This window comes from Salvelinus namaycush, chromosome 8 (genome assembly GCF_016432855.1).
Source record: "Salvelinus namaycush isolate Seneca chromosome 8, SaNama_1.0, whole genome shotgun sequence".
NCBI lineage: Eukaryota > Metazoa > Chordata > Actinopteri > Salmoniformes > Salmonidae > Salvelinus > Salvelinus namaycush.
Window position 1 is genome coordinate 2,563,367 of NC_052314.1, and position 71,904 is coordinate 2,635,270.

General features: G+C 43.8%; 2 protein-coding genes and 1 long non-coding RNA gene across 3 annotated transcripts; 1 reads left to right on the forward strand and 2 right to left on the reverse strand.

The window, feature by feature from the left end:
• Positions 1-1,271: 1,271 nt before the first annotated feature.
• On the reverse strand, positions 1,272-9,027 carry LOC120052299 (tripartite motif-containing protein 16-like). Its single transcript, XM_038999129.1, has 6 exons — positions 8,366-9,027; positions 6,781-6,876; positions 2,672-2,905; positions 2,202-2,361; positions 2,017-2,076; positions 1,272-1,780 (listed from the first exon to the last, which is right to left on the reverse strand). Exons 1-6 carry the CDS (start codon positions 8,945-8,947, stop codon positions 1,272-1,274), a joined length of 1,641 nt encoding a protein of 546 aa, XP_038855057.1. The 5' UTR covers positions 8,948-9,027.
• An 8,935-nt stretch (positions 9,028-17,962) lies between these two features.
• Positions 17,963-28,747, reverse strand: LOC120052288 (tripartite motif-containing protein 16-like). The gene is made up of 6 exons (XM_038999118.1): positions 28,151-28,747; positions 26,623-26,727; positions 19,269-19,493; positions 18,917-19,076; positions 18,732-18,791; positions 17,963-18,500 (listed from the first exon to the last, which is right to left on the reverse strand). Exons 1-6 carry the CDS (start codon positions 28,745-28,747, stop codon positions 17,989-17,991), a joined length of 1,659 nt encoding a protein of 552 aa, XP_038855046.1. The 3' UTR covers positions 17,963-17,988.
• Positions 28,748-47,117: 18,370 nt separating this feature from the next.
• On the forward strand, positions 47,118-47,695 carry LOC120052300. The gene is made up of 3 exons (XR_005477363.1): positions 47,118-47,227; positions 47,353-47,412; positions 47,649-47,695. It is a non-coding gene; the product is annotated as an uncharacterized LOC120052300 (long non-coding RNA).
• Positions 47,696-71,904: the final 24,209 nt, after the last annotated feature.

A 71,904-nucleotide genomic window follows, 5' to 3' on the forward strand; every position in this document is an offset into this window, starting at 1 on the left:
TCACAGTTTATCTTCCCAACGGCACATGTAACTCTTGCCTGTCCCATTTGATGGCCCTTGGTAATGTCCAGATTTCAATATCCTAATAGATAAATCTGTTTCTCTCACGTACACGAACGAGTATCTCACCTGAGCCGTTATCTCTCTGTCCACGCTCACACAACACGTGCTCTCAGCACTCCTGCCGCCCGCTCACCCGGTCTATGGCTCAGACTCAGACAGAAGTGCTAAAAGGCACTGTCATATTTCACGCCTTTGACGCTCTTTCTTCAGCTGGTTATGGAGGGTTTTGAGGTTTACACACACTGTTTGTGGTCAAATTATTCCTTCCATGCATTAAGACACGATCTGACAACACCTTCCATGATAACTCCCTTATTTTACTGGCGACCTCTTGGAAGAGTTACCAGATCAGGAAGTTAGTACCCTAACCCCTCCTGGAATCCCTCACTCAAAAAATCCCATTCTGGTGAAATTTGTATCGAAACAAAAAATGAAATTGGCAATACATATATCACAATCCATTTGAAGTAACTGTCATCCCTTATTAAAGTACTATTCTGAACATTACTGATATACTGAGTGGCAAGTCAACATATCTGATGGTTTTATTGTTTGGTCAATAGCACCACCTGCTGGACAGGTTTAATGTTGCTTGACTGAGCAGTATGGTAGGATGCAAGTTGCCTCATTTAGGGCCGGTTTCCCGGACATCTACATTGAACATACTTTTTAGTCTAGGACTAGGATTAATCTGTGTCCGTCCTATATAGTTAAATTAGTTAGTAAGTGATGCTACCTGTTCAATGCCACTGAAGAGAATTACATAGAGACAGAGAACCAATTGAGAAAACATATCAATGGTTCTGAATGACAACCAATATACATCAACACCATACATCATGATTCATGGAAATGTACAAGATTAAAACATGGCACTTAAAAAAAATATGAATGTATTGAATTTTTATTCATAACATCTGAAGATCAAATCAGTCAAATCATTGAACATAAAACAGAGCAGAATGAATCATCACATCTGGGGACCATCATCACCAGCATGACTAGTATCTATGTGGACCCTACTACAGTTTAACCAGCTCAGCTATAGACTACACCAGCATGACTAGTATCTATGTGGACCCTACTACAGTTTAACCAGCTCAGCTATAGACTACACCAGCATGACTAGTATCTATGTGGACCCTACTACAGTTTAACCAGCTCAGCTATAGACTACACCAGCATGACTAGTATCTATGTGGACCCTACTACAGTTTAACCAGCTCAGCAGTACCACAGAGATGAAACCCAGGATAGAGGGGCTGAGTGAATGTGGTCTGGACTCTGTGGAGGAGGGTCATTGTGTCAGAGACACTGTAGAAGGACAGAGTACCTGCCTTGTGATCCAGGTACAGTCCTACTCTGGAGGACTGAGGGCCTGATACTTTAGTCTCAACGTTATTGTGTCTGAACCAATAACCACCTCTATAGTATTGTAAACTCCAGGACTTGTCATTGTATCCAAATATATTATCTGTCTCTGTTCTGCTGATGTCTTTATATGAGACTGCTGTAATAACATAACTACTCCACTCCACCTCCCAGTAACAGCGTCCAGACAGACCCTCTCTACACAGAACCTGGTACTGGTTGGTGAATCTGTCTGGATGGTCAGGATATGGTTGGACTTGGCCTGTATAGGTCACCTTTCTGTTCCCTTCAGACAGAGAGATGTGAGTGTGTGCTGTGTTTGGGTCCAGTGTGAGCTGACAGGAATCTGGGAGAAGAGCAGAGCAGAGACCAATGAGGGGAGTTAGAACAATAAGTTAAGTCAGATACTGTATCTACCCTGTCTTTGATTAGAGCACAGCAGAGATCAAATCAGAGAAATATGAGGAGTCAGATAGATACCCAGTCTTTGATTAGATCTACTATTGCTATATATTTCGAGAGGGATTGTTAGGAGTGTCAGTAAAAAGAGACTGTTAGTTACTTCCCAATAAAGAGACTCACATTGTAAAAACTCTTCTCTGGTCTTGGGCTCTGGAGGCAGTACAACCTCCACTATATTCACTACAGACACACAAACACATTGACAGAGAGAGGGAATGTTATCATCATACCATATTCCACATGTATGTGACTAGTAGGGAACTTTCAATGGTCTAAAGTTGATGTTGTTATTATCTTCAACACACCTGTAGTGGAGATCTTGGTCCATTCTCCTTTAAGGATGTCTTCTAGTTTCTCTCTCAGCTCAGACACAGTCTTCCTCACATCTTCAAAGTACTGAAGAGGACTGACAACGATGCTGGGTAAGTCTGAAGATACACTGCTACTGGAGACAGACTGATAACTCTGGAGAGAGAGAGAGAGAGAGAGTGAGGGGGACAGAGAGCGAGAGAGAGGGACAGAGAGCGAGAGGGACAGAGAGAGGGAGAGAGGGATGGACAGAGAGAGAGAGAGGGAGAGAGGAATGGACAGAGAGGGGGAGAGAGGGACGGATAGAGAGGGGGAGGGAGGGACGGGGGGAGAGTGGGACGGGGAGAGAGACGGACGGTCAGAGGGGGGGAGGGACGGACAGAGCCGGGGGACAACATAATGATTGAGATGAATAGTTTCACATTAAGTTAATTTCATATCACATGTAACAAGGCAGTTTAGTTACCTGGAGGAAATGGATGTGATCCTCTGTGTGTGAGAGCTGCTCCAGCTCAGTGCTTCTCTTCCTCAGCTCAGCTATCTCCTGCTTCAGTTGCTCCAGGAGTCCTTCAGCTTGACTCACTTGAGCCTTCTCTTGGGCTCTGATCAGCTCCTTCACCTCAGAGCGCCTTCTCTCAATGGAGCGGATCAGCTCAGTAAAGATCTGATCACTGTCCTCCACTGCTGACTTTGCAGAGCGCTGTTAAGAGAGAGACAGAGAGAGACAGAGAGAGAGAGAGAGAGACAGAGAGAGAGAGAGAGAGAGAGAGAGAGAGAGAGAGAGAGACAGAGAGACAGAGAGAGAGAGAGAGAGAGAGAGAGAGAGAGAGAGAGACAGAGAGACAGAGAGAGAGAGCGAGAGAGAGAGAGAGAGACAGAGAGAGAGAGAGAGAGAGAGAGAGAGAGACAGAGAGAGAGACAGAGAGAGAGAGAGAGAGAGAGACAGAGACAGAGACAGAGACAGAGACAGAGACAGAGACAGAGACAGAGACAGAGACAGAGACAGAGACAGAGACAGAGACAGAGAGAGAGACAGAGAGAGAGAGAGAGAAAGACAGTATGTACAGTAGCCTCTGCACCACTTTGATTCAGAACACTGCCAACCTGCTCTCCAGGTCCACCAGGCCTTGTCCCCCCTCCTGGACAAGCAGGTACATCACCGACACCCTCAGCCGGTGACGCCCCGACCAGATAATAATTAACTAAATTGCTCTGCAGGTCCACAAGCAGACCACCGGGGGGTTGAGAATGGCCAGTTTCTGCCATACGGAGGATTCTGCCAAGATGTTGATGATCAGCACCCTCCCTCTGTGTGACACTTGGGAGAGGAGCCACTTCCACTTTGTCAGCCTCGACACCACCACTTGTGATACTCCTTCCCAGAACTTCATAACCCACCCCTCAGAGCCCAGATATATACTGGGCCCTCTGCCTGACTGGCTGTCAGCTCTGGATCCAATGAGCCGTCTGAAAACAAGGCATCTTCCTACGCAGACTCATCCCCCTTCCTCCTCCGTTGGCACAGTACCGTCCTCCTCCTCCCCTGTCTGCCCCCTGAACTTCCTCCCTGATCAGTGCCTCCTCCCCAGTAACAGGTAATATTTCCTGTGATGAGCCCTCCAAGCCTTTACCCACTGGAGTCTCCGTTACTACGGAAACCTGCCTATGCTAAATGACTAACATGTAAACGTAAACTAGGCATCTGTGAAAGGGCGGCAGGTAGACTAGTGGTTAGTGCGTTGGCCCAGTAACCAAAAGGTTGCTGGATTGAATCTCTGAGCTGACAAGGTAATTATATATTTTATATCAAATATATCTTGTTTCAAAGCTTTTTTAGCTAACTGGTCTACAATTTCATTCCCTTCCACACCTGAATGTGCTGGGAACCAGCAGAATCTCACTACTACACCCATTCTCTCATTTCTCCATAATAACATTAATACCTCCAATAGTAGGTCACTCCTATTAGATTTACCAGATGATAAACTATTCAATACAGACAGAAATCCTGAGCATACTATAATTCTAACAGGTTGTACGTCCTCCACCCACTGGAGGACAACTATTATCACCAACAGTTCAACTGTCAAGCAGTTTCCCTTCATCACTGACTTCTGACCAATCTTTCCTTTTCTCTACCAAGGTTAGATCAACAACATGATCTGGGAGTAACCATGGAGGAACATCCCCTCTCACCACAGAAGGGCCAACCTCCAACTCCCTCAAACCACTCTCATCAGCAAGCTTTCCAACTGTCCAACCAAAACCACAGCCTTGTCTACTGGTATATTCCCAACAGTCATCTAGAACAGTAGCAGTGGGATGCTCAACCTCACAGCCTTTCAACCCAATAAGCTAATTACAATTTATTACACCGTATATCCAAAGGCATCTCACCTGCCTCCACTAGTAAGACACATACAGATGTTGATTTAAATGCACCAATACATATCCTTAAAGCTAAATACTGGATTCTGTCCAGCTTCTGAAGACAAGTCTTTGCTGCTGTTCCATAAACTATACACCCGTAATCAATTGTTGTCCTGATCAGAAATCTATAAATATCCATCAACGATTGTCTGTCAGCACCCCATTCATAACCAGAGACCCACACAACCAACTACCACGAAAGTGATGGAATGAGAGAGAGAGAGAGAGAGACATCATTACAACACTGTACATAGACATAATATAACGTTTCTTCTTCTTTGGAGTTTAACGGAGGTTGGCATCCAATATGTTGTATTACCGCCCCCAACTGGACTATAATATACATCTACTTTACTTTGTGATACAACATGGGAAAAGGGGAAATTATGATAATACTAAATATAACCCCTTCCAACTAACCTTACACTCATTAAAAACCCACTACCCCATTCCACTACTTTGACCCTATCTGCTCCTGCACCATGCCAACGACCTGGGAGGACGGGACACCACCACTCAACACACCCTGGAACTCTTCTGAAGTCAAATCTCGTGTGACCAAATACTTCTCTGCAGCTGCCACCACAACATCTATTTCCTGTGATTTACGTTCCATTTCTGTGGTACAGTTGATAACCATTGCTATGAACGCTAAGAAGCCAACCTTACTGAAGCAGATATCACTCGTTGGCCTATCCCTCTGTGCTGCACAGATCTACTACTCACAGGGATCCTCTCAGGATCCCTCACCCTTGACCCATCCTCCTCTACTTTCTTCACTGCCTCAGCATACGACACCTTCTGCACTACTCTGACTCTATCCACCTCAACCTGCCTCTCTCTCACCGGACACTTCTGATCCCCAGCAACATGGACACCCCTACAGTTGACACAACTTTATCCACTAAAATTACACAATCCTCTATCCCATGACCTCCTGCACACTTCCCACATCTTGGAATCTCCCTCCTACAAACTGCTGCAACTTGACCATAAACGTTGCACCTGAAACAGCTCAGTGGATTCAACACAAAGACTCTAACAGGATAACTGATACATCCTAACATGACTTTGTCGGGTAAAGACTCAAAACTCAAAAGGACTGACAGTGACTCCACTGTTTCACCACGCTCCCCACCGGGTCTGCGTCGTACCAAACGGCGGGCATCACAAACACCAGGAGTCTTCAACTTCAATTTTTCCACCTCCACACTTAATGCTACCCCAGAAATCACTCCTTTCAATGGTGTCCTATTCCTAAGAGCGAAGCAAGAAACAGATATTGACCCAAGTTGTGTGACATGGAGCGCCCACTCCCTCTGGTCAGAAGAAACACAAACAAATATCACAAGTCCACTACAGGTTACCTTCACTGATTCAACTGCACCCAACTCCTATCCCACCCACCCTGAAACCACAAATGGATCACAAATGGATCTGCCAAAAGGTATGGATCCACTTTCTCCAAAAATGTAACTCTTACTGCACCAGATTCTTCTTTATCATGTCCATTGATGCCAGGCTCTGGTTCTGAGCTCTTCACCACACCTTCTACCTCACTTAACTCTCCCTCATTCATTTCCATTTCACCTCCAGAACTCAGTCTGGTGCACGACTCACTCTGTTTGCTCTTGAATTATAACATTTGAAATGTTTCTATTCCTTTGAAACTTTTGTGAGTGTAATGTTTACTGTTCATTTCTAATTGTTTATTTCACTTTTGTTGATGGTCTACTTCACTTGCTTTGGCAATGTAAACATATGTTTCCCATGCTAATAAAGCCCTGTGAATTGAATTGAGAGAGAGAGCTCCATGTTAATGTATAGGGGACATGAGTCAGTCATGGTTACTCAAGGTTATGTGATGATGTAGCCACGCCTGCGACATCAAACTCAGCCCTCGGTCCAATAGGGAACGTCCTCTTGATGTAACGGTCAAGATGTTGGTTTCTCCTGCGGTAGACCTGGGTTCATATCCCGTCGGTTACATTAAGCAGTCTATTGTCTGAAAGGGGTCCAGACAGCCTGTTCCCAACAGTGGGGTAAGTGGGATTGGTGGGATTGTAGAGGGGCCCCTCTCCCTCTCTCTTTCTGACTGGAGGAGAGAAGTGAAATGGTGTGTCTCCTCTGGTCAACAATACTCACCTTGAAAGACTCCACAGCCTGTTGGAGCTCCTTCAGCTCCTTCTCTCTCTCCTGGAATCTCTGCTGGACCTTCTGCTGACTCATCCCCAGCTGCCTCTGTGGAGAATCACTCTTCAATGAACTATCAAGCTTTATTTGTCCAGTAGATCAATAGTATAGTAATGTGACATAGGACCCATAGAAGATAGGGATTAAAATGTTGAGGAAGTGACTGTGTGAAATTATATTATAATGTTGGTATGTGATTCTACTAGATTTTAGTCAACACCACTCCGACGTTGCTCAATCTAAATTTTAAATATTCATTCTTTTACTTTAGATTTGTGTTTATTGCTGTGAATTGTTAGATACTACTGCACTGTTGGAGCTAGGAACACAAGCATTTCACTACACCACCAATAACATATGCTAAATATGTGTGTGACCAATAACATGACGTTTGATTTGATTTGAATGATTATAGTTTTAACAATACACAAATCAGGGGAGCTGATTGGGTGTTTGATAACACTCTAACCACTAGGCAGGTAGCCTAGTGGTTAGAGCGTTGGGACAGTAACCGAAAGGTTGCTGGATTGAATCTCTGAGCTGACAAGGTAAAAATCTGTTTTTAGAGGTGGCAGGTAGACTAGTGGTTAGACTGTAGAGGTGGCAGGTAGACTAGTGGTTAGAGTGTAGAGAGGGCAGGTAGTCTAGTGGTTAGAGTGTAGAGGTGGCAGGTAGACTAGTGGTTAGACTGTAGAGGTGGCAGGTAGTCTAGTGGTTAGAGTGTAGAGGTGGCAGGTAGCCTAGTGGTTAGAGTGTAGAGGTGGCAGGTAGCCTAGTGGTTAGAGTGTAGAGGTGGCAGGTAGACTAGTGGTTAGAGTGTAGAGGTGGCAGTTAGAGTGTAGAGGTGGCAGGTAGCCTAGTGGTAAGAGTGTAGAGGTGGCAGGTAGCCTAGTGGTTAGAGTGTAGAGGTGGCAGGTAGCCTAGTGGTTAGAGTGTAGAGGTGGCAGGTAGCCTAGTGGTTAGAGTGTAGAGGTGGCAGGTAGACTAGTGGTTAGAGTGTAGAGGTGGCAGGTAGACTAGTGGTTAGAGTGTAGAGGTGGCAGGTAGACTAGTGGTTAGAGTGTAGAGGTGGCAGGTAGCCTAGTGGTTAGAGTGTAGAGGTGGCAGGTAGCCTAGTGGTTAGAGTGTAGAGGTGGCAGGTAGCCTAGTGGTTAGAGCGTTGGGACAGTAACCGAAAGGTTGCTGGATGGAATCTCTGAGCTGACAAGGTAAACATCTGTTGTTCTTTCCCTGAACAAGGCAGTTAACACGCTGTTCCCTGGTAGGCCGTGATTGTAAATAAGAATGTGTTTTTAACCAACTTGCTTAGTTATTGAAAGGTAAAACAATTAATTGTAAGAAATAATTTGTTCTTAACTGAATTGCCTAGTTAAATAAAGGATAAATAAAAAAATATATACTCAAGGTTTGTGTTCATATTTATTCTGCTGTGGATCAATTTAATTTGAATGATCTCATATTCAATCAGTCTTAGTTCCTACTGTATCTTTAATTCTTTGTTTATCAGACAGTCACCAACAAGTTGTTCTGGTCTTACCTGTTTCTCAGTCCTCTCTGCTGCAGCTGACACTGTATCATGGCCTTTATGTTCATCCATTGTACACAGCAGACAGATACACTGCTGATCGGTACGACAGTAAACCTCCAGCAGTTTGTCATGATGAGAGCAGATCTTCTCCTGTAGTTGTGTGGTGGCTTTGACCAGCTTGTGCTTCTTGAAAGCAGGATATTCATAGTGAGGTTGGAGGTGAGTCTCACAGTAAGAGGCCAGACACGCCAGACAGGACATGAGGGCTTTCTGCTTTCTGGTCCCAGTACAGAAATCACACACCACATCTCCAGGTCCAGCATAGTACAGAGCAGGAGGGGGAGCAGCCTGGAGTCCTGTCTTCTTCAGTTTCTCCACCACCTCAGCCAGCACAGTGCTCCTGTTCAGAACAGGCCTTGGGATAAAGGTCTGTCTGCACTGTGGACAGCTGTAGACACCTTTCAGATCATCCTGATCCCAGCTTTCTTTAATACAGCCCATACAGTAACTGTGTCCACAGGCAGTAGTCACCGGATCCTTCAGTAGATCCAGACAGATGGAGCAACAGAACAGTTCCTGATTCTCTGCCATTTTGGTGCTCTCTCCCGTAGGTTAAGCAGTGTGAAAGATGACTTTCTGTTCAGTGTGAAAGATGACTTTCTGTTTCATTGAACTCTACACCAGAGGACAGGGAGTGGCTTCCTACTTGACGGGGTTCTCTGTATGTAGAGGGGGTGTGGTTTCTTTGATAAGGAAGTATGACAGAGTGTTGGGTAGTAGACAGAGATGGTTATTATTTCTGTTACACGTATTTGAAATTTGAAATGAAATGTATTTTTTGAAATGTATTTTAATTACTTCTGAGTATTTTGTCATTTGAATTACACTGGGCTGAACTACACTCCATTGCATTTTGTATTTTTTATTTTCAAAATACTAAATAGTTTTCTATTCCATTTTTTACAGTGTTCACATTTTGTGGCCCCCTTTCACCCTGCAATGATATCAGAAGTCTGATAGTACTATGGTGTGATAAGACTGTCTGCTAAATGACAACAATGATATCAGAAGTCTGATAGTACTATGGTGTGATAAGAATGTCTGCTAAATGACAACAATGATATCAGAAGTCTGATAGTACTATGGTGTGATAAGACTGTCTGCTAAATGACAACAATGATATCAGAAGTCTGATAGTACTATGGTGTGATAAGAATGTCTGCTAAATGACAACAATGATATCAGAAGTCTGATAGTACTATGGTGTGATAAGACTGTCTGCTAAATGACAACAATGATATCAGAAGTCTGATAGTACTATGGTGTGATAAGAGCATCTGCTAAATGAACTAAATATAAATGCATATGTAAAAATATTGATAAATACTTTGTTGAGGGAAAATGTACTTGATACGATTGTAATATATTGTTGTCTCACCTAGCTGTCTTAAGATATACTAATGCACTAATTGAAAGTCACTCTGGATACGAGTGTCTGCTAAATGACTAAAATGTAAATGTAAAATTAATAAATGCAATAAATTCTGTCCATCCCTGGTAGTAGAATACTCTGTCTGGAGGGTGTTTTCAGGGCCTGACCAGGACACTGGAGGTAAAGGACCGGTTTAAATAGGAAAATGTCCTGGAGTTTTGTCAAAAATAAATGTTTCACAAAACACTTTCAAAAGGCATAATAAAATACGTATCTCTCCTCAGAGCATAATCACTGGGCAATCACTTAACAACTCAGTTTAAAGGTTAAAGGGATACTTAGGATTTAGGCAATGAAGCCCTTAAACTACTGACCCAGAGTCAGATGAAGCCCTTAAACTACTGACCCAGAGTCAGATGAAGCCCTTAAACTACTGACCCAGAGTCAGATGAAGCCCTTTATCTACTGACCCAGAGTCAGATGAAGCCCTTTATCTACTGACCCAGAGTCAGATGAAGCCCTTAAACTACTGGCCCAGAGTCAGATGAAGCCCTTTATCTACTGACCCAGAGTCAGATGAAGCCCTTAAACTACTGACCCAGAGTCAGATGAAGCCCTTTATCTACTGACCCAGAGTCAGATGAAGCCCTTAATCTACTGACCCAGAGTCAGATGAAGCCCTTAAACTACTGACCCAGAGTCAGATGAAACCCTTTATCTACTGACCCAGAGTCAGATGAAGCCCTTTATCTACTGACCCAGAGTCAGATGAAGCCCTTTATCTACTGACCCAGAGTCAGATGAAGCCCTTTATCTACTGACCCAGAGTCAGATGAAGCCCTTTATCTACTGACCCAGAGTCAGATGAAGCCCTTTATCTACTGACCCAGAGTCAGATGAAGCCCTTTATCTACTGACCCAGAGTCAGATGAAGCCCTTTATCTACTGACCCAGAGTCAGATGAAGCCCTTTATCTACTGACCCAGAGTCAGATGAAGCCCTTTATCTACTGACCCAGAGTCAGATGAAGCCCTTTATCTACTGACCCAGAGTCAGATGAAGCCCTTTATCTACTGACCCAGAGTCAGATGAAGCCCTTTATCTACTGACCCAGAGTCAGATGAAGCCCTTTATCTACTGACCCAGAGTCAGATGAACTCATGGATACCCTTTTTATGTCTCTGCATCCAGTATGAAGGAAGTTAGAGGTCATTTTGGGAGCCAGTGCCAACTAGCGTTAGAGCATACTACCATATGTAGTTAGAATGTAAATGGACACCATATGTAGTTAGAATGTCAATGGACGCCATATGTAGTTAGAATCTGGAGAGTTGGAACCAACTGCCAACATGGAGGATAGTATTGTGAACTCTGGAAGCTACGGTTAGGATGACCCCTACTGGTGTATTAGAGACAGACAAGAGACGTTTGAACCAAATGAATGCTTCTTGTCTTCCCAGCCTTCCTCTCTTGTCTGTTCCAGGCTCTGTGATCTCCTTCCACCTGACACCCAGTCATATCAGAGGCATCTCCCTGCACTTCCTCACCCTGTCCTACGGAGGGGGCTGTTTCCTGGGAGCCCTCATCATCCAGCTGGTCTACCTACTCTCTGGAGGTAAATGCTTCACTAACAGATGTATCATCGTAACCATAGAAACTGAAGAGGAACATACATTCATGTTGGAATGGTTGATGGGGGTCTGTCTGCATTATGGTGATTCAGTCCTATGGCCACTGATAGAACTGTTCTCCTGTCCAACTACAGGTAACTGGTACCCAAACACACTGCATGAAGGGAATCTGTTCTCCTGTCCAACTACAGGTAACTGGTACCCAAACACACTGCATGAAGGGAATCTGTTCTCCTGTCCAACTACAGGTAACTTGTACCCAAACACACTGCATGAAGGGAATCTGTTCTCCTGTCCAACTACAGGTAACTTGTACCCAAACACACTGCATGAAGGGAATCTGTTCTCTTGTCCAACTACAGGTAACTTGTACTCAAACACACTGCATGAAGGGAATCTGTAGCGTTTCTTCTTCTTATCCATGTTGATGACCTTAAACACTCTGGTGTTCTGCTGGATATCTGACAGGTACAGTATGACAACCTCTCATGTATCAGTACAGTCATTACAGATGAGGCAAAGAACATGAGGAGGACTGGAAGATATGAGGAGGACAGGAATACATGAGGAGGACAGGAAGACATGAGGAGGACAGGAAGACATGAGGAGGACAGGAAGACATGAGGAGGACAGGAAGACATGAGGAGGACAGGAAGACATGAGGAGGACAGGAAGACATGAGGAGGACAGGAATACATGAGGAGGACAGGAAGACATGAGGAGGACAGGAAGACATGAGGAGGACAGGAATACATGAGGAGGACAGGAAGACATGAGGAGGACAGGAAGACATGAGGAGGACAGGAAGACATGAGGAGGACAGGAAGACATGAGGAGGACAGGAAGACATGAGGAGGACAGGAATACATGAGGAGGACAGGAAGACATGAGGAGGACAGGAAGACATGAGGAGGACAGGAAGACATGAGGAGGACAGGAAGACATTAGAGTTCTTTCAATCCTGGACTTCAAGATTTTTATTGATACAAAACTCTTGAGGTGACCTGAACAAAGTGTCAATATAGTCTGTGTAGATGAGACAGGTGACAGTATTGAGACAGGTGACAGCATTGAGACAGGTGGCAGTATTGAGACAGGTGACAGTATTGAGACACGTGACTGTATTGAGACAGATGACAGTATTGAGACAGGTGACAGCATTGAGACAGATGACAGTATTGAGACAGGTGACAGCATTGAGACAGGTGACAGTATTGAGACAGGTGACAGTATTGAGACAGGTGACAGCATTGAGACAGGTGACAGTACTGAGACAGGTGACAGTACTGAGACAGGTGACAGTATTGAGACAGGTGACAGTATTGAGACAGGTGACAGCATTGAGACAGGTGACAGTACTGAGACAGGTGACAGTATTGAGACAGGTGACAGTATTGAGACAGGTGACAGTACTGAGACAGGTGACAGTATTGAGACAGGTGACAGTATTGAGACAGGTGACAGCATTGAGACAGGTGACAGTACTGAGACAGGTGGCAGCATTGAGACAGGTGACAGTACTGAGACAGGTGACAGTATTGAGACAGGTGGCAGTATTGAGACAGGTGACAGTATTGAGACAGGTGACAGTACTGAGACAGGTGACAGTATTGAGACAGGTGACAGTATTGAGACAGGTGACAGCATTGAGACAGGTGACAGTACTGAGACAGGTGACAGTATTGAGACAGGTGACAGTATTGAGACAGGTGACAGCATTGAGACAGGTGACAGTACTGAGACAGGTGACAGTACTGAGACAGGTGACAGTATTGAGACAGGTGACAGTATTGAGACAGGTGACAGTACTGAGACAGGTGACAGTACTGAGACAGGTGACAGTACTGAGACAGGTGACAGTACTGAGACAGGTGACAGTATTGAGACAAGTGACAGTATTGAGACAGGTGACAGTATTGAGACAGGTGACAGTACTGAGACAGGTGACAGTACTGAGACAGGTGACAGTATTGAGACAGGTGACAGCATTGAGACAGGTGACAGTATTGAGACAGGTGACAGTACTGAGACAGGTGACAGTACTGAGACAGGTGACAGCATTGAGACAGGTGACAGTACTGAGACAGGTGACAGTACTGAGACAGGTGACAGTATTGAGACAGGTGACAGTACTGAGACAGGTGACAGTACTGAGACAGGTGACAGCATTGAGACAGGTGACAGTACTGAGACAGGTGACAGTATTGAGACAGGTGACAGCATTGAGACAGGTGACAGTACTGAGACAGGTGACAGTATTGAGACAGGTGACAGTACTGAGACAGGTGACAGTATTGAGACAGGTGACAGTACTGAGACAGGTGACAGTATTGAGACAGGTGACAGTATTGAGACAGGTGACAGCATTGAGACAGGTGACAGTACTGAGACAGGTGACAGCATTGAGACAGGTGACAGTACTGAGACAGGTGACAGTATTGAGACAGGTGACAGTATTGAGACAGGTGACAGCATTGAGACAGGTGACAGCATTGAGACAGGTGGCAGTATTGAGACAGGTGACAGTACTGAGACAGGTGACAGCATTGAGACAGGTGACAGTACTGAGACAGGTGACAGTATTGAGACAGGTGACAGTATTGAGACAGGTGACAGCATTGAGACAGGTGACAGTACTGAGACAGGTGACAGCATTGAGACAGGCAACAGTACTGAGACAGGTGACAGTATTGAGACAGGTGACAGCATTGAGACAGGTGACAGTGGGAGAAGCTCCTGCAGTACAATACCTGCCTGCGATTCTACCACACCATGGAACGCTCCTCCACAACAGTCTCCATAGAAACAGTGTTGTGACCTCTACACAATCTTTGTCCTCTGTAGCGCTGGAGTTCCTCTTGGTTTATTGATGTCTGTACTGTGGATTGTGTTCATTGACAGTCAGTTTTAGACAGTCACTTTAGATGATCAGAGACTTAAACCTTTGTGTTTCTTCCTACTGAAATATAATGTGGGAGTGTATTATGTACTGTATATTAGTCTACATGGATATGATGTGGGAGTGTATTATGTACTGTCTACATGGATATGATGTGGGAGTGTGTTATGTACTGTCTATTAGTCTACATGGATATGATGTGGGAGTGTATTATGTACTGTCTATTAGTCTACATGGATATGATGTGGGAGTGTATTATGTACTGTATATTAGTCTACATGGATATGATGTGGGAGTGTGTTATGTACTGTCTATTAGTCTACATGGATATGATGTGGGAGTGTGTTATATACTGTCTATTAGTCTACATGGATATGATGTGGGAGTGTATTATGTACTGTCTATTAGTCTACATGCATATGATGTGGGAGTGTGTTATGTGTCTATTAGTCTACATGGATATGATGTGGGAGTGTGTTATGTACTGTCTATTAGTCTACATGCATATGATGTGGGAGTGTATTATGTACTGTCTATTAGTCTACATGGATATGATGTGGGAGTGTATTATGTACTGTCTATTAGTCTACATGGATATGATGTGGGAGTGTATTATGTACTGTCTATTAGTCTACATGGATATGATGTGGGAGTGTGCTTCGTACTGTCTATTAGTCTACATGGATATGATGTGGGAGTGTATTATGTACTGTCTATTAGTCTACATGGATATGATGTGGGAGTGTATTATGTACTGTCTATTAGTCTACATGGATATGATGTGGGAGTGTGTTATGTACTGTCTATTAGTCTACATGGATATGATGTGGGAGTGTATTATGTACTGTCTATTAGTCTACATGGATATGATGTGGGAGTGTGTTATGTACTGTCTATTAGTCTACATGGATATGATGTGGGAGTGTATTATGTACTGTCTATTAGTCTACATGGATATGATGTGGGAGTGTGTTATCTACTGTCTATTAGTCTACATGGATACGATGTGGGAGTGTGTTATGTACTGTCTATTAGTCTACATGGATATGATGTGGGAGTGTATTATGTACTGTCTATTAGTCTACATGCATATGATGTGGGAGTGTGCTATGTACTGTCTATTAGTCTACATGGATATGATGTGGGAGTGTATTATGTACTGTCTATTAGTCTACATGGATATGATGTGGGAGTGTATTATGTACTGTCTATTAGTCTACATGGATATGATGTGGGAGTGTATTATGTACTGTCTATTAGTCTACATGGATATGATGTGGGAGTGTGTTATCTACTGTCTATTAGTCTACATGGATATGATGTGGGAGTGTATTATGTACTGTCTATTAGTCTACATGGATATGATGTGGGAATGTATTATGTGTCATATATTTGTCTAAATGGATTTACTGGTAAATAGATTATTGTAAATAACTGATTCATTGTGTCAATCAATTCAATAATAGAGCATTTCTAATGTCATGATGATGACTTTTATTTTGAAAGATCACATTGATTAACAAGAGCACTAACTGATCTGGGACCAGTCTAATTAGAATGTGCTATCATGCCATCTGTTTATCAATAGCACTAACTGATCTGGGACCAGTCTAATTACAATGTGCTGTCATGCCATCTGTTTATCAATAGCACTTACAGATCTGGGACCAGTCTAATTAGAATGTGCTGTCATGCCATCTGTTTATCAATAGCACTAACTGATCTGGGACCAGTCTAATTAGAATGTGCTGTCATGCCATCTGTTTATCAATAGCACTAACTGATCTGGGACCAGGCTAATTACAATGTGCTGTCTAAACAATGTATTTATTACAATAAAAAAGGGGAGTCTAACCAGATCATAGACCTAGTGGAAGACTGTTAATAACCCAGAATATCTGAAATAGTTGATCTGTATCTACTGGTCATTATTTAGAGATGTGATTTTGTACCAATCCCAAACCCAGGATAGAGGGGCTGAGTGAATGTAGTCTGGACTCTGTGGAGGAGGGTTTACATATACCAGTCATTTCCTTTGAATCCATGAAGGGAAGTGGACAAGTTAACACTTAGAGAGAAAGGAGATAATTGGGACACACCCCATGTGTTCTGAAAACTACAGGACTAAAACCATATTGAAGTTGTCTGCTTTCTATACGGTTTAGAGAGAGAAGCAGAGAGAGAGAGAGAGAGAGAGAGAGAGCGAGAGAGAGAGAGAGAGAGAGGGACAGGGGACACCAGGTAAAGTTGTGGAGATGAGGGAATATGTGATCAGAACCCCTCCAGTCTGGTTAACCACAGTTAGGTGCAGTGTGGACTATCAATACAAGTCACCACTTAGAATGTGACCCAGTTCAATGGGTCTGAACAGAACTGGGGGATGTCAGCCATGAAGTTGTCTAAACACAACTGGAATATCATTAGGTTGTGATTCATTGTTAATGGATTTTCAATTAGGAACACAGAGGAACAACCTGACAACACACATAACAAAATAACAATAACAACAAAGAGGAGGACACCACTAAAGTCATTACCATATTGTCATGTTGTAATGACAGGGAGAAACAATCTAACATCTAGAACACTACTTTAGATCTGGTCTAAAGAAGCCTAGTGCACTACGCAGGGAATAGGGAGCTATTTGGAACAGAGACGCTAACTCCTGTGTGAACATCTTTCTCTTCCTCATCTGTCTGATATATCTGCCCATTTCCCCTCCCATCCTCCCTTTTCATTCTATTCTATCAGCCACACCACTAGCTCACCTCCACACAATCCATTTACAAGTTAAAGACACACCTTGGAATAAATAACAAAGGAAAACTATTACAGATGAAGTTTAGTGTTGGATTTTTTATTTCCCATCACCATAAATCATATTTAATCACTGAACAGTAGCAGACCTAACTTCATCTGTTCCTGACTCTGGATAGTGGATTAAAAAGACCATCAATCTCCAATGATATTAAAGTACTATTCTGAACATTACTGATATACTGAGTGGCAAGTCAAGATATCTGCTGGTTTAATTGTTTGGTCAATATCACCACCTGCTGGACAGGTTTAATGTTGCTTGACTGAGCAGTATGGGAGGATGAAAGTTGCCTCATTTCGGGACGGTTTCCTGGACATCTACATTGAACATACTTTTTAGTCCAGGACTAGGATTAATCTGTGTCTGAGAAACCAGACCATATAGTTTAGTAGAAAGTAAGTGATACCAGCTTGTAGTGGGCTGACTAGTCCTGCATTGTCCTTTTGTTCCTGGACCATTTTCCATGCAGCTCCAGCTGACAGAAAACACATCAATTAGGGCCGAGCCTATAAGCTGTTCAATGACACTGAGGAGAATTACATAGAGACAGAGAACCAACTGAGAAAACATATCAATGGTTCTGAATGACAACCAATATACATCAACACCATACATCATGATTCATGGAAATGAACAAGATACATTTTTATTATTTTATTATAAATGAGCACCTTAAATCTCTAAAAATTCTAATCAGTCAGAAAAAATCTAAGTGAAAGTATATATGTACAAATCAAAATGAAAGTATTGAAGATCAAATCAGTTAAATCATTGTACATAAAACAGAGCAGAATGAATCATCACACCTGGGGACCATCACCACCAGCATGACTAGTATCTATATGGGCCTTACTACAGTTTAACCAGCTCAGCAGTACCAGAGAGCCAAAACCCAGGATAGAGGGGCTGAGTGAATGTGGTCTGGACTCTGTGGAGGAGGGTCATTGTGTCAGAGACACTGTAGAAGGACAGAGTACCTGCCTTGTGATCCAGGTACACTCCTACTCTGGAGGACTGAGGGCCTGATACTTTAGTCTCAACATCATTGTGTCTGAAATAATAACGATGATTGGAGCACTGTAAACTCCAGGACTTGTCATTGCATCCAAATGCATTACCTCTCTCTGTTCTGCTGATGTCTTTATATGAGACCGATGTAATAACATACACCCCACTCCACTCCACCTCCCAGTAACAGCGTCCAGACAGACCCTCTCTGCACAGAACCTGGTAGTAGTTTGTGAATCTGTCTGGATGGTCAGGATATGGTTGGACTTGGCGTGTATAGGTCACCTTTCTGTTCCCTTCAGACAGAGAGAGGCGTGTCCCTGCTGCGTTTGGGTCCAATGTGAGCTGACAGGAATCTGGGAGAAGAGCAGAGACCAATGAGGGGAGTTAGAACAATAAGTTAAGTCAGATACTGTATCTACCCTGTCTTTGATTAGAGCACAGCAGAGATCAAATCAGAGAAATATGAGGAGTCAAATAGATACCCAGTCTTTGATTAGATCTACTATTGCTATATATTTATAGAGAGATTGTTAGGAGTGTCAGTAAAAAGAGACTGTTAGTTACTTCCCAATAAAGAGACTCACATTGTAAAAACTCTTCTCTGGTCTTGGGCTCTGGAGGCAGTACAACATCCACTATATTCACTACAGACACACAAACACATTGACAGAGAGAGGGAACGTTATCATCATACCATATTCCACATGTATATGACTAGTAGGGAACTTTCAATGGTCTAAAGTTGATGTTCCTATTATTTTCAACACACCTGTAGTGGAGATCTTGGTCCATTCTCCTTTAAGGAAGTCTTCTAGTTTCTCTCTCAGTTCAGACACAGTCTTACTCATATCTCCAAAATACTGAAGAGGACGGACAACGATGCTGGGTAAGTCTGAAGATACACTGATACTGGAGAGAGACTGATAACTCTGGAGAGAGAGAGAGAGAGAGAGAGAGAGAGAGAGAGAGAGAGAGAGAGACCAAGAGAGATGGAGAGAGAGAGAGGGCCAGGGAGAGAGGGAGACAGACAGAGACAAAGAGAGAACAGAACCAAATGATTGAGATGAATAGTTTCACATTAAGATAATTTCATATCACATGTAACAAGGCAGTTTAGTTACCTGGAGGAAATGGATGTGATCCTCTGTGTGTGAGAGCTGCTCCAGCTCAGTGCTTCTCTTCCTCAGCTCAGCTATCTCCTGCTTCAGTTGCTCCAGGAGTCCTTCAGCTTGACCAACTTGAGACTTCACTTGGGCTCTGATCAGCTCCTTCGCCTCAGAGCTCCTTCTCTCAATGCAGCGGCTCATCTCAGCAAATATCTTATCACTGTCCTTCACTGCAGAGCGCTGTTGAGAGAGAGACTGACTTGTCTTAATTTAATGAGCCATCCTCATTACACTAATACCCCTCCCTCCTAAAAACACATTGCGTGCCACCACAACCTCCACACAATCCCATTATACAGTACCCAACACCACAGTACAATACACTATCCAGCACCACATTCCAACCATACATCCAACCCCTCCTCTCCAGCCGTATAGACAGCCCCCCTGAGCCCCCATACCTTCTGAAACATCCCCACACTGTTGATAATTTTGTAAAACTCAAACTCAAGCCTAAGGCGTCAACAGTAACGGCATTACCCTGGCAACACAGACAAAACATGATGAACAGTCTGTCATTGCCGAAAACGGACACCCCTCCCCAACTCCCAGGTCATCCCGAGCCAACCAGCTATTGGTGTCCAGGGCTCCATGTAATACCCTCCACTGGATGACCCCTGACCTTTCCAGCACTGGGAGCTTATAGAGCACCCTCCACCTATACCCTGCCATGCTCTCAGCCCCCACAACCCCCTGCCACTGATGCCCCTTCACTCCCGCTAAGCTCCTGATGTGTCTAACCTTGACACTGAGGGTGTACAGCACCTTACCCCCCACCTCTAAAAACTCCCCCAGGCTCAGAGTGTTAAAAGTCAGTAAGTCCTCTGGACTCTCCTTCCAATCCCCAGTCTCTGCTGTCACTTGCAGTGGTGGAAACGGTGGTGGCCCCTCCTCAGGCTGCTCCAGCCCCCTCCTCACTGGGTCACGCCCTCAGCCGGTGACGCCCGGACCAGATAATAATTAACTAAATTGCTCTGCAGGTCCACAAGAAGACCACCGGGGGGTTGAGAATGGCCAGTTTCTGCCATAGGGAGGATGCTGCCAAGTTGTTGATGATCAGCACCCTCCCTCTGTATGACACTTGGGAGAGGAGCCACTTCCACTTTGTCAGCCTCGACACCACCACTTGTGACACACCTTCCCAGTTCTTCCTACCCACCCCTCCGAGCCCAGAGACACACCAAGGATCTTGAGCTGTGGAGGTGCCCTGTCCCTCCATGCCCCACATAACAGAGCATCACTCTTGCCCCAGTTTAACTAAGCTGAAGACGCCCCCTCAACACCCTCAAACTATTCTCCAGGGCCCGTCGGTCCTGCTCATCCCTAACCAACACAGACGTCATCAGCATATGCTGACACTGCTATGCCTGTCCCCAACCCTGTGCCTGGCTTCCACACTCCCTGTAGCCTCCTGCGTAGCAGGCTCAGAAATGGCTCAATAACAAGAGTGTATAGCTGCCCCGACAGAGGGCATCCCTGGTGAATGCCCCGCCCTACCCAGACTGGCCTACTGAGCCCTCCCCCCACCTTGACCATACATGAAGCCCCAGCATATAACATTTGAACACAGCCACAAAATTCTCTCCACAACCAAAACAACACATTGAACAGATATTCATGGTCCACCATATCAAAGACTTTCTCCTGATTATGATTGAGCGTCCTGGTACACAGTACAGTTGGTCCCCTTTTTTGGGCAGGAGAGTCAAAGCCGCCCGTCTACCGCTTAGCAGCAGCTCTTCCACCCCGACGCACTCACGCAACACGCAAAACAAGTCCTGTCCAATAATTCCCTGAACTTTTTATAAAAATGCACAGGCAGACCGTCAGAGACGGCAGCTGAGAGTTTGTGAAAGGCCAGGGAAATGTCAATTTGATTTCTCTGTGACAGATAGAGTTTGGAAAGGTCTGTGAGCAGAACCTGAAAACACCCAGGATCACAGAGTTCTGCCCTCTATAAATCAGAGTACAACTCCACAGCCCGCTGCCTCATCTCTCCACAACAGAAGTACCCACCAATCAGACTCCCTCATCTCCCCACAACAGAAGTTACCCACCCATCAGGGTCCCTCATCTCCCCACAACAGAAGTACCCACCCATCAGGCTCCCTCATCTCCCCCACAACAGAAGTTACCCACCCATCAGACTCCCTCATCTCCCCAAAACAGAAGTTACCCACCCATCAGACTCCCTCATCTCCCCACAACAGAAGTTACCCACCCACCAGACTCCCTCATCTCCCCACAACAGAAGTTACCCACCCATCAGGCTCCCTCATCTCCCCAAAACAGAAGTTACCCACCCATCAGGGTCCCTCATCTCCCCACAACAGAAGTTACCCACCCATCAGGGTCCCTCATCTCCCCCACAACAGAAGTTACCCACCCATCAGACTCCCTCATCTCCCCACAACAGAAGTTACCCACCCATCAGACTCCCTCATCTCCCCAAAACAGAAGTTACCCACCCACCAGACTCCCTCATCTCCCCAAAACAGAAGTTACCCACCCATCAGACTCCCTCATCTCCCCAAAACAGAAGTTACCCGCCCATCAGGCTCCCTCATCTCCCCACAACAGAAGTTACCCACCCATCAGGCTCCCTCATCTCCCCAAAACAGAAGTTACCCACCCATCAGACTCCCTCATCTCCCCAAAACAGAAGTTACCCGCCCATCAGGCTCCCTCATCTCCCCACAACAGAAGTTACCCACCCATCAGGCTCCCCTCGTGCCCCCCCCCTTCCTCTTCCATGAGCAAAGCACCTTCCTCCTCCATCTGCCCCCCTGGACTTCCTCCCTGATCAGTGTCTCCTCCCCAATGACAGGCAATATTTCCTGGGATGAGCCCACCAAGCCCTTACCCACTGGAGTCTCCGTTACTACGGAAACCTGCCTCTGCTCATGTTGCCCAGCTGCAAACTGCCTCACTTCCACCAGCCCTCACCCCTCCCCCAGTCTTTCTCCACAGCCTGCACACCACCACTTGGCCCTGCCCTACTCTCTTCCCTCCTGGTACCCCCTCCAGTAGCCTGCCCCGTATCAGAGCTAGACCCATCCTCTGCCCCCTGAGTCGTAGGCCACATGCTCTTCTCAATTTACATCAACAACATAGCTCAAGCAGTAGGAAGCTCTTTCATCCATTTATATGCAGATGACAGTCTTATACTCAGCTGGTCCCTCCCCGGATTTTGTGTTCAGCGCTCTACAACAAAGCTTTCTTATTGTCCAACAAGCTTTCTCTGCCCTTAACCTTGTTCTGAACACCTTCAAAACAAAGGTCATGTGGTTTGGTAAGAAGAATGCCCCTCTCCCCACAGGTGTTATTACTACCTCTGAGGGTTTAGAGCTTGAGGTAGTCACCTCATACAAGTACTTGGGAGTATGGCTAGATGGTACACTGTCCTTCTCTCAGCACATATCAAAGCTGCAGGCTAAAGTTAAATCTAGACTTGGTTTCCTCTATCGTAATCGCTCCTCTTTCACCTCAGCTGCCAAACTAACCCTGATTCAGATGACCCTCCTACCCATGCTAGATTACGGAGATGCCATTTATAGATCGGCAGGTAAAGGTGCTCTTGAGCGGCTAGATGTTCTTTACCAGTCGGCCATGAGATTTGCCACCAATGCTCCTTATAGGACACATCACTGCACTGTATACTCCTCTGTAAACTGGTCATCTCTGTATACCCATCGCAAGATCCACTGGTTGATGCTTATTTATAAAACCCTCTTAGGCTTCACACCCCCCTATCTGATATATCTACTCCAGACCTCATCTTCCACATACAACACCCGTTCTGCAAGTCACATTCTGTTAAGGTCCCCAAAGCACACACATCCCTGGGTCGCTCCTCTTTTCAGTTTGCTGCAGCTAGAGACTGGAATGAGCTGGAAGAAACACTCAAACTGAACAGTTTTATCTCAATCTGCTTTGCTTTATCTTGGCCAGGTCGCAGTTGTAAATGAGACGTGTTCTCAACTAGCTTACCTGGTTAAATAAAGGTGAAATAATATACACTGCTCAAAAAAATAAAGGGAACACTTAAACAACACAATGTAACTCCAAGTCAATCACACTTCTGTGAAATCAAACTGTCCACTTAGGAAGCAACACTGATTGACAATAAATTTCACATGCTGTTGTGCAAATGGAATAGACAAAAGGTGGAAATTATAGGCAATTAGCAAGACACCCCCAAAAAAGGAGTGATTCTGCAGGTGGTGACCACAGACCACTTCTCAGTTCCTATGCTTCCTGGCTGATGTTTTGGTCACTTTTGAATGCTGGCGGTGCTCTCACTCTAGTGGTAGCATGAGACGGAGTCTACAACCCACACAAGTGGCTCAGGTACTGCAGTTCATCCAGGATGGCACATCAATGCGAGCTGTGGCAAAAAGGTTTGCTGTGTCTGTCAGCGTAGTGTCCAGAGCATGGAGGCGCTACCAGGAGACAGGCCAGTACATCAGGAGACGTGGAGGAGGCTGTAGGAGGGCAACAACCCAGCAGCAGGACCGCTACCTCCGCCTTTGTGCAAGGAGGTGCACTGCCAGCGCCCTGCAAAATGACCTCTAGCAGGCCACAAATGTGCATGTGTCTGCTCAAACGGTCAGAAACAGACTCCATGAGGGTGGTATGAGGGCCCGACGTCCACAGGTGGGGGTTGTGCTTACAGCCCAACACCGTGCAGGACGTTTGGCATTTGCCAGAGAACACCAAGATTGGCAAATTCGCCACTGGCGCCCTGTGCTCTTCACAGATGAAAGCAGGTTCACACTGAGCACATGAGCACATGTGACAGACGTGACAGAGTCTGGAGACGCCGTGGAGAACGTTCTGCTGCCTGCAACATCCTCCAGCATGACCGGTTTGGCGATGGGTCAGTCATGGTGTGGTGTGGCATTTCTTTGTGGGGCCGCACAGCCCTCCATGTGCTCGCCAGAGGTAGCCTGACTGCCATTAGGTACCGAGATGAGATCCTCAGACCCCTTGTGAGACCATATGCTGACACATGCACATTTGTGGCCTGCTGGAGGTCATTTTGCAGGGCTCTGGCAGTGCACCTCCTTGCACAAAGGCGGAGGTAGCGGTCCTGCTGCTGGGTTGTTGCCCTCCTACGGCCTCCTCCACGTCTCCTGATGTACTGGCCTGTCTCCTGGTAGCGCCTCCATGCTCTGGACACTACGCTGACAGACACAGCAAACCTTTTTGCCACAGCTCGCATTGATGTGCCATCCTGGATGAACTGCAGTACCTGAGCCACTTGTGTGGGTTGTAGACTCCGTCTCATGCTACCACTAGAGTGAGAGCACCGCCAGCATTCAAAAGTGACCAAAACATCAGCCAGGAAGCATAGGAACTGAGAAGTGGTCTGTGGTCACCACCTGCAGAATCACTCCTTTTTTGGGGGTGTCTTGCTAATTGCCTATAATTTCCACCTTTTGTCTATTCCATTTGCACAACAGCATGTGAAATTTATTGTCAATCAGTGTTGCTTCCTAAGTGGACAGTTTGATTTCAAAGAAGTGTGATTGACTTGGAGTTACATTGTGTTGTTTAAGTGTTCCCTTTATTTTTTTGAGCAGTGTATATATATTTTTTACCTCTTCCAGGTTAGCCAGGTGCTATTTGTCTGTGCGCCATGTTATGATCTTTGTCATAAAGATGCACTGGGTTCCTGGGATTCCTTACAAATCTGGTCAATAGTTCGTTGTCAAATGGCTGGGGATGATGCAATGCCAAAAAGCAGGCGGTTATACCTGTCTAGACCTTTGTGTGTGTTTATTGTCAGGTACTGTTTGGAGATCTACAATTGCCTGTCAGCACCCCATTCATAATCAGAGACCCACACAACCAACTACCACGAAAGTGATGGAATGAGAGAGAGAGAGACATCGTTACAACACTGTACATAGACATAATATAACGTTTCTTCTTCTTTGGAGTTTAATGGCGATTGGAATCCAATATGTTGCATTACCTCCCAAAACTGAGCTATAATATCAATCTACTTCACTTCGTGATACAAAATGGGAAAAGGAACATTTTATTGAATAAAAATAACAATACTAAAAAACACTCTTCCAACTAACCCTACAGTCATTAAAAACCCACTACCCCAATCCACTACTTTTGACCCTATCTGCTCCTGCACCATGCCAACGACCTGGGAGGATGGGACACCACCACTCAACACACCCTGGAACTCTTCTGAAGTCAAATCTCGTATGACCAAATACTTCTCTGCAGCTGCCACCACAACATCTATTGTCTGTGATTTCCGTTCCATTTCTGTGGTTCAGTTGATAACCATTGCAATGAACGCTAAGAAGCTAACCTTACTGAAGCATATATCACTCGTTGGCCTTTCCCTCTGCTGGCACAGATCTACTACTCACAGGGATCCTCTCAGGATCCCTCACCCTTGACCCATCCTCCTCTACTTTCTTCACTGCCTCAGCATACGACACCTTCTGCACTACTCTGACTCTAGTCATCTCAACCTGCCTCTCTCTCACCGGACACTTCTGATCACCAGCAACATGGACACCCCTACAGTTGACACACAACTTTATCCACCAAAACTACACAATCCTCTATCCCATGACCTCCTGCACACTTCCCACATCTTGGAATCTCCCTCCTACAAACTGCTGCAACTTGACCATAAACGTTGCACCTGAAACAGCTCAGTGGATTCAACACAAAGACTCTAACAGGATAACTGATATATCCTAACATGACTTTGTCGGGTAAAGACTCAAAACTCCCCTGTTTCACCGCGCTCACCACCGGATCTGCGTCACACCAAACGGCGGGCATCACAAACACCAGGAGTCTTCAACTACAATTGCTCCACCTCCACACTTAACACTACCCCAGAAATCACTCCTTTAAATGGTGCCCTGTTCCTGAGAGCAAAGCAAGAAGCAGATCCTGACCAATGTAAACATCTGTTTCCCATGCCAATATAACCCATTTGACAGAGAGAGCGATAGAGCTCCATGTTAATGTATAGGGGACATGAGTTAGTCATGGTTACTCATGGTTATGTGATGAGGTAGGCCCGCTTGCGACTTCAAAATCAGTGTCGGCCCAATAGGGACTGTCCTCTAGGTGTAACGGTCAAGATGTTGGTTTCTCCTGCAGTAGACCTGGGTTCATATCCCATCAGTTACATTAAGCTGTCTATTGTCTGAAAGGGGTCCAGACAGCCTGTTCCCAGCAGTAGGGTCAGTGGGATTGGAGAGGGGCCCCTCTCCTCTCTCTGACTGGAGGAGAGAAGTGAACTGGTGTGTCTCTGGTCAACAAGACTCACCTTGAAAGAATCCACAGCCTGTTGGAGCTCCTTCAGCTCCTTCTCTCTCTCCTGGAATCTCTGCTGGACCTTCTGCTGACTCCTCCCCAGCTGCCTCTGTGGAGAATCACTCTTCAATGAGCTATCAAGCTGTAGTAGTACAGTAGATCAACAGTATAGTAATGTGACATAGGGCCCATAGAGAGGAATTGTGATAGAAAAATGACATACTTATCTGATTTATTTGATATTAATAGTAAACAATTATATAATTATCTAAGAGTGAGACTGGCCTGCTAAGGCTGAGTTTTATTGTGTCCACTATTATCTTCCTGCAGCTAGTCTGGGTTTAACTACAGATAGTCTGGGTGTAGAGGACATGGGTTTTACTAGAGATAGTCTGGGTGTAGAGGACATGGGTTTTACTAGAGATAGTCTGGGTGTAGAGGACATGGGTTTTACTAGAGATAGTCTGGGTGTAGAGGACATGGGTTTTACTAGAGATAGTCTGGATGTAGAGGACATGGGTTTTACTAGAGATAGTCTGGGTGTAGAGGACATGGGTTTTACTAGAGATAGTCTGGGTGTAGAGGACATGGGTTTTAATAGAGATATTCTGGGTGTAGAGGACATGGGTTTTAATAGAGATCGCTTGAAGCTGACAATTGATTAATGTCTTGATGATATTAACCAAACAGCCACATTCCAGTCTATGATTAGTGATGCATGTGAGACAAATGTCTCCGGTCTGACTGAGCCTGCATTCTATCGATCAGATTGTGTGAGTGACTCGAGATAGAGATAGCCTGAAAGAATAGAACAAACATGTCAGTGTTTGTTCTCATCCTTTCATCTGGGAAACGTAGCCTGAAGGAGTAGAATAACCTCCCCATGCAGATAAACATCAGGATGAACACAGGGTGGGTTATAGTGTCCAATCTACATGGGGGGCAGCCATGGTTGAAGCAGTGTTAGGTTTGGTATATAAAGACCCGCTATTCTCTGTATGATTCAAGCACTCGGTCCGACAGTCAAGACTGTTGGATTGACGGCTTCATTATTGTAATAATTAATCGATTTTAAATAAAGATGGTAGTTGATGAAATTACCAAGTCTCTCTCAGTACTGAATTTCCACGACACTATCAAGCTGTATTTGTCCAGTGGATCAATAGTATAGTCATGTGACATAGGACCCATAGAGAGGAAGGTCCACAATCTTGATTGTCCCTTTACAATATGATATTGATTTGTTGCTATGTGAATGATTATAGTTTTAACAGTCGGTGTAAATGTATCAAGGAGTTGAGACTGAACTTTGGACTCATTAAAGGGTATTCAGAATGATAATAGTGTTTGACTTTAGAAAATGGTGATACATTTGGAGAATCTGGGTTAACATAATCAAGGTTTGTGTTCATATTTGTTCTGCTGTGGATCAATTTAATTTGAATGATCTCATATTCAAACAGTCTTAGTTCCTACTGTATCTATAATTCTTTGTTTATCAGACAATCACCAACAAGTTGTTCTGGTCTTACCTGTTTCTCAGTCCTCTCTGCTGCAGCTGACACTGTATCATGGCCTTTATGTTCATCCATCACACACTGATAACAGATACACTGCTGATCGGTACGACAGTAAACCTCCAGCAGTTTGTCATGATGAGAGCAGATCTTCTCCTGTAGTTGTGCGGTGGCTTTGACCAGCTTGTGCTTTTTGAAAGTAGGAGATTCATAGTGAGGTTTGAGGTGACTCTCACAGTAAGAGGCCAGACACGCCAGACAGGACATGAGAGCTTTCTGCTTTCGAGTCCCTTTGCAGACATCACATGCCGCATCTCCAGGTCCAGCAAAGCACAGAGCAGGAGGGGGAGCAGCCTGGAGTCCTGTCTTCTTCAGTTCCTCCACCACCTCAGCCAACATGTTATTTTTCCTCAGAGTAGGCCTTGGATTGAAGGTCTCTCTGCACAGAGGACAGCTATAGACCCCTTTCCGAACATTGTGATCCCAGCAGTCCTCAATACAGATTCTACAGTAACTGTGTCCACAGGCAATAGTGACCGGCTCCTTCAGTAGCTCCAGACAGACAGAACAACAGAACTGGTCCTGGTCCAGCAGAACTCCCTGTTGAGCCATTTGGACGGTTGTTCACTCTCACACAGACAGATGAGACAGACTCAGATCAGTTTTGTTTCCTCAGAAGAGAGTTTGTGGAGGGAAGGGACTTCCTGGTTCTGCCAGAGGGGTGGGATTAGAGGGAGTTAGAGAGGGAGGGAGGGGGTAGAGGTTAGAGTGAGTTAGAGAGGGAGCGAGGGGGTAGAGGTTAGAGTGAGATAGAGAGGGAAGGAGGGGGTAGAGGTTAGAGTGATTTAGAGAGGGAGGGAGGGGGTAGAGGTTAGAGTGATTTAGAGAGGGAGGGAGGGGGTAGAGGTTAGAGGTAGTTAGAGAGTGAGGGAGGGGGTAGAGGTCAGAGTGATTTAGAGAGGGAGGGAGGGGGTAGAGGTTAGAGGTAGTTAGAGAGTGAGGGAGGGGGTAGAGGTTAGAGGTAGTTAGAGAGTGAGGGAGGGGGTAGAGGTTAGAGGTAGTTAGAGAGTGAGGGAGGGGGTAGAGGTTAGAGTGATTTAGAGAGGGAGGGAGGGGGTAGAGGTTAGAGGTAGTTAGAGAGGGAGGGAGGGGGTAGAGGTTAGAGTGATTTAGAGAGGGAGGGAGGGGGTAGAGGTTAGAGTGAGTTAGAGAGGGAGGGAGGGGGTAGAGGTTAGAGTGATTTAGAGAGGGAGGGAGGGAGTAGAGGTTAGAGTTAGTTAGAGAGGGAGGGAGGGGGTAGAGGTCAGAGTGATTTAGAGAGGGAGGGAGGGGGTAGAGGTTAGAGGTAGTTAGAGAGTGAGGGAGGGGGTAGAGGTTAGAGGTAGTTAGAGAGTGAGGGAGGGGGTAGAGGTTAGAGGTAGTTAGAGAGTGAGGGAGGGGGTAGAGGTTAGAGTGATTTAGAGAGGGCGGGAGGGGTAGAGGTTAGAGGTAGTTAGAGAGGGAGGGAGGGGGTAGAGGTTAGAGTGAGTTAGAGAGGGAGGGAGGGGGTAGAGGTTAGAGTGAGTTAGAGAGTGAGGGAGGGGGTAGAGGTTAGAGTGAGTTAGAGAGTGAGGGAGGGGGTAGAGGTTAGAGTGAGTTAGAGAGGGAGGGAGGGGGTAGAGGTTAGATTGATTTAGAGAGGGAGGGAGGGGGTAGAGGTTAGAGTGAGTTAGAGAGTGAGGGAGGGGGTAGAGGTAAGAGGTAGTTAGAGAGGGAGGGAGGGGGTAGAGGTTAGAGTGATTTAGAGAGGGAGGGAGGGGGTAGAGGTTAGAGTTAGTTAGAGAGGGAGGGAGGGGGTAGAGGTTAGAGTTAGTTAGAGAGGGAGGGAGGGGGTAGAGGTTAGAGTCAGTTAGAGAGGGAGGGAGGGGGTAGAGGTCATCAAGATTGTGGACCTTCCTCTCTATGGGTCCTATGTTCCATGACTATACTATTGATCCACTGGACAAATACAGCTTGATAGTGTTGTGGAAATTCAGTACTGAGAGAGACTTGGTAATTTCATCAACTACCATTTTATTTAAAATCGATTAATTATTACAATAATGAAGCCGTCAATCCAACAGTCTTGACTGTCGGACCGAGTGCTTGAATCATACAGAGAATAGCGGGTCTTTATATACCAAACCTAACACTGCTTCAACCATGGCTGCCCCCCATGTAGATTGGACACTATAACCCACCCTGTGTTCATCCTGATGTTTATCTGCATGGGGGGGTTATTCTACTCCTTCAGGCTACGTTTCCCAGATGAAAGGATGAGAACAAACACTGACATGTTTGTTCTATTCTTTCAGGCTATCTCTATCTCGAGTCACTCACACAATCTGATCTATAGAATGCAGGCTCAGTCAGACCGGAGACATTTGTCTCACATGCATCACTAAGCATAGACTGGAATGTGGCTGTTTGGTTAATATCATCAAGACATTAATCAATTGTCAGCTTCAAGCGATCTCTATTAAAACCCATGTCCTCTACACCCAGACTATCTCTATTAAAACCCATGTCCTCTACACCCAGACTATCTCTAGTAAAACCCATGTCCTCTACACCCAGACTATCTCTAGTAAAACTCATGTCCTCTACACCCAGACTATCTGTAGTAAAACCCAGACTAGCTGCAGGAAGATAGAGTGGACACAATAAACCTCAGCCTTAGCAGGCCAGTCTTACTCTTAGATAATTATATCATTGTTTACTATTAATTTCTGATTTTTCTATCACAATTCCTCTCTATGGGCCCTATGTCACATTACTATACTATTGATCTACTGGACTAATACAGCTTGATAGCTCATTGAAGAGTGATTCTCCACAGAGGCAGCTGGGGAGGAGTCAGCAGAAGGTCCAGCAGAGATTCCAGGAGAGAGAGAAGGAGCTGAAGGAGCTCCAACAGGCTGTGGAGTCTTTCAAGGTGAGTATTGTTGACCAGAGGGGAGACACCATTTCACTTTTCTCCTCCAGTCCAATCCTACTGACCCTACTGCTGGGAACAGGCTGTCTGAACCCCTTTCAGACAATAGACTGCTTAATGTAACTGATGGGATATGAACCCAGGTCTACTGCGGGAGAAACCAACATCTTGACCGTTACACCTAGAGGACAGTCCCCATTGGGCCGACACTGATTTTGAAGTCGCAAGCGGGCCTACCTCATCACATAACCATGACTGACTCGTGTCCCCTATACATTAACATGGAGCTCTCTCTCTCTCTCTGTCAAAAGGGTTATATTGGCATGGGAAACAGATGTTTACATTGGTCAGGATCTGCTTCTTGCTTTGGTCTTGGGAACAGGACACCATTGAAAGGAGTGTTTTCTGGGGTAGTGTTAAGTTTGGAGGTGGAGCAATTGAAGTTGAAGACTCCTGGTGTTTGTGATACCCACCGTTTGGTGTGACGCAGACCCGGTGGTGAGCGTGGTGAAACAGTGGAGTCACTGTCAGTCCTTTTGAGTTTTGAGTCTTTACCCGACAAAGTCATGTTAGGATATACCAGTTATCCTGTTAGAGTCTTTGTGTTGAATCCACTGAGCTGTTTCAGGTGCAACGTTTATGGTCAAGTTGCAGCAGTTTGTAGGAGGGAGATTCCAAGATGTGGGAAGTGTGCAGGAGGTCATGGGATAGAGGATTGTGTCGTTTTGGTGGATAAAGTTGTGTGTCAACTGTAGGGGTGTCCATGTTGCTGGTGATCAGAAGTGTCCGGTGAGAGAGAGGCAGGTTGAGATGACTAGAGTCAGAGTAGTGCAGAAGGTGTCGTATGCTGAGGCAGTGAAGAAAGTAGAGGAGGATGGGTCAAGGGTGAGGGATCCTGAGAGGATCCCTGTGAGTAGTAGATCTGTGCAGCACAGAGGGAAAGGCCAACGAGTGATATATGCTTCAGTAAGGTTAGTTTCTTAGCGTTCATTGCAATGGTTATCAACTGTACCGCAGAAATGGAACGTAAATCACAGAAAATAGATGTTGTGGTGGCAGCTGCAGAGAAGTATTTGGTCATATGAGATTTGACTTCAGAAGAGTTCCAGGGTGTGTTGAGTGGTGGTGTCCCGTCCTCCCAGGTCGTTGGCATGGTGCAGGAGCAGATAGGGTCAAAGCAGTTGAATGGCGTAGTGGGTTTTTAATGAGTGTGGGGTTTTTAATGAGTGTAGGGTTTTTAATGAGTATAGGGTTTTTAATGAGTGTAGGGTTTTTAATGAGTGTAGGGTTTTTAATGAGTGTAGGGTTTTTAATGAGTGTAGGGCTTGTTGGAAGAGTGTTTTTACGTTTTGTTATTTTTATTCAATAAAATGTTCCTTTTCCCATTTTGTATCACGAAGTGAAGTAGATTGATATTATAGCTCAGTTTTGGGAGGTAATGCAACATATTGGATTCCAATCGCCGTTAAACTCCAAAGAAGAAGAAACGTTATATTATGTCTATGTACAGTGTTGTAATGATGTCTCTCTCTCTCTCTCTCATTCCATCACTTTCGTGGTAGTTGGTTGTGTGGGTCTCTTGTTATGAATGGGGTGCTGACAGGCAATTGTTGATCTCCAAACAGTACCTGACAATAAACACACACAAAGGTCTAGACAGGTATAACCGCCTGCTTTTTGGCATTGCATCATCCCCAGCCATTTGGCAACGAACTATTGACCAGATTTGTAAGGAATCCCAGGAACCCAGTGCATCTTTATGACAAAGATCATAACATGGCGCACAGACAAATAGCACCTGGCTAACCTGGAAGAGGTAAAATATATATAAATTATTTCACCTTTATTTAACAAGGTAGACCAGTTGAGAACACGTCTCATTTACAACTGCGACCTGGCCAAGATAAAGCAAAGCAGATTGAGATAAAACTGTTCAGTTTGAGTGTTTCTTCCAGCTCATTCCAGTCTCTAGCTGCAGCAAACTGAAAAGAGGAGCGACCCAGGGATGTGTGTGCTTTGGGGACCTTAACAGAATGTGACTTGCAGAACGGGTGTTGTATGTGGAAGATGAGGTCTGCAATAGATATATCAGATAGGGGGGTGTGAAGCCTAAGAGGGTTTTATAAATAAGCATCAACCAGTGGATCTTGCGATGGGTATACAGAGGTGACCAGTTTACAGAGGAGTATAGAGTGCAGTGATGTGTCCTATAAGGAGCATTGGTGGCAAATCTCATGGCCGACTGGTAAAGAACATCTAGCCGCTCGAGAGCACCCTTACCTGCCGATCTATAAATGGCATCTCCGTAATCTAGCATGGGTAGGATGGTCATCTGAATCAGGGTTAGTTTGGCAGCTGAGGTGAAAGAGGAGCGATTACGATAGAGGAAACCAAGTCTAGATTTAACTTTAGCCTGCAGCTTTGATATGTGCTGAGAGAAGGACAGTGTACCGTCTAGCCATACTCCCAAGTACTTGTATGAGGTGACTACCTCAAGCTCTAAACCCTCAGAGGTAGTAATAACACCTGTGGGGAGAGGGGCATTCTTCTTACCAAACCACATGACCTTTGTTTTGAAGGTGTTCCAAACAAGGTTAAGAGAAAGCTTGTTGGACAATAAGAAAGCTTTGTTGTAGAGCGCTGAACACAAAATCCGGGGAGGGACCAGCTGAGTATAAGACTGTCATCTGCATATAAATGGATGAAAGAGCTTCCTACTGCATGAGCTATGTTGTTGATGTAAATTGAGATGAGCGTGTGGCCTACGACTCAGGGGGCAGAGGATGGGTCTAGCTCTGATACGGGGCAGGCTACTGGAGGGAGTACCAGGAGGGTGAGGGCTGGTGGAAGTGAGGCAGTTTGCAGCTGGGCAACATGAGCAGAGGCAGGTTGCTGTAGTAACGAAGACTCCAGTGGGTAAGGGCTTGGTGGGCTCATCCCAGGAAATATTGCCTGTCATTGGGGAAGAGGCACTGATCAGGGAGGAAGTCCAGGGGGGCAGATGGAGGAGGAAGGTGCTTTGCTCATGGAATAGGAAGGGGGGGGGCACGAGGGAAGCCTGATGGCTGGGTAACTTCTGTTGTGGGGGAGATGAGGGAGCCTGATGGGCGGGTAACTTCTGTTGTGGGGAAATGAGGGAGTCTGATGGGTGGGTAACTTCTGTTGTGGGGGAGGTGAGGGACCCTGATGGGTGGGTAACTTCTGTTGTGGGGGAGATGAGGGACCCTGATAGGTGGGTAACTTCTGTTGTGGGGGAGATGAGGGAGTCTGATTGGTGGGTACTTCTGTTGTGGAGAGATGAGGCAGCGGGCTGTGGAGTTGTACTCTGATTTATAGAGGGCAGAACTCTGTGATCCTGGGTGTTTTCAGGTTCTGCTCACAGACCTTTCCAAACTCTATCTGTCGCAGAGAAATCAAATTGACATTTCCCTGGCCTTTCACAAACTCTCAGCTGCTGTCTCTGACAGTCTGCCTGTGCATTTTATAAAAAGTTCAGGGAATTATTGGACAGGACTTGTTTTGCGTGTTGCATGAGTGCGTCGGGGTGGATGAGCTGCTGCTAAGCGGTAGACGGGCGGCTTTGACTCTCCTGCCCAAAAAAGGGGACCAACTGTACTTTTTCCCAGTACGCTCAATCATAATCAGGAGAAAGTCTTTGATATGGTGGACCATGAATATCTGTTCAATGTGTTGTTTTGGTTGTGGGGAGAATTTTGTGGCTGTGTTCAAATGTTATATGCTGGGGCTTCATGTATGGTCAAGGTGGGGGGAGGGCTCAGTAGGCCAGTCTGGGTAGGGCGGGGCATTCACCAGGGATGCCCTCTGTCGGGGCAGCTATACACTCTTGTTATTGAGAAATTTCTGAGCCTGCTACGCAGGAGGCTACAGGGAGTGTGGGAGCCATGCACAGGGTTGGGGACAGGCATAGCAGTGTCAGCATACGCTGATGACGTCTGTGTTGGTTAGGGATGAGCAGGACCGACGGGCCCTGGAGAATAGTTTGAGGGTGTACGAGGTTGGCGTCTTCAGCTTAGTTAAACTGGGGCAAGAGTGATGCTCTGTTATGTGGGGCATGGAGGGACTGGGCACCTCCACAGCTTCCAGGGGGGTTGCAGTGGGGCTGTGAGTGACTCAAGATCCTTGGTGTGTCTCTGGGCTCAGAGGGGTGGGTTAGGAAGAACTGGGAAGGAGTGTCACAAGTGGTGGTGTCGAGGCTGACGAAGTGGAAGTGGCTCCTCTCCCAAGTGTCATACAGAGGGAGGGTGCTGATCATCAACAACTTGGCAGAATCCTCCCTATGGCAGAAACTGGCCATTCTCAACCCCCCGGTTGTCTTCTTGTGGACCTACAGAGCTTTCCACACCTGGATTGTGCAACATTTGCCCAATTTTCTTTTAAAAATTCTTCAAGCTCTGTCAAATTGGTTGTTGATCATTACTAGACACCAATTTTCAGGTCAAGCACATTTAAGTCAAAACTGCAACTCAACCACTCAGGAACATTCAAGGTCTTCTTGGTAAGCAAAAAGCAACTCCAGTCTAGATTTGGACTTGTGATTTGGGTTATTGTCCTGGTGAAAGGTTAACTCATCTCCCAGTGTCTGGTGGAAAGCAGACTGAACCAGGTTTTCCACTAGGATTCTGCCTGTGCTTAGCTCCATTCTGTTTATTTTGTTATCCTGAAAATCTCCCCAGTCCTTAACGATAACTAGCATACCCAGAACACCCATAACACTGGTTGATGCTTATTTATAAAACCCTCTTAGACCAAACTCCCCCCTATGTGAGATACCTACTGCAGCCCTCATCCTCCACATACAACACCCGTTCTGCCAGTCACATTCTGTTAAAGGTCCCCAAAGCACACACATCCCTGGGTCGCTCCTCTTTTCAGTTTGCTGCATCTAGCGACTGGAACGAGCTGCAACAAACACTCAAACTGGACAGTTTTATCTCCATTGAAAGACTCAATCATGGACACTCTTACTGACAGTTGTGGTGCTTCATGTGATGTATGGTTGTCTCTACCTTCTTGCCTTTGTGCTGTTCTCTGTGCCCAATAATGTTTGTACCATGTCTTGTGCGGCTACCATGTTGTGCTGTTGCCATCTTGTGTTGCTATCATGTTGTTGTCATGTTGTGTTGCTACCATGCTGAGTTGTCGTGTGTTGCTGCCTTGCTATGTTGTTGTCTTAGGTATCTCTTTATGTAGTGTTGTGTTGTCTATATATTATTTAATTATTTTTATTCCCAGGCCACCGTCCCCGCAGGAGGCCTTTTGCCTTTTGGTAGGCAGTCCGTCATTATGAATACAAATTTGTTCTTAACTGACATGCCAAGTTAAATAAAGATTAAATATAAAAAATGTATGATGCAGCCACCACTATGCTTAAAAATATGGAGAGTGGTACTCAGTAATGTGTTGTATTGGATTTGCCCCAAACATAACACTTTATTTTCAGGAAAAAAAGTGAATTGCTTTGCCACAGTACCAGGATGTTATCTCTGGATTTGAATCTGAATTTAGAGAATTGAATTTGAAAACTGAATCTGAATCCATCTGAGAAGTTGAATATATGAAACTTTGATCAACTTGAAATTACAGTTTGTAAACTTGATACAGACAATGAATACAATATCAACATCAACTAAAATGCTCCATAAACCTGGTGTGGTTGGAGCACAATCTTCAACTTAATATCCAACCTATTTGGCATGGTTCATCTTTATCAGTAGCAGGGAAATGCCATTCACTCAATAAAGACAAGGGGGGATTATTTAGACTGAAGGGTCACATCAGGATTTTAGAAACGCAATGGAGGGCCACACATATTATTTATGGACCGATTTGCAGGCCAGAAAAAGGACAGTTATTTCCAAATATATATTATATAGCATATTATATAATATATAATATAGTATATTATACTATATTGTATATTATATGTTATATAATATATTATATAGTATATTATATTGTATATTATTTATTATATAATATATTATATTATATAGTATATTATACTATATTGTATATTATATATTATATAATATATTATATAGTATATTATATTATATTGTATATTGTATATTGTATATTATATAATAAAAATAAAATCCACCACAGGCCCCATTTAATCTGATCTGTCCTTCAGGCCACATTTAATCTGATCCGTCCTACAGGTCACATTTAATCTGATCCGTCCTACAGGCCACATTTAATCTGATCCGTCCTACAGACCACATTTAATCTGGTCCGTCCTACAGGCCACATTTAATCTGATCCGTCCTACAGGCCACATTTAATCTGATACGTCCTACAGACCACATTTAATCTGGTCCGTTCTACAGGCCACATTTAATCTGATCCGTCCTACAGGCCACATTTAATCTGATCCGTCCTACAGGCCACATTTAATCTGATCCGTCCTACAGGCCACATTTAATCTGATCCGTTTTACAGGCCACATTTAATCTGATCTGTCCTACAGACCACATTTAATCTGATACGTTCTACAGGCCACATTTAATCAGATCTGTCCTACAGGCCACATTTAATCTGATCTGTCCTACAGGCCACATTTAATCTGATACGTCCTAGAGGCCCCATTTAATCTGATCTGTCCTACAGGCCACATTTAATCTGATCCGTCCTACAGGCCACATTTAATCTGATCCGTCCTACAGGCCACATTTAATCTGATCTGTCCTACAGACCACATTTAATCTGATCCGTCATACAGACCACATTTAATCTGATACGCCCTACAGGCCACATTTAATCTGATACGTTCTACAGGCCACATTTAATCTGATCCAGTATAACAGATACATATCTTTATATGGCCCTGGGGCACATCTATATACTGTATGGCTCTGGGACACATCTATATACTGTGTGGCTCTGGGACACATCTATATACTGTATGGCTCTGGGACACATCTATATACTGTGTGGCTCTGGGACACATCTATATACTGTGTGGCTCTGGGACACATCTATATACTGTATGGCTCTGGGACACATCTATATACTGTATGGCTCTGGGGCACATCTATATACTGTGTGGCTCTGGGGCACATCTATATACTGTATGGCTCTGGGACACATCTATATACTGTATGGCTCTGGGACACATCTATATACTGTTGGGCTCTGGGACACATCTATATACTGTATGGCTCTGGGACACATCTATATACTGTATGGCTCTGGGACACATCTATATACTGTATGGCTCTGGGACACATCTATATACTGTATGGCTCTGGGGCACATCTATATACTGTATGGCTCTGGGGCACATCTATATACTGTATGGCTCTGGGACACATCTATATACTGTATGGCTCTGGGACACATCTATATACTGTATGGCTCTGGGACACATCTATATACTGTATGGCTCTGGGACACATCTATATACTGTATGGCTCTGGGACACATCTATATACTGTATGGCTCTGGGACACATCTATATACTGTATGGCTCTGGGACACATCTATATACTGTATGGCTCTGGGACACATCTATATACTGTGTGGCTCTGGGACACATCTATATACTGTATGGCTCTGGGACACATCTATATACTGTATGGCTCTGGGACACATCTATATACTGTATGGCTCTGGGACACATCTATATACTGTATGGCTCTGGGACACATCTATATACTGTATGGCTCTGGGACACATCTATATACTGTATGGCTCTGGGACACATCTATATACTGTATGGCTCTGGGACACATCTATATACTGTGTGGCTCTGGGACACATCTATATACTGTGTGGCTCTGGGACACATCTATATACTGTATGGCTCTGGGACACATCTATATACTGTATGGCTCTGGGACACATCAATGGCCAAAAGTTTTGAGAATAACACAAATATTAATTTCCACAAAGTTTGCTGCTTCAGTGTCTTTAGATTTTTTTTGTCAGATGTTACAATGGAATACTGAATTGGGCCGACCAACCAGTGCTCTCGCACATTGGCTAACCGGGCTATCTGCATTGTGTCCCGCCACCCACCACCCGCCAACCCCTCTTTTACGCTACGGCTACTCTCTGTTCATCATATATGCATAGTCACTTTAACCATATCTACATGTACATACTTACTCAATCAGCCTGACTAACCGGTGTCTGTATGTAGCCTCGCTACTTTTATAGCCTCGCTACTGTATATAGCCTGTCTTTTTACTGTTGTTTTATTTCTTTACTTACCTATTGTTCACCTAATACCTTTTTTGCACTGTTGGTTAGAGCCTGTAAGTAAGCATTTCACTGTAAGGTCTACACCTGTTGTATTTGGCGCACGTGACAAATAAACTTTGATTTGATTTGAAGTATAATTACAAGCATTTCATAAGTGTTAAAGGCTTTTATTGACGATTACATGAAGTTGATGCAGAAACAATATTTGCAGTGTTGAACCTTCTTTTTCAAGACCTCTGCAATCCACCCTGGCATGCTGTCAATTAACTTCTGGGCCAGATCCTGACTGATGGCAGACCATTCTTGCATAATCAATGCTTGGAGTTTGTCAGAATTTGTGGGTTTTTGTTTGTCCACCTGCCTCTTGAGGATTGACCACAAGATCTCAATGGGATTAAGGTCTGGGGAGTTTCCCGACCATGGACCCAAAATTTCAATGTTTTGTTCCCCGAACCACTTAATTATCACTTTTGCCTTATTGCTAGGTGCTCCATCATGCTGGAAAAGGCATTGTTCGTCACCAAACTGTTTCTGGATGGGTGGGAGAAGTTGCTCTCAGAGGAAGTATTGGTACCATTCTTTATTCATGGCTGTGTTCTTAGGCAAAGTTGTGAGTGAGCCCACTCCCTTGGCTGAGAAGCGAGCCCACTCCCTTGGCTGAGAAGCAACCCCACACATGAATGGTCTCAGGATGCTTTACTGTTGGCATGACACAGGACTGATGGCAGCGCTCACCTTGTCTTCTCCGGACAAGCTTTTTTCCGGATGCACCAAACAATCGGAAAGGGGATTCATCAGAGAAAATGACTTTACCCCAGACCAGAACAACTTGTTGGTGACTGTCTCATAAACAAAGAATTAAAGATACAGAAGGAACTAAGGCTGTTTGAATATGAGATCATTCAAATTAAATTGATCCACTGCAGAACAAATATGAACACAAACCTTGATTATGTTAACACAGATTCTCCAAATGTATCACCATTTTCTAAAGTCAAACACTATTATCATTCTGAATGCCCTTTAATGAGTCCAAAGTTCAGTCTCAACTCATTGATACATTTACACCGAATGTTAAAACTATAATCATTCACATAGCAACAAATCAATATCATATTGTAAAGGGACAATCAAGATTGTGGACCTTCCTCTCTATGGGTCCTATGTCACATGACTATACTATTGATCTACTGGACAAATACAGCTTGATAGTGTCGTGGAAATTCAGTACTGAGAGAGACTTGGTAATTTCATCAACTACCATCTTTATTTAAAATCGATTAATTATTACAATAATGAAGCTGTCAATCCAACAGTCTTGACTGTCGGACCGAGTGCTTGAATCATACAGAGAATAGCGGGTCTTTATATACCAAACCTAACACTGCTTCAACCATGGCTGCCCCCCATGTAGATTGGACACTATAACCCACCCTGTGTTCATCCTGATGTTTATCTGCATGGGGGGGTTATTCTACTCCTTCAGGCTACGTTTCCCAGATGAAAGGATGAGAACAAACACTGACATGTTTGTTCTACTCTTTCAGGCTATCTCTATCTCGAGTCACTCACACAATCTTATCTATAGAATGCAGGCTCAGTCAGACCGGAGACATTTGTCTCACATGCATCACTAAGCATAGACTGGAATGTGGCTGTTTGGTTAATATCATCAAGACATTAATCAATTGTCAGCTTCAAGCGATCTCTATTAAAACCCATGTCCTCTACACCCAGAATATCTCTAGTAAAACCCATGTCCTCCACACCCAGACTATCTCTAGTAAAACCCATGTCCTCTACATCCAGACTATCTCTAGTAAAACCCATGTCCTCTACATCCAGACTATCTCTAGTAAAACCCATGTCCTCTACACCCAGACTATCTCTATTAAAACCCATGTCCTCTACACCCAGACTATCTCTATTATAACCCATGTCCTCTACACCCAGACTATCTCTAGTAAAACCCATGTCCTCTACACCCAGACTATCTCTAGTAAAACCCAGACTAGCTGCAGGAAGATAGAGTGGACACAATAAAACTCAGCCTTAGCAGGCCAGTCTTACTCTTAGATAATTATATAATTGTTTACTATTAATATCAAATAAATCAGATAAGTATGTCATTTTTCTATCACAATTCCTCTCTATGGGCCCTATGTCACATTACTATACTATTGATCTACTGGACTACTACAGCTTGATAGCTCATTGAAGAGTGATTCTCCACAGAGGCAGCTGGGGAGGAGTCAGCAGAAGGTCCAGCAGAGATTCCAGGAGAGAGAGAAGGAGCTGAAGGAGCTCCAACAGGCTGTGGAGTCTTTCAATGTGAGTCTTGTTGACCAGAGGAGACACACCAGTTCACTTCTCTCCTCCAGTCAGAGAGAGGAGAGGGGCCCCTCTCCAATCCCACTGACCCCACTGCTGGGAACAGGCTGTCTGGACCCCTTTCAGACAATAGACTGCTTAATGTAACTGACGGGATATGAACCCAGGTCTTCTGCAGGAGAAACCAACATCTTGACCGTTACACCTAGAGGACAGTCCCCATTGGGCCGACACTGATTTTGAAGTCGCAAGCTGTCCTACCTCATCACATAACCATGAGTAACCATGACTAACTTATGTCCCCTATACATTAACATGGAGCTCTCTCTCTCTCTCTGTCAAAAAGGTTATATTGGCATGGGAAACAGATGTTTACATTGGTCAGGATCTGCTTCTTGCTTTGCTCTCAGGAACAGGGCACCATTGAAAGAAGTGATTTCTGGGGTAGTGTTCAGTGTGGAGGTGGAGCAATTGAAGTTGAAGACTCCTGGTGTTTGTGATGCCCGCCGTTTGGTACGACGCAGACCCGGTGGTGAGTGTGGTGAAACAGTGGAGTCACTGTCAGTCCTTTTGAGTTTTGAGTCTTTACCCGACAAAGTTATGTTAGGATATATCAGTTATCCTGTTAGAGTCTTTGTGTTGTTTCCACTGAGCTGTTTCAGGTGCAACGTTTATGGTCAAGTTGCAGCAGTTTGTAGGAGGGAGATTCCAAGATGTGGGAAGTGTGCAGGAGGTCATGGGATAGAGGATTGTGTAGTTTTGGTGGATAAAGTTGTGTGTCAACTGTAGGGGTGTCCATGTTGCTGGTGATCAGAAGTGTCCGGTGAGAGAGAGGCAGGTTGAGATGACTAGAGTCAGAGTAGTGCAGAAGGTGTCGTATGCTGAGGCAGTGAAGGAAGTAGAGGAGGATGGGTCAAGGGTGAGGGATCCTGAGAGGATCCCTGTGAGTAGTAGATCTGTGCAGCACAGAGGGATAGGCCAACGAGTGATATATGCTTCAGTAAGGTTAGCTTCTTAGCGTTCATAGGAATGGTTATCAACTGTACCGCAGTAATGGAACCTAAATCACAGAAAATAGATGTTGTGGTGGCAGCTGCAGAGAAGTATTTGGTCATATGAGATTTGACTTCAGAAGAGTTCCAGGGTGTGTTGAGTGGTGGTGTCCCGTCCTCCCAGGCCGTTGGCATGGTGCAGGATCAGATAGGGTCAAAGTAGTGGAATGGGGTAGTGGGTTTTTAATGAGTGTAGGGTTAGTTGGAAGGGTGTTTTTGTTGTTGTATTATATATTTTTAATTAAAATGTTCCTTTCCCCTTTTCCCATTTTTTATCACAAAGTATCATGGTTTTATATTATAGTCCAGTTGGGGGCGGTAATACAACTTATTGGATGCCAACCTCCGTTAAACTCCAAAGAAGAAGAAACCTTATATTATATCTATGTACAGTGTTGTAATGATGTCTCTCTCTCTCTCATTCCATCACTTTTGCTGTAGTTGGTTGTGTGGGTCTCTGGTTATGAATGGGGTGCTGACAGACAATCGTTGATGGATATTCATAGATCTCTGATCAGGACGACAATTGATTATGGGTGTATAGTTTATGGAACAGCAGCAAAGACTTGTCTTCAGAAGCTAGACAGAATCCAGTATATAGCTTTAAGGATATGTATTGGTGCATTTAAATCAACATCTGTATCTGCCTTACTAGTGGAGGCAGGTGAGATGCCTTTGGATATACGGCGTAATAAATTGTCATTATCTTATTGGGTTGAAAGGCTGTGAGGTTGAGCATCCCACTGCTACTGTTCTAGATGACTGTTGGGAATATACCAGTAGACAAGGCAGGGGTTTTGGTTGGAGGGTTGGAAAGCTTGCTGATGAGAGTGGTTTGATGGAGTTGGAGGTTGGCCCTTCTGTGGTGATAGGGGATGTTCCTCCATGGTTACTCCCAGATCCTGTTGTTGATCTAACCTTGGTAGAGAAAAGGAAAGATTGGTCAGAAGTCAGTGATGAAGGGAAACTGTTTGACAGTTGAACTGTGGTGATAATAGTTGTCCTCCAGTGGTTGGAGGACGTACAACCTGTTAGAATTATAGTATGCTCAGATTCTCTGTCTGTATTGAATAGTTTATCATCTGGTAAATCTAATAGGAGTGACCTACTATTGGAGGTATTAATGTTATTATGGAGAATTGAGAGAATGGGTGTAGTAGTGAGATTCTGCTGGGTCCCAGCACATTCAGGTGTGGAAGGGAATTAAATTGTAGACCAGTTAGCTAAAAGAGCTTTGAAACAAGATATAATTGATATAAAATATATAATTACCTTGTCAGCTCAGAGATTCAATCCAGCAACCTTTTGGTTACTGGGCCAACGCACTAACCACTAGTCTACCTGCCGCCCTTTCACAGATGCCTAGTTTCCGTTTACATGTAAGTCATTTAGTATAAGCAGGTTGCCGTAGTAACGGAGACTCCAGGGGGAAAAGGCTTGGAGGGCTCATCCCAGGAAATATGACCTGTTACTGGGGAGGAGGCACTGATCAGGGAGGAAGTTCAGGGGGGCAGACTGGGGAGGAGGAGGACGGTACTGTGCCAACGGAGGAGGAAGGGGGATGAGTCTGCGGAAGAAGATGCCTTGTTTTCAGACGGCTCATTGGATCCAGAGCTGACAGCCAGTCAGGCAGAGGGCCCAGTATATACAGTCGTATGAAAAAGTTTGGGCACCCCTGACAATTTCCATGATTTCCATTTATAAATAATTGGGTGTTTGGATCAGCAATTTCATTTTTATCTATCAAATAAGTGATGGACACAGTAATATTTCAGTTGTGAAATGAGGTTTATTGGATTAACAGAAAATGTGCAATATGCATCAAAACATAATTAGACAGGTGCATAAATTTAGGCACCCCAATAGAAAAATCACATCAATATTTAGTAGAGCCTCCTTTTGCTAAAATAACAGCCTCTAGACGCTTCCCATAGCCTCTAATGAGTGTCTGGATTCTGGATGAAGGTATTTTGGACCATTCCTCCTTACAAAACATCTCCAGTTCAGTTAGGTTTGATGGTTGCCGAGCATGGACAGCCCGCTTCAAATCATCCCACAGATTCTCAATGATATTCAGGTCTGGGGACTGGGATGGCCATTCCAGAACATTGTACTTGTTCCTCTGCATAAATGCCCGGGTAGATTTTGAGCAGTGTTTTGGGTCGTTGTCTTGTTGAAATATCCAGCGCCGGCGTAACTTCAACTTTGTGACTGATTCTTCAACATTATTCCCAAGAATCTGCTGATATTGAGTGGAATCCATGCGACCCTCAACTTTAACAAGATTCCCAGTACCGGCACTGGCCACACAGCCCCACAGCATGATGGAACCCCCACCAAATTTGACTGTGGGTAGCAAGTGTTTTTCTTGGAACGCTGTGTTCTTTTGCCGCCATGCATAACGTCCCTTGTTATGACCAAATAACTCAATCTTTGTTTCATCAGTCCACAGCACCTTATTCCAAAATGAAGCTGGCTTGTCCAAATGTCCGTTTGCATACCTCAAGCGACTCTGTTTGTGGCGTGTGTGCAGAAAAGGCTTCTTCCGCATCACTCTCCCATACAGCTTCTCCTTGTGCAAAGTGCGCTGAATTGTTGAACGATGCACAGTGACACCATCTGCAGCAAGATGATGTTGTAGGTCTTTGGAGGTGGTCTGTGGGCTGTTTTTGACCGTTCTCACCATCCTTCGCCTTTGCCTCTCCGATATTTTACTTGGCCTGCCACTTCTGGCCTTAACAAGAACTGTGCCTGTGGTCTTCCATTTCCTCACTATGTTCCTCACAGTGGACACTGACAGCTTAAATCTCTGCGATAGCTTTTTGTAGCCTTCCTCTAAACCATAATGTTGAACAATCTTTGTTTTCAGGTCATTTGAGAGTTGTTTTGAGGCCCCCATGTTGCCACTCTTCAGAGGAGAGTCAAAGAGAACAACAACTTGCAATTGGCCACCTTTAAATACCTTTTCTCATGATTGGATGCACTTGTCTATGAAGTTCAAGGCTTAATGAGCTCACCAAACCAATTGTGTGTTCCAATTAATCAGTGCTAAGTAGTTACAGGTATTCAAATCAACAGAATGACAAGGGTGCCCACATTTTTGCATAGCCTATTTTTCACATCTGATTTAATTTCATACAACTTAATATTGCTACACTAAAAATCTTTGTCTGGACAATACCCCAGTACTCAGCTTTTATTAGAAAATGAATGGCATGCCACTGTGATCATTTTCTGTGACGACAGAGTAAATTATTATGCAGCCTCAGAGGGGTGCCCAAACTTTTTCATATGACTGTATCTGGGCTCTGAGGGGTGGGTTAGGAAGTTCTGGGAAGGAGTATCACAAGCGGTGGTGTCGAGGCTGACAAAGTGGAAGTGGCTCCTCTCCCAAGTGTCATACAGAGGGAGGGTGCTGATCATCAACAACTTGGCAGAATCCTCCCTATGGCAGAAACTGGCCATTCTCAACCCCCTCGGTGGTCTGTTTGTGGACCTGCAGAGCAATTTAGTTAATTATTATCTGGTCGGGGCGTCACCGGCTGAGGGTGTCGGTGATGTACCTGCTTGTCCAGGAGGGGGGACAAGGCCTGGTGGACCTGGAGAGCAGGTTGGCAGTGTTCTGAATCAAAGTGGTGCAGATGCTACTGTACCTACTGTCTCTCTCTCTCTCTCTCTCTCTCTCTCTCTCTCTCTCTCTCTCTCTCTCTCTCTGTCTCTCTCTCTCTCTACAGCGCTCTGCACAGTCAGCAGTGGAGGACAGTGATCAGATCTTTACTAAGCTGATCTGCTCCATTGAGAGAAGGCGCTCTGAGGTGAAGGAGCTGATCAGAGCCCAAGAGAAGGCTCAAGTGAGTCAAGCTGAAGGACTCCTGGAGCAACTGAAGCAGGAGATAGCTGAGCTGAGGAAGAGAAGCACTGAGCTGGAGCAGCTCTCACACATAGAGGATCATATCCATTTCCTCCTCTGTCCGTCCCTCCCCCCCTCTGACCGTCCCTCTCTCCCCCGTCTCTCTCTCCCCCCGTCTCTCTCTCCCCCCGTCCCTCTCTCCCCCTCTCTGTCCGTCCCTCTCTCCCCCTCTCTCCCCATCCCTCTCTCTCTCTCTCCCTCTCTCTCTCCCTCTCTCTGTCCGTCCCTCTCTCCCTCTCTCTGTCCGTCCCTCTCTCTGTCCGTCCCTCTCTCTGTCCGTCCCTCTCTCTGTCCATCCCTCTCTCTCTCCCTCTCTCTCTCCCTCTCTCTGTCCGTCCCTCTCTCCCTCTCTCTGTCCGTCCCTCTCTCCCTCTCTCTGTCCGTCCCTCTCTGTCCCTCTCGCTCTCTGTCCCTCTCTCTCGCTCTCTGTCCCCCTCACTCTCTCTCTCTCTCTGTCTCCAGAGTTATCAGTCTGTCTCCAGTAGCAGTGTATCTTCAGACTTACCCAGCATTGTTGTCCGTCCTCTTCAGTACTTTGGAAATGTGAGTAAGACTGTGTCTGAACTGAGAGAAACTAGAAAACTTCCTTAAAGGAGAATGGACCAAGATCTCCACTACAGGTGTGTTGAAAATAATAACAACATCAACTTTTGACCATTGAAAGTTCCCTACTAGTCATATACATGTGGAATATGGTATGATGATAACATTCCCTCTCTCTGTCAATGTGTTTGTGTGTCTGTAGTGAATATAGTGGATGTTGTACTGCCTCCAGAGCCCAAGACCAGAGAACAGTTGTTACAATGTGAGTCTCTTTATCGTGAAGTAACTAACAGTCTCTTTTTACTGACACTCCTAACAATCCCTCTCGAAATATATAGCAATAGTAGATCTAATCAAAGACTGGGTATCTATCTGACTCCTCATATTTCTCTGATTTGATCTCTGCTGTGCTCTAATCAAAGACAGGGTAGATACAGTATCTGACTTAACTTATTGTTCTAACTCCCCTCATTGGTCTCTGCTCTGCTCTTCTCCCAGATTCCTGTCAGCTCACACTGGACCCAAACACAGCACACACACACCTCTCTCTGTCTGAAGGGAACAGAAAGGTGACCAAGTCCAACCATATCCTGACCATCCAGACAGATTCACCAACAACTACCAGGTTCTGTGTAGAGAGGGTCTGTCTGGATGCTGTTACTGGGAGGTGGAGTGGAGTAGTTATGTTATTACAGCAGTCTCATATAAAGACACCAGCAGAACAGAGACAGATAATATATTTGGATACAATGACAAGTCCTGGAGTTTACAATACTATAGAGGTGGTTATTGGTTCAGACACAATAATGTTGAGACTAAAGTATCAGGCCCTCAGTCCTCCAGAGTAGGAGTGTACCTGGATCACAAGGCAGGTACTCTGTCCTTCTACAGTGTCTCTGACACAATGACCCTCCTCCACAGAGTCCAGACCACATTCACTCAGCCCCTCTATCCTGGGTTTCATCTCTGTGGTACTGCTGAGCTGGTTAAACTGTAGTAGGGTCCACATAGATACTAGTCATGCTGGTGTAGTCTATAGCTGAGCTGGTTAAACTGTAGTAGGGTCCACATAGATACTAGTCATGCTGGTGTAGTCTATAGCTGAGCTGGTTAAACTGTAGTAGGGTCCACATAGATACTAGTCATGCTGGTGTAGTCTATAGCTGAGCTGGTTAAACTGTAGTAGGGTCCACATAGATACTAGTCATGCTGGTGTAGTCTATAGCTGAGCTGGTTAAACTGTAGTAGGGTCCACATAGATACTAGTCATGCTGGTGTAGTCTATAGCTGAGCTGGTTAAATTGTAGTAGGGTCCACATAGATACTAGTCATGCTGGTGGTGATGGTCCCCAGATGTGATGATTCATTCTGCTCTGTTTTATGTTCAATGATTTGACTGATTTGATCTTCAGATGTTATGAATAAAAATTCAATACATTCATATTTTTTTAAGTGCAATGTTTTAATCTTGTACATTTCCATGAATCATGATGTATGGTGTTGATGTATATTGGTTGTCACTCAGAACCATTGATATGTTTTCTCAATTGGTTCTCTGTCTCTATGTAATTCTCCTCAGTGGCATTGAACAGGTAGTATCACTAACTAACTAACTTAACTATATGGGACGAACACAGATTAATCCTAGTCCTAGACTAAAAAGTATGTTCAATGTAGATGTCCGGGAAACCAGCCCTAAATTTGGCATCTTTCATCCTCCCATACTGCTCAGTCATGCAACATTAAACCTGTCCAGCAGGTGGTGGTATTGACCAAACAATAAAACCAGCAGATATCTTGACTTGCCACTCAGTATATCAGTAATGTTCAGAATAATACTTTAATATCATTGGAGATTGATGGTCTTTTTAATCCACTATCCAGAGTCAGGAACAGATGCAGTTAGGTCTGCTACTGTTCAGTGATTAAATATGATTTATGGTGATGGGAAATAGAAAATACAACACTAACTTCATCTAGTAATAGATGATCTGAAGTAGTGTTCAGTAGTAAGAGACAGTGCCAGACAGGAAACAGATGAAGTTAGTTCTGATCAGAAGTAGTGTTCTATAGGGTGTAGATTAATCACTGTCATTAGAAAATCATACTGTAATGTTAATGGTTACCGCATTAGAATATTATTCTGTAATGTTAATGGTTACCTCATTTGAATATTAAACTGTAATATTAATGGTTACCTCATTTGAATATTAAAATGTAATGTTAATTGTTAACTCATTAGAATATTATAAAATCATATTGTAATGTTAATGGTTACCTCATTAGAATATTATTCTGTAATGGTAATAGTTACCTCAGAGTATTAGGAAATCATACTGTAATGGTAATGGTTACATCATCAGAATATTAGAATATCATACTGTAATGTTAATGGTTACCTCATTAGAATATTAGAAAGTCTTACTGTAATGTTAATGGTTACCTCATTAGAATTTTAGAATATCATACGAACATTTTTTAGTAAATGAATGTCTTCTGAGTGCAACCAGAATACATTCTGGTTGTTATATTAATCAGAATTAGTCACTCAAAGGTAAGTGATTAATTTTATCTCTATTTCTGACTTGTGTAACTCTTCTACTTGGCTGGTTACTGTTTGTAATGATTTGTCTGCTGTGCGATGTTCTCAAATAATCGCATGGTATGCTTTCGCCGTAAAGCCTTTTTGAAATCGGACACCGTGGTTGGATTCACAAGAAGTTAATGTTTAAACCTATGTATAACACTTGTATGTTTTCTGAATCTTTATAATCAGTTTTTCTGTTTTTGAAATTGGCGCTCTGCAATTTCACTGGATGTTGGTCAGGTGGGACGCTAGCGTCCCATGTACCCTAGAGAGGTTAAGGGTTACCTCATTAGAAATTTATACTGTAATGTTAATGGTTACCTCATTAGAACATTTGAATATTATACTGTAATGTTAATGGTTACCTCATTAGAATATTATACTGTAATGTTAATGGTTACCTCATTAGAATATTATACTGTAATGTTAATGGTTACCTCATTAGAATGTTATACTGTAATGTTAATTGTTACCTCATTAGAATATTAGCTTATGGTTCTTCCAGTGGAGGCTGGAGGGAGGAGCTATAGGACAACGGGCTAATTGTATTGGCTAAAATGGCATACATGGAACGGAGCCAAACATTTGGTTTCCATTTGTTTGATACCATTCCAATTATTCCATTCAAGCTACTACAATGAATCTGCCTCCTATAACTCCTCCCACCAGCTTACTCTGGGTTCTACATACAGTATCTGTATTGATAGTCCATACTGGACTTTACTATGGTTCTACATACAGTATCTGTATTGATAGTCCATACTGGACTTTACTATGGTTCTACATACAGTACCTGTATTGATAGTCCATACTGGACTTTACTATGGTTCTACATACAGTATCTGTATTGATAGTCCATACTGGACTTTACTATGGTGCTACATACAGTATCTGTATTGATAGTCCATACTGGACATTACTATGGTTCTACATACAGTACCTGTATTGATAGTCCATACTGGACTTTACTATGGTTCTACATACAGTATCTGTATTGATAGTCCATACTGGACTTTACTATGGTTCTACATACAGTATCTGTATTGATAGTCCATACTGGACTTTAATAGCGTTTATTCTCGAGAGTACTGATCATAATACATTTTACATCAGGTTATATAATAAAGATGATGTCATAGGTTTTAATGTCCAACCTCCTCTCGGATACAATGGCAATACAGTTCGAGTTCTCATTACTGTCTGCCACCTGTTCAACTATCTACAACCAACTCAAGGTCTTTCCCCTCCCTGGGTAGAGACATCATTCTAGCCTGTCTGAAGATAAACCCATTCTTTCTAAACAACGAACACATAACATTCAACATTTATGAGTTATAATTCTAAGCCAAATGTATACATATTTTAGTCATTAAACACAAAAATCCGGTAACATATCCACCCTATGACTAAATATTATACCTTTAATCGTACTTATAGTTTTATTAGAAATATTAAAAAGCACAATTCTATTTTTATTAGAAATATTTCTTGTTTTCCAAATACAACCTAAATCAACCACAACATATTACACTACATCAAAATATGTATTGTATATTATATATTATATATATATATATATATATATATATATATATATATATATATATATATATATATATATATATATATACATCAGAATCATAAAAAGCATCAACACAAGATGAGAACTAATATTTATAATGTCTCAAAGTAGCAGGATCCATCCTCGGTCTGGGAACCAGTATTCATCCTCCCACTGGTCAGAACTTGGAATCGGTTCATATCCTTATCATCAATATTGTCCTTGATTTCTCCAGAGTCCTGGAAATGAGACCTTTCACACCCAGAATCAAACAGCATTCACACAGAATCAAAACACTCATACAGGTGAAATTGGCCCACGACACAGTGATTATGACAATTTTCCATTCCCCAAACATACTGTCACATCCATTTTTAAGAGAATTATCACTCCAGAGTTTTCTGCCAATTCGTGAGCTAAGCTGGTTTAAACCAATCAGGGCCTAGGTCACTGATCCGTCTAGAGCTGTGTCATCAGGGATAAATGTGCAACATTCTGCTCCAAATAAGACGCACACGCCACCCTTTTCTGCCGATAACATATCCAATACTATCCTATGTAAATACTATTGTCAAAAGATCCGGACGGATCACTCCTCCTCTCTCTTCTACCTGGTTCTAGGTCCTCGTTTTAGATAAGGGTGAAAAGCTTGTCTAAATAAATACTATCGGTCCAATTGGTAGGCAGGTCAGGCCACAACCTCATCCCTCCACATAACAACCAGACATCCACTCTGGGCCTTTTTTATCTTACTGAAATCCCCGGAAGTAAACCATCCATTCAGGTCTTACTTCCCCTTCATCCCATCTGTTTGTAATGTGCCAGGTCCTATAATAATAGTGTCCTTCTGTAACTGTGAAAGGAGGAATGGAGGTAATGGGCACATGGGGATAAAGGTTATGCAGATCAAAGCAACTGTCATTGTCTGGCTTCCCTGCCTTCACGAACAGCTTTATCATACAGGCCATTCCCCTGAGTATATCAATTCCATCAAATGGAAAGGAGATGGTGGTCAGCTGTGGTTTGGCAGTAGCACAGACATTTTAACCAAAGTTGGAATCCCCAAACCCAGTCTCCACCTCTATCACTTCTCTAAGGTAATTGTCTGAACTATTCGTACAGGTCCTTTACCCTGGATGTTTATACTAGGAATGTCCGTGGCGTTAGGGAGATGAATTGAACTCTGGCTGACCATAGTCTTCTTACCAGCTCTAACCTCTGCCACCTGGAATGGTACCATAGTATCAGTTGAAAACTGGTCGAAGCCAACATACCATAACCCGAAATCCTGGGACTTTACCGTTTTAATGTTAATTCATACCTTTATACAATACTTCCTCTGCTCGGGGACACAGTCAGAAACTTCAATCCTTACTATACTCCATCTGTTCCTAAATTGGATGTATGGGTTTACATAGCTCTCTCTCTCTGTATGTGAGCTATGACCTGTGTCCATGAACCACACGGAGACCTACACAGCCTAAATTCTATAATGGCTCTTAGTCCTAGACTGCCCAGGAGTCAGAGACCCCTTTTGGTCTCCATAAAACTCCATTGACACATCCTTCCTAACCTCCACTCTAACTTCCTGTCTATCCAGATCAAGGGATCTCTTATGCTTGATTAATACAAAATTCTCATCATCGAAACCATGGGTCAAGTTACCACCTTCTGCATACTCAGGTGGGGTGTGGTGTATTAGGAATATGGCTCCCACAATAAGACAGCTCAGACCAATCAGCGCCCCTGTAAAGCCCCACCCTCTCCCAGAGAACATATCAACCGCCAGAGGCCAAGCCACACCTTCACTTCTATGAACGCTCACAGCGGGGAAAGGTCGGGTATTAGGGATTCTTCAGTAAGAGTTGGCCCCCAGTACCCTGTTGGTTCTGGTTCTGCTCCTACCCCTGTGATTGTTCGACAGTGTCAGTGTGTCCTACCCTTCTACAAGTGTGAAATGCCCCCCCGGTAGCTGCTTTTCAGGGCCTCACTGTGAATGCAGTCACAAGGAGTGCTTGGTCTGGCCCCTCCCAATGGGGCTGCATTCCACCTATTCTCCTCAGGTGATTGGACCCAGATCCAGTCCCCTGGCCCAATCATGTCGGTAATCCCCTCCTGTAGTTCTCCTGTAGAGCATAAAATCTTGGACATACAGGTTTGGTTAACAAACAGTTTTTTAATGTGTTCTGCTAGAACCTCTGTCATTCTATCTGTTCTATTTGATTAGCTAGAATGTCATCCATTATTATCCTAGGAACCCAACTCTAGGAAGAATATCTTGACCTAATTTTTTAGTTACCATACTCGTCGCCGCCAAGTAAGTTGGGAACGCTATATATATATAAAAAAATGTTTTTGTTTATTATTATTATCTGATAGGCCACATCTGATAGGCCACATCCTATCCTAGACCATCCCCTCTTTTATACTTGGCTCCGCCCTTGTATCAATCCTGGATCAACATAACAATTCTCTGTTAAGTGTTTTATTTACTTTAAAAGTTATCAGTGCTTTCCCTTAGTTCCTGAAACCAACTAAGTTTTTCATTCCCTCTGTCTCCCCTCAGTAACCGTGACCCAGTCTGTGCCACTCCTATCTCTCTGCTCTGCTCTGCTCACACCCACCCTTCTAAGTTCTGTGTAATGGCACGGCTTATCTCGGGACGCATTCCACTGATTATACTGGGCCTTGAGTCCCTTCACTGCCTGTAGCTTGGTCCCAAACATTAACTAAGTGTCTCTCTGTTATCTGAACCCATGGAATTACAAACCAAACAAAAAAAGGTCTATGGTGGCAATTTCTAAAGTCCTTACATAGGTTAAATAAGGTTATCTCGATCCTGTCAATAATCCTGAATCACCACAGATAGTTCGCCACTTTATACTATTCACACTATGATCAAATGAGGCCAAAACGAATGCTAACCATCTAATATGCTTTCTGTACTAATGAGATATCTCCTTCAGGAGCCCACTGTATTTTATCTAAACAATAACATGAACCTCCATAAGTTGACCAATGGCGCCCTCTAGTGACTTTTCATCCTCCACCAACACCCACAATGTTAATTTTGTATCACCTCAGAATTCATCAGCCATACCACCACTTCAAATAAGTGTTATTTATTATATTATACAAAATAAAGAACCCTTTATCAAAAAAAATTAACGTATTTATGAAAACTCAGAAAACAAAACTTCAAATATTCCACATGCGAGTGTGTCCCTTTAAGATATTTACACATGGAATTCCCCTCAAACCCAACGTTTACTACAAGCAAAACCTAGCAATTATAATAAGTTTATTGTACACCCTCAAATCATTAGTTTTACATTTCCTTAATGGTTGATGTAACTCATTCAGTCTTTCTCCAAATTGTCTCCCCAAAATACTTTATACCCTGCCATTACACTCACACAACTGTGATACACGTGTACTGTCCCTTTAAAATAAAATACTCCCAGCCAGCCATACCAGTTTGCGGTACGTTCATTGTTCCCCATAATGAAAACAAATAATGTTTAGAATACGTTTACTTCTTGTTCGAATTACCTGGTGTTCCCTAACCAAAAACCAATAACTTTTAGCCACTTTTGAAAAGTGACTCAAAGCTATAATGCACGCCTTTTCCCTCTAAATGACACAACCAATTTTCTCTGTCATAATTTGATACGGCCACACCCGGTGGGGAAAGTACAAATTGTATCCCGTTCCTCCTATAATACCCAGTGCTAAATTCAACGTTGTGGTTAATATACGGATTTGCCAATCATTATCAAATGTTGAATATACAGGTTTAGTAATTTTATCAAATAGATTAGTATAGTTCAAATCAAGATATGCGTTTACATATACATTCACACTGTTGCTCTCTTTAATTAAAAAACTCCTCAACTATAGTATTTATTACTAAATGGAATTAACACTCCCTAATATAAGAATTCTTATCAAATATCTATTCAAATTAATCACAGTCACAACATCATTGCCTGGTTGCAAAAGTGCATCGTGAGTTATGTCAACAACTAGCGCTCAATCGGTGTTCAGAACGCAGCAACTTTCAACGAACTGTAAATCATTGTTGACTAACTGCAACAGGCAATAGTATGGGTTCGATAACCCAAAACCAATTTATCACAAAGGTTGGATCTTGAATATAATTTTACAACGTCAATCAACATCTCTCAATCGAAATTATACTGCCAGAAGTACAGTAAAGAGTGTACCTGAACAATGGCCAAATCCATTCGAGTAACGTAATTGTGCATCCCCCCTAATGACGTTGTTTTACGTCGTTACACAACAAATCAACCTGCCTTTAGCAACGTACCCTGAAAATTAGTAGCCAATACAATACCAAAACGAACTCTCTTATTCCTGCCTCTAGGCAAAACATCCACTTACTCCAACTGAGTTTTGCACCAAAACTATCGTATAAGTAAAATCAACTTCTCAACTTTCTCTACTCCAAAATGTAAACGTACCATATACTTCGCTAAATTTATATCGCATGTCAATCATCCATAATAATTATAACATTCCGATGGGCACAACTTTATCGTATTTCTCCGTTATTCTTTAGAATTCATCAGGTTTAGGTAACTGTCACTTCTACGATTCAGTAATATAAATACGACTCATGTCTCCATACATTATTCATGAAGATCATTGAGGCAACACAACGTATCACATCGAAAGCGCATCGCTATCATTTAGAATTAGATTAGTCTTTCATTTTAACCTAAACAAGTTATTAAAACGTTTCAGTTTATATCCTATACCGACACTAATGACCATATTTTCTCAGGCAAAACATACTGTAACGACCCGGTATTGTGTTCTGTGTTTGTGGGTGTGTTATGGTTCTCATGGCTACTAGCAGGGGTTAAATATGTCAGGACAGATGGAAAGGTTGGGAGGGTATGATGGGTAATCCCGCGGGGTTTGGAAATGCATAAATAGGGATTACTGTCTCATCTCTCTCTCTTCTGTTCGGGGCCTTGATCTGTTCCTATGAGAGTGACCCTTAACTCGACATGGTATAATTGTGTACGTTCGGCATTTAGCGGCGTGGGCTGTGGCCTGAACAATAGCCCAGTTTAGGAATAAACCTGTGTTCTGACCTGCACACCTAGAGTCCGTCTCTTTTCCCTTTATGACCCAGCCGGGTCATTACAATACAAATGGTTTAATTACAATTAAAGACTCAGATTTTAGTCAGAGCATTTACCGTGAATCGAAGTCAGGTCTCAAGCTTGGGAGGCAGTTATTTAACCCCTGAACACCATCACTTTTGGAATAAAGGAACCAATAACCCTATTATTACAATTTTCTGTAGTCGCAAACTCCCGTCCATTCCGGGACCTCCTTGGAGCATTTACTACCCATGTTTAATAAATCCTTGCCGCTCCTAGTAGCTATGGTCCTATTATTATAATTTTTCTATGATTTATGTATGTGTTGTTTTTACCGTTAGTTTTTACCTAGTTATTTTGGTTGTTCTCCCGTTTGGAAACTTTATCTATAGCGTTGCATTTGTTGGACATTAAATCTTACCCGTACAAATATAAGCTATTTCCCGAGGGCGTAAAGTCCCAGTTAATAACCTATTATTTTGTGTCATAGGACTTTTAAAGTTAACTCTAACACCTCCCAAACCCGGATCCGGGAGCACCCCCCACCACCCCCCACTGACTAGCATAGCTAGCATAGCGTCACAAGTAAATAGTAGCATCTAAATATCATTAAATCACAAGTCCAAGACACCAAATGAAAGATACAGATCTTGTGAATAAAGCCATCATTTCTGATTTTTAAAATGTTTTACAGGGAAGACACAATATGTAAATCTATTAGCTAACCACGTTAGCAAAAGACACCATTTTCCTTACTCCACTATTTTTTCACTCCATCACCAGCTATCACCAATTCGACCAAATAAAGATATTGATAGCCACTAACCAAGAAAAAACCTCATCAGATGACAGTCTGATAACATATTTATTGTATAGCATAGGTTTTGTTAGAAAAATGTGCATATTTCAGGTATAAATCATAGTTTGCCATTGCAGCCACCATCACAAATCTCCCCAAAGCGACTAGAATTACTACAGAGAGCAACGTGTATTACCAATTTACTCATCATAAAACATTTCATAAAAATACACAAATCATAGCAATGGAAAGACACAGATCTTGTGAATTCAGACAATATTTCAGATTTTCTAAGCGTTTTACAGCGAAAACACAATAAATCGTTATATTAGCATACCACATGTGCAAACGTTACCCCAGCATGAATTCAAGGCAAAGAGAGCGATTACGTTATCACCACCAAAATATATTAATTTTTTCACTAACCTTCTCAGAATTCTTCAGATGACACTCCTGTAACATCATATTACAACATACATATAGAGTTTGTTCGAAAATGTGCATATTTAGCCACAAAAATCGTGGTTATACAATGAGAATAGTGGCCAAACTGGTCTGAAAAAGTCGGGCGCCATCTTTGAGAGTGATCTTGTCTAATCGATAAATAATCATAAACTTGACTAAAAAATACAGGGTTGACAGGAATCGAAAGACAAATTAGTTCTTAATGCAATCGCTGAATTACATTTCTAAATTTATCCTTACTGTGCAATACCGGGTCCGCCAAAGCGAAGCTACACAAAACAAAATGGCGATATATGCGTTTAACATTTTTCAACAGAACAGCGATTTATCATCATAAATAGTTCTTACTATGAGCTGTTCTTCCATCAGAATCTTGGGCAATGTATCCTTTCTCCAGTCTAATCGTCCTTTGGTCGAAAGATGTCCTCTTGTCATGACGAAATGGCCACTAACATTCGGTATGTACACGAAAAGTGCCCGGCTCATGGAAGGGCGTCACAAAGAAATGGCTCAAAATCGCACTAAACGGATATAAATTGCTATAAAACGGTTTAAATTAACTACCTTATGATGTCTTTAACACCTATAACGAGTAAAAACATGACCGGCGATATATTACTGGCTAAACCAAGGCTTGGAAAGAGGCCAGTCCGACGTCCATCGTGCGTCGAGCGCAGGGAACAAAAGGAAGCTCCTTCCGGTCTTTGGCCTTTTATACAGGCCCTGATTGCGCAATCGACTCCATTCAAATTGTCACCACTTACTGACATCTAGAGGAAGGCGTAGGCAGTGTTTGTATCCTCATAGGATTAACAGGGACTTAATAACTGACCTGGGACCAGAGGCCAAGATTTCTGAAATCTCACTCCCTGTCAGGAAAAGTGCTGTAGAATGAGTTCTGTACCACTCAGAGACATAATTCCAACGGTTATAGAAACTAGAGAGTGTTTTCTATCCAATAATAACAATAATATGCATATTGTACGAGCAAGAATTGAGTACTAGGCAGTTTAATTTGGAGACGAAAAAATGCTAAGTCGAAACAGCACCCCCCATAGGCTCAAGAAGTTAATATCTCGTATCTTACTCCGCCATATTAGGTTTCCCTCTCTCCTGGAACCTCCTGTCTTTTATCTCAGATGTATAGATTTCGGTTTCCCTCTCCTCCTTTTTTGATACATCTTTCAGTATTGGATAAGTGCAGTCATCTTGCCCGAACAGAACCACCCTTCCTTCTCACAAAGCCTATTTAGGTATGTCTTTTGAATTAATGGCTGTCCTATCTGCACAACACGACTGCACCTGTCAACACCTGTCCTAGTATCTCGTCTTAATAACCCCTCTGGCCCCTATGGCACCCGGATCTATTAAGTTATTTTTATTTACGGTAGTGCACCTTACCTCAGGTCAATTTCAGACCTGCCCCCTTATCGATACCTGTATATTGGTCATACAAAACCCCTTGGATCTGTTTGGAATAGCAAAGGTCCTATTATTGATAAATTCTAAACCTTTTAGAACATTAAATCAAGGATAACTTAAATCATTCCCCCCAGAATCGAGAATATAGGCTACTGACCTTGTCGCTGACTGGGAAAAGCAATGTTCATTGGATTCTCGTCACCACCTCTGTCGTGTACCAGTTCACCACTGGCCTGAAACTAAACCCTCAATTCAGAGGTCAGGTCTTTGTCTTACGGATCCTGGATCCGGCCGTGCACGGTTTTCAGCAGTTTCTTGGAACGACAGAGGCAGATTTTGAGATCCGACTCGAAGGACCAAATTGTTAAAGGAATTTTGATTCCTGTTTATTAACCAATTCAATTAAAACACTCTGCCCATAAATAAGAATTTGTAAGATAATTATCAGCCAAATGGAGAGAAACCAGTCTTAAAATCAATCAATCAATAGCGTTTATTCTCGAAAGTACTGATCATAATACATTTTACATCAGGTTATATAATAAAGATGATGTCATAGGTTTTAATGTCCAACCTCCTCTCGGATACAATGGCAATACAGTTCGAGTTCTCATTACTGTCTGCCACCTGTTCAACTATCTACAACCAACTCAAGGTCTTTCCCCTCCCTGGGTAGAGACATCATTCTAGTCTGTCTGAAGATAAACCCATTCTTTCTAAACAAGGAACACATAACATTCAACATTTATGAGTTATAATTCTAAGCCAAATGTATACATATTTTAGTCATTAAACACAAAAATCCCGTAACAGTTCTGTTACTAGATGGAGTTCTATCAGCCTGGTGAGTTCTGTTCCTAGATGGAGTTCTATCAGCCTGGTGAGTTCTGTTCCTAGATGGAGTTCTATCAGCCTGGTGAGTTCTGTTCCTAGATGGAGTTCTATCAGCCTGGTGAGTTCTGTTCCTAGATGGAGTTCTATCAGCCTGGTGAGTTCTGTTCCTAGATGGAGTTCTATCAGCCTGGTGAGTTCTGTTCCTAGATGGAGTTCTATCAGCCTGGTGAGTTCTGTTCCTAGATGGAGTTCTATCAGCCTGGTGAGTTCTGTTCCTAGATGGAGTTCTATCAGCCTGGTGAGTTCTGTTCCTAGATGGAGTTCTATCAGCCTGGTGAGTTCTGTTCCTAGATGGAGTTCTATCAGCCTGGTGAGTTCTGTTCCTAGATGGAGTTCTATCAGCCTGGTGAGTTCTGTTCCTAGATGGAGTTTTATCAGCCTGGTGAGTTCTGTTCCTAGATGGAGTTCTATCAGCCTGGTGAGTTCTGTTCCTAGATGGAGTTCTATCAGCCTGGTGAGTTCTGTTCCTAGATGGAGTTCTATCAGCCTGGTGAGTTCTGTTCCTAGATGGAGTTCTATTAGCCTGGTGAGTTCTGTTCCTAGATGGAGTTCTATCAGCCTGGTGAGTTCTGTTCCTAGATGGAGTTCTATCAGCCTGGTGAGTTCTGTTCCTAGATGGAGTTCTATCAGCCTGGTGAGTTCTGTTCCTAGATGGAGTTCTATCAGCCTGGTGAGTTCTGTTCCTAGATGGAGTTCTATCAGCCTGGTGAGTTCTGTTCCTAGATGGAGTTCTATCAGCCTGGTGAGTTCTGTTCCTAGATGGAGTTTTATCAGCCTGGTGAGTTCTGTTCCTAGATGGAGTTCTATCAGCCTGGTGAGTTCTGTTCCTAGATGGAGTTCTGCCGGACTCAGATATGAGAATCTGAATGACATTAAAAGTAATGACTAAAGTATTTCACCCTAATAGTTATAGAAGCTTAGACAATGTGTTAAGACATAATACTAGAATATTGTGAGACAGTGGGGACATTGTGTTTGTGTGTGATAAAGAGGAACTGACAACAGACACGTCTTGGTACCGTGAGATCAAGGACAGGAGATCAAGTTCCTCCACCCAGGGAGGAACAGATGCGCTTGTAGACTAAACATGTTGCAAATGTGTTTCATGAAGATGAGACGAATGTATAGTGGAAAATTCTAACGTTGAATTCTAATGTTGAATTAACAATGGTTTAATAATCCAACAGGGGCAGGCAATAGACAGGTCAAGGCAGGCAGGGGTCAGTAAACCAGAGGTGGGGCAATGGTACCGGACGGCAGGCAGGCTCAGGGTCAGGGTAGGCAGAGGTCAATAATCCAGAGGTGGGTCAAAGTTACAGGTTGGCAGGCAGGCTCAGGGTCAGGGGCAGGCAGAGTGGTCAGGCAGGCGGGCTCAGAGTCAGGACAGGCAAGGGTCAAAACCTGGAGGGCGAGAAAAAGAGAGACTGGAAAAAGCAGTAGCTGAGACACAAACCAGACTTCCTCCTCTTGCTCGGTGAAGAGCGGAGGCTGACATCCCAAAGAACACTTGAAGGGCAAGAGACCCGTGGCAGAGCAAGGAAGGGTTTTGTGAGCGTACTCAACCCATACCAGTTGCTGACTCCAGGTGGTAGGGTTGGCGGAGACAAGGCAGGGAAGAGTCGCTCCGACTGGCCGTTGGACTGAGGGTGGAATCAGGAGGACAGGCTGGCCGACGACCCAATGAGCGTGCAGAACGCCTTCCAGAACCGGGATGAGAACTGCGGACCCCGGTCGGAGACCATGTCCACGGGAAGTCCGTGAATCGGAAGACGTGCTGCACCATAAGCTGGGCCATCTCTTTGGCCGAGGGTAGTTTGGGGAGAGGAATGAAATGAGCGGCTTTGGAAAATTGGTCGACCACAGTCAGCATGGCAGTGTTGCCCTCAGACGGGGGGAGACCCATGACAAAATCCAGGGATATATGGGACCAGGGACGGTGAGGGACAGGCATTGGTTGGAGAAGACCAGCAGGAACATGTCGAGGAGTCTTGTTCTGTGCGCAGACCGTGCAGGTGGCGACAAACGCGGCAACATCAGGAACCATATTAGGCCAACAAAAGCGTTGTCGCACGAAGTCCAGAGTCTGACGAGAGCCCGGGTGACAGACAAGCCTGGAGGAATCCAGGACCACGGAGCGGACAGCGTTAGGCACAAACGTCTGGTTATCTGGGCCCCCCCAGGGTTCGGCTGGGACCGCTGCGCCTCCCGGACCTGTTTCCCTATACCCCAGCTCAGTGCCGTCGCCAGGCACGAGGTGTTAAGGATCGTCTCGGGCTCCGGGGTGGTAACCGTGGGGTTAAAGCGGCGAGACAGGGCATCCGGCTTGACGTTCTTGGACCCTGGCCGGTAGTAGAGGAAAAGTTTAAGCGGGTAAACAGCAGGGCCCATCTCGCTTGCCTGGAGTTGAGGCACTTGGCGGTGCGGAGATACTCCAGGTTTTTGTGGTCGGTCCACACAATGAACGGATGTTCCGCCCCTTCTAGCCAGTGCTTCCAATCCTCCAACGCCATCTTCACCGCGAGAAGCTCCCAATTCCCCACATCGTAGTTCTTCTCCATGGCGTTGAGGCAGTGGGAGAAGAATGCGCAGGGATGCAGCTTAATGTCCAGGGCAGAACGTTGGGACAGAACAGTCCCCACTCCGACATCCGAAGCATCGTCCTCCACCATGAAACGACGGGAAGGGTCAGGATGAACCAGGATAGGAGCAGTGGTGAAGCAGTGATTTAAGGTCCCGGAACGCCTGGTCAGCGGCAGAGGACCATGTGAACAGAACCTTGGTAGAGGTGAGTGCAGACAGGGGGGAGGCCAGGGTGCTGTAACCCCGGATTAAGCAGCAATAAAATGGGGACGCGGGTCGATCAGGGGGTCGATCAGGGGGCCGAAGGTGAAAGTCTCTGGTCAGCAAAGTGTTCAGGATGTCGCAGGGACCCAGCACTGCTCCTCTGAGCCGTACCCCTCCCAGTCGATGAAGTACTGGAGACGCCTCGAATCCAGGACTTCATGGACCGAGTATGCCGGACCTCCCTCGATGTCCAGAGGAGGAGGCAGGGCGTCACTGGGTCCAGCCTCAGCGAGGGGACCAGGCACCACTGGCCTGAGGAGAGACACATGAAAAGTCAGGTTAATGGGGTAATCAGCAGGGAGTTGCAAACGATATATTACCTCTAAAGTCCTGAGGAGGGTTAATAACGGCCTGACAAACCACGGGCTCAGTTGATTGGGTTCAACTCTGTCTGAGGTGGAAAGGTAGGCCCACTCTGTCTGTGTTGGAAATGTAGACCCACTCTGTCTGGGGTTGAAAGATAGGCCCACTCTGTCTGGGGTGTAAAGATAGGCCTGCTCTGTCAGGGGTGTAAAGGTAGGCCTGCTCTGTCTGGGGTGGAAAGGTAGGTCTACTCTGTCTGGGGTGTAACGGTAGGCTTTCTCTGTCTGGGGTGTAAAGATAGGCCCGCTCTGTCTGGGGTGTAAAGGTAGGCCTGGTCTGTCTGGGGTGTAAAGATAGGCCTGCTCTGTCTGGGATGTAAAGGTAGACCTGCTCTGTCTGGGGTGTAAAGATAGACCTTCTCTGTCTGGGGTGTAAAGGTAGGCCTAGTCTGTCTGGGTGTAAAGGTAGGCCTGCTCTGTCTGGGGTGTAAAGATAGGCCTTCTCTGTCGGGGTGTAAAGGTAGGCCTGCTCTGTCTGGGGTGTAAAGGTAGGCCTGCTCTGTCTGGCGTGTAAAGATAGGCCTTCTCTGTCTGGAGTGTAAAGGTAGGCCTGCTCTGTCTGGGGTGTAAAGATAGGCCTGCTCTGTCTGGGGTGTAAAGATAGGCCTGCTCTGTCTGGGGTGTAAACGTAGGCCCACTCTGTCTGAGGTGTAAAGGTAGGCCTACTCTGTCTGGGGTGTAAAGGAAGGCCCGCTCTGTCTAGGGTGTAAAGGTAGGCCTAACCTTTGAAAGTACCCTGCATAATGATATCTCAGATTTTATTATTTGCAATCAGGGACAGTTTCGTCGCCAACAAGACACATTGATTTGGCATTGTAGAAATATGATAAGATGAACAGTGGTTCAGTGGTTCTTCCTTTAAAAGTTATGAGCTTATGCCGCGACCGTTAGTGGTAGATGGTGTCATTCTGTCATTGCACCACACTATCACAAGGGGGAGTTAGAACGCTGATCTATCGGTAATCTAAACTGTGGCACAAATGTACTATCTGTTTGTAAATTAATGGAGGCGTTTTCAGTCTGAGACTCTCTTCTCTGACACTAGAGTCCTGCATCAGGCAACAACACCAAAACTGTTGGTGGTCCTGGAGTTATTAAGAGAGAACTTGGGTAAATACAATGGGGGAATTACACTTGACATGTGGACTGATGATTTTTGAAAAATAGGCACGGTGGGCTTTTGGTTTCTCTCCCTCTAAAAACAGAAATAAATCCTTCTAAATAACAAATTGGCTTTATTTACAAATTAGTAAGAATGTCTCACCCCATATTCAATAATGGCCTTTTTCCCTTTATTCAGATTACAACCACTCACTTTTGGTTGTTTGAAAACAAAATACAAAATATTGTTATTTTTTAAACAAGCAATAGAAAGTTGGTTGCAATTTCAGTTTAATTAATCCACCAGAAAAGACAGAACAAATAAAACAGCAAATATTGTGGTTAAGCTTAAATATACTAATTGACAGCTGTGCCATATAGATTGCAACGTAGTTGGGAAGAGATTTTTGATGTACCAATTCCATGGTTTCATGGTTTATGAAATGACACGCAATTTTCTGTTCCTCCTGAAAGCCCTAATCTGCTCACTTAAATGAATAGAGATCCTGGTCATGGTGCTACAGTACGTTGTTACAGCATGATCAAAGTGAGGCAAAGTGCTGTATATGTATGGCCTATTGTAACCTGGAGTCACACTTTTCCAGTTCTCCTCACATTGAAATACAAAAGAAGTTGTGTTTTTGGTTGATGGCCAATATTTAAAACAGTCAAATACATTCTCTCCAGCGCCCACACGCACTTTAAACGTTTGGATAATAAAGCATTTAAAAGCTGACATTGGTTGATTGTAATACTTCTGACTTCTGACAGCCAAAATTCGGACTCTACCCATAACTTTTGGACTTTTAAACATTCGCAGAAGGGCCTCGATTACTATAACCTACTGCAGGCCTAAAACCTATGGGTGCAAACAACGTTTACATGATGGGCTATTAGCAAGACAATAGACTCTTCAACCTTTACAAAAGGATACCTCGGCTAGATGTAAAAAAAAAAAAATCCCCCCAATTTGCAGTGTATTAAGTACTCTAAAGTTTAACATTAAAGGTATAGTCTTTGTAAATGAATAGGACTGGTGGAGTTGTCACACATGCAGCCAACACAAATATGTAAATGTCTGCTCTACCCAAAATGACAACCAACTAATTACAGCATTACCCACAAAAATGGAAGAGGCATGTCATGACGTGACTTAATTTAATGTCATGAAATGCTATTTTATCAAACCGATTACCTAACGAATGAATCATTCAACAATTAACTCATTAGTAACCTGCGGCACCATGGAAAAAGTTTATTTAACGAGTTACTTTTTCCCGAATTAACTCTTAAAGATATAAATATCTCTTACATCAGAAGAATGTTTTGGAGATTCTCTTCCACATGTTCCAATCTGAGTGACTACTAATTCCTCTGTCGCTGTTATCAAAAGCAATTTGACTTGTGAGGTCTCTAACCTTCCTACTGACTGTGGCTGGACTGACTGTGCTGGCATTGGTACTGGTATTCAAGGGGACCAGTTATCCTACCGATTTATTCTGAAACGTTATCCTACCGGAACACATGATTAGAGCATTTTACTATGTGCATTGTAGTTGAAACTATATATGGCAAGGAATTATTATTGTTGCCATTTGTTTTGGAGGTGGAAAGTCCACTGCACTTCTTTTACGACCAGTGTGGGACACCTCAGTAATATCTTATATGTTTTCTAAGGGTATCCCCCGTCGAGGGGCCTGTCCGCTCCTCTCTGTTCTCATGGGGAAGTTTACAATTAGATTTGTTTTCTGCTCTGGTGGCCTCGTACGGTGTTGCACGTAGTCTCGACCCCCCCACCGGCCTCAATGAGGCTCATCATGGGTCTGGGCTAGTATTCCCCCCCCTTGTGTCTCGGAACCCCCCCCACCAGCGGTTGGTGTTGGTATCTGAGGTACAAACAAAAAAGTCGGACCCTTTGTATAAGTTGTCAGCAGCCACGTTGGTATTAGATTGGCTGTAACCTTTCAACCAAATCTTCTGGTGATTGTGCTTCAAAACACTTAGTGGCTGTCGAGGTCTGTCAGTCACCACAGCATCCGCATGTGGCAACCGTTCCAGTACCTGTGAACTGAGAGGAGGATATCTGTCTGCAGTATCGCACAGTTTCACCAGTGGGAGTCCTCGGGTCAGTTGCGGTACTGGTGCCGTGAGTTTCATTGTGAGGGGTTTCAGTCCCCTTCAAAGCTGAAAATGTGTCATCGGTAGCAGAGTACCTTCTGTATGTCAATGCTTTTATTCCTGAGACGGCCGCAGTGCTTGCGGAAGTGTCCGAAGGACAAGAGAAGTTAATCTCAGCAACAGTATCGCGTGACTTCAAGGAGGAGGGAAGTTGCTCATTCACAGAGACTGCTGGCTCGAAATCATGAAAAGAGTGGTCAATCTGAAACCTTTAATAGTCTTCACTCCTTTGAGTACCGAGCTCCGGTTGCTTTGTTGTGTAGTCACGCTGTAGCGCGAACCTGAGGGTGGTATTCTGCTGCATAGCAGATTCCACTTGGGCGCTTAGAGTACTGATTTTAGACATGTGAGTGTCACACTTGCTCCATTCGGCCTCATACTTATCTGTCATGGTTTGCAGATAGAGGACTTGAGTACGGAGCAAGATATTCAGTGATGAGATTTCCTCCGCTTGCTAAGAAATCAACATTTCCATCTTCATCACCTGAGTTCTCTCATCATTCATTTGGTCAGCGACTTCAATGAGTTCTTCTGGTTTGTCATCCAACTTGGTCATTGTGTTCATTAACTGATCGTTTTTGGTCTGCAGCATTTGGACTAGAACAGTGTTGCTTTTTGTAACGGTCATCAAAACTGCATGCATGTTATAAAATTGCACGCTCCTGTTTGTAGATAACTAGACAGATTTATATAGTTTAGCATGGACTTCATCGTATTTAGTTTTGGCTAAATCGAGTTGTTTCTGTATAATTTTTTTTTTTTTAAGAGTTTGTGCTCATTCATCATCATAAGTATTTACCATTACTTTTAATTGTTCAGTTTTCAAATGCAGTTCCTCGGCGAGCAGAATGTTTTCATTTTCTGCTGTTGTCATTAGTTGGTTGGTTCTCACCACCTGTCCCTTCATATCAACCAGTTATTGCTAGTGCTTTTTCTGTGCACTGCGGTACTGGGCCAATGCTAATCTCTGTTGGTGATACATCAGGGCTAAACTAGAGAGAACCTTGTACCCAATGGTTGATTTTGGAGATCAATACTGGATCAGTAATGTGGGAGTTCGACTCAATGAACTTGCAAAAGCAAATTTAGTGTTCATGATAAATCAAACCTGTATAGACTATTAACCTGAAAGCATTGCTGTATCTAGGTTAATGTGGAAAAGTTTAAATTGTCTCATTTGTAGAAACCAATCAATTTGGATATTATTCAAAAGATCCACCTGAAAAGGTAAGGCTGGCATTTTGAACTTTAGTTAAAATTGAATTCGAACGATATACAATCAGTTGTAATTGGTTGGATAAGATACAATGTACCCCGCGATTCGCAGAAAGCTGAAATCAAACTGGAGTTCAAAGGAAGTGGAACTTCCATTTTCCCCGGCACAGGAGTTGCCGTGTGAACAAAGGAGAAGAAGAAATGTCTGCTCTCTTTTTGTTAGTTGCAGCCTAGGAATGTTACGGTCTAGTGAGTTTCTTCTTCTTGTGTAGTGAGTTTCAGAGGGTTTTACCATTTTCTGGTCTGGAAGTTTTAAAACCATTTGTAATGTATTCAGCTGGAACCACTTCACACACCGGCAGAAACCCTGCGTGTTTTTGTCTAATGTAAATTTCGTTAGCAGTCCTCTATAAGCACTCTGGCAAAAGAGGGCGTTCCATCAAGTTGCCAATGTCTGTGCCCAAGTGGGCATGGTTACTGACTTGGCAAAGTCTATATGAAACACTGTCTCATTTAGAAGGCTAACATCACATTTCACCTTCTCACAAAGAGTTTCATATTTAACCATATACGTTTTACAACATTTTGTTCCACCAGAATTTCTCTCCCTTAATACTGCATGGCCAAGAAGAGAAAGTCTGCCCGGTATTTACGACCGGTCAGTAAACTGGCCCCCAGGAGAGGGGGTGTTCAAACCTTTGCCTATCCGGCATCTCTGATTGTCACGCCCTGACCGTAGATTGCTTTGTATATTTCTATTTTTTGTTTGGTCAGGGTGTGATGTGGGTGGGCATTCTATGTTTGTATGTCTAGGTTTTGTATTTCTATGTTTTGGCCTGGTATGGTTCCCAATCAGAGGCAGCTGTCTATCGTTGTCTCTGATTGAGAACCATACTTAGGTAGCCTGTTTTCCCACTGTTAGTTGTGGGTGGTTATTTTCTGTTTAGTGTTTGTATCACCTGTCAGAACTGTTTCGGTTATTGCTTTTGTTATTTTGTATTTAGTGTTCAGTTTCGAATAAATAATATGAACACGTATCACGCTGCACCTTGGTCCTCACCTTCTTCTTCCGATGAATGCCGTTACACTGATCCTCAGCCCATGAGGCCAAGTCATGACTGGCAAGTGGAAGAGGGAAAAGTATGTTTTCAAACACTTGTTTTTCACAAGGGCTATTAGCAGGACAATAGACACGATGTGGTCCCAAAAACACCTCTCTGACATAGGATCCAGCATATCTCTTGATGATGTCATTAAATGTCTTTCTAGCTTTGATCCATGCCTTGGCCTGCAGCACGCAAAGGTCTTTGTTTGTCCGATGAATCATTGGGTCGAAACTACAGAACAGTACAAAACAAGAGAACACACATGGTTAATGTTCTGAAAAAAAATTGAAATATAATTTCTTACAGAGCCTTTCCGTAAGTCCACTCAGGTTTCTTTAACTGTCTTCCGACTGTGATTAGAGCGATGTTGATGTTGTGCAATGATGCCAGCAGATTCCAGATGGCCTTTGCCGATCGCTCATCATCTTCAATCATCAGTGAGTCGATGGCTTGAACAGTCTCGCTGGAAATAGATTACAATGTAAAAATATGTAGCAGACAGTAAAGACCAGCAGTCGATTTATTTAAGCATTATTTTTAGCATTACTTTGCCTACAGTACATTATTGTAGCCTACTGTACCTGATCATTTTCCTGGGCTTTACAGTATTGTAGCCTACTGTACCTGATCATTTTCCTGGGCTTTACAGTATTGTAGCCTACTGTACCTGATCATTTTCCTGGGCTTTACAGTATTGTGCTATCACAATTCCTGCAAAAGTTTACAGGATGAAGAACAGTTTCTAAAACTGCAGAGACCTTTTACAGTTGCTGGTCTGTCCTAGAAGTATGGGTAAACAGTAGGTGTGTTTTCTGCTATCCACTTAATGTACTGTGTGTCTGTACTACAACCCACCAGAGAGGTAGAGACAGCAGGATGACTACAGGGTTACCACCACACAGTCCTGTATATATTAATGTACTGTCTGTCTGTACTACAACCCACCAGAGGCGTAGAGGCAGCAGGATGACTATTGTCATGGAAATTGTAACCAAAAGGAAGAGAGACTGTAGATTCTTCAAACAGAAACTTTATTATCAGATTTGCACATCTGGATAGGTTGACAATCACTCAATAGTGCAGAGTCAAAAGTCCAACAAACAGGATTGGGTCTCAGCTTTTATAGAAAAGTACAACCTCTTTGTCTATGTGGCAGTAAGCAGCTTTGTGAATACAACAGGTGGAGGCATAGAGTGCAGATAAGTGATAACCACCAGTTTTGTTACTCTTTTCTGCTGATATTTAGGTGTTGCTGCTGTGCCCTTTGCAGATACCAAAGAACAGGATATGTCACTTACTGTGGTCACACCCAAACTGCTCTTAGCCGTGTTACTAAGTTACACAAAGACAGTTTGTATCAGTAGAAAAATACAAGTTCATGACAATTGATAATTCTCTAAATAGAAAACAGATTGACAGAGGGGACGTACAGGTAGTGGGTTAGTGTGTGTTACTGATCCTAGACAGAGGGGACATACAGGTAGTGGGTTAGTGTGTGTTACTGATCCTAGACAGAGGAGATATACAGGTAGTGGGTTAGTGTGTGTGTTTGTGGTGCATTGTGAGTTGACTACAGGAATAATCCTAGGTGTCTGTAGCCTGGTCATAGATTTGTGTCCTTGCCAACTCTATTGCTGTCATTGTCAGGCCAAACATTTGGCATCACCATGAGTGACAAGGAGTTGGCATGATGTCACTAACAGACTGGGACTCAGGCTAAGGTCTGCAGCAGTGAGGAATGTGTGTGAGAATGTGGAAGAGCAGGTTGTGGTGAGAACTGAACAGTGGAAGATACACTACAATGCATTCAGAAAGTATTCAGACACCTTCCCCTTTTCCACATTTTGTTACGTTACAGTCTTATTCTAAAATGGATTAAATACAAAATGTTCCTAGTCAATCTACACACAATACCCCATAATGACATCACAATACCCCATAATGACATCACAATACCCCATAATGACATCACAATACCCTATATTGATAAAGCGAAAAACAGGTTTTTAGAAGAAAAATGTAAACAAAACTGAAATACCTTATTTACATACGTTTTCAGCTCCTTTGCTATGAGACTCTAAAATGAGCTCAGGTGCATCCTGTTTCCATTGATCATCCTTGTGATGTTTCTACATCTTGATTGGAATCCACATGTGGTAAATGATTTGGAAAGGCACACACATGTCTATATAAGGTCCCAAATTTGACAGTGCATGTCAGAGAAAAAACCAAGCCATAAGTTTGAAGGAAATGTCCGTAGAGCTCAAAGACAAGATTGTGTCAATGCACAGATCTGGGGAAGTTACCAAAAGATTTCTGCAGCATTGAAGGTCCACAAGAACACAGTGGCCTCCATAATTCTTAAATGGAAGAAGTTTGTAACCACCAAGTCTCTTCCTAGAGCTGGCAGTCCAGCCAAACTGAGCAATCGGGGGAGAAGATCCTTGGTCAGGTTGGTGACCAAGAACCCGATGGTCACTCTGAAAGAGCTCCAGAGTTCCTCTGTTGAGATGGGAGAACCTTCTAGAAGGACAAACATCTCTGCAGCACTCCACCAATCAGGCCTTTATGGTAGAGTGGCAAGACGGAAGCCACTTTTAGAATTTTAGAACAAGTCTAACGTAACAAAATGTGGATCAAGTCAAGGAGTCTGAATACTTTCCGAATGCACTGTATATATACAAATGTATGTGGACACCCCTTGAAACTAGTGGATTTGGCTACTTCAGCCACAACCGTTGCTTCAGCCACAAGCACACAGCCATGCAATCTCCATAGACAAATATTGGCAGTATAATGGCCTAACTGAAGAGCTCAGTGACTTTCAACGTGGCACCATCATAGGATTCCACCGTACCAACAAGTCATTTTTTTAAATTTCAGCCCTACTAGAGCTGCCCTGGTGAACTGTGAGTGCTGTTATTGTGAAGTGGAAACGTCTAGGAGCAACAAGGCTTTGAACTGTTCGCCCGGGAGCTTCATGAAGTGGGTTTCCATGTCCGAGCAACCGCACACAAGCCTAAGATCACCATGAGCAATGCCAAGCTTAGGCTGGAGTGCTGTAAAGCTTACTACCATTGGACTC

Excerpts from the sequence above, each read along its gene's own strand:
- LOC120052299 (XM_038999129.1), bottom strand. The coding sequence starts at position 8,947 with ATGGCAGAGAATCAGGAACTGTTCTGTTGCTCCATCTGTCTGGATCTA. Across the intron at positions 2,906-6,780 it reads AGGCTGTGGAGTCTTTCAAG|CGCTCTGCAAAGTCAGCAGT; the intron begins GTGAGTATTGTT and ends CTCTCTTAACAG. Across the intron at positions 2,362-2,671 it reads ATCACATCCATTTCCTCCAG|AGTTATCAGTCTGTCTCCAG; the intron begins GTAACTAAACTG and ends CTCTCTCTCCAG.
- LOC120052288 (XM_038999118.1), bottom strand. The coding sequence starts at position 28,747 with ATGGCTCAACAGGGAGTTCTGCTGGACCAGGACCAGTTCTGTTGTTCT. Across the intron at positions 26,728-28,150 it reads CAGAGAGGACTGAGAAACAG|AGGCAGCTGGGGAGGAGTCA; the intron begins GTAAGACCAGAA and ends GATTCTCCACAG. Across the intron at positions 18,501-18,731 it reads CAGAGAAGAGTTTTTACAAT|ATTCCTGTCAGCTCACATTG; the intron begins GTGAGTCTCTTT and ends CTCTTCTCCCAG.